The 72,089-nt window shown below is 41.0% G+C and overlaps 2 protein-coding genes and 1 long non-coding RNA gene across 7 annotated transcripts; 1 reads left to right on the top strand and 2 right to left on the bottom strand.

Annotated features, from left to right (window-relative positions):
* Nucleotides 1-31,851: 31,851 nt before the first annotated feature.
* Nucleotides 31,852-57,883, top strand: LOC308657467. 2 transcript variants are annotated; one of them, XR_014023937.1, is made up of 4 exons: nucleotides 31,852-32,271; nucleotides 32,627-32,738; nucleotides 48,946-49,086; nucleotides 51,267-51,710. It is a non-coding gene; the product is annotated as an uncharacterized lncRNA (long non-coding RNA). The 2 variants fall into 2 exon arrangements; XR_014023936.1 differs by lacking the exon at nucleotides 51,267-51,710 and adding an exon at nucleotides 57,272-57,883 and having other exon boundaries at nucleotides 32,035-32,271.
* On the bottom strand, nucleotides 41,683-42,594 carry LOC308658933 (eukaryotic translation initiation factor 4E-like). Its single transcript, XM_081311890.1, has one exon. The coding sequence runs from the start codon at nucleotides 42,585-42,587 to the stop codon at nucleotides 41,934-41,936; it is 654 nt and encodes a 217-aa protein (XP_081168016.1). The 5' UTR covers nucleotides 42,588-42,594; the 3' UTR covers nucleotides 41,683-41,933.
* Nucleotides 54,703-61,040, bottom strand: SOCS2 (suppressor of cytokine signaling 2). 4 transcript variants are annotated; one of them, XM_081309178.1, is made up of 3 exons: nucleotides 59,688-61,040; nucleotides 57,892-58,252; nucleotides 54,703-56,184 (listed from the first exon to the last, which is right to left on the bottom strand). In XM_081309178.1, exons 2-3 carry the CDS (start codon nucleotides 58,028-58,030, stop codon nucleotides 55,727-55,729), a joined length of 597 nt encoding a protein of 198 aa, XP_081165304.1. In that variant the 5' UTR covers nucleotides 58,031-58,252; nucleotides 59,688-61,040; the 3' UTR covers nucleotides 54,703-55,726. The 4 variants fall into 4 exon arrangements, with proteins under 4 accessions (XP_081165304.1, XP_081165305.1, XP_081165307.1 ...); XM_081309179.1 differs by lacking the exon at nucleotides 59,688-61,040 and adding an exon at nucleotides 59,045-59,681; XM_081309181.1 differs by lacking the exon at nucleotides 59,688-61,040 and adding an exon at nucleotides 58,573-59,038.
* Nucleotides 61,041-72,089: the final 11,049 nt, after the last annotated feature.

Genomic DNA, 72,089 nt, shown 5'->3' with positions numbered 1-72,089 from the left:
GAGACTGCCTATAACATGAAGGAACCTTGAAAATGTATTTCTAAAGTGAAAGAAGTCATGCACAACTTATGAACTTTCCACTTATGAACTTTCCACTTATGAACTTTCCACTTATGAACTTTCCACTTATGAACTTTCCAAAATAGGCAAATCTAAAGGGCAGAAAATAGATACGTGGTGGCTGAGATGATGGGAGGGGTGAAGTTGAGGGAATTAGAGGACGATTAGGACGATTGCGATCAGATATGAGTGGGTGAACATGTTCTAAAATTAATTGTGGTGATGGTTGTACAACTTTATGACGACGCTCAAAATCGTTGAATTAATTGTCCACTGAATGGGTGATGTATATGGTATAGAAGTTACACCGTTCTTTTTAAAATGTAGAAAAATACCTAGAGAGAAAAAATTTTAAGTTTTTTGTTTTTTAAATGGAGTCTCTCTGTATTGTTCAGGCTGGCCTTGAACTCATGAGCCCAAGTGATCTTCCCACTCTGGCCCCTCAAGTAACCAGGACTGTAAGCCCACACCACCACAGCCAACTTAAAAATTAAATTTTTAATAGTGATTTACTCTGGTGAGTTTGCAGACAGTTTTTAGCAGTTTCTTCTTTATATACTTCTGTATTTCCTGTTTCACTTTTACCACATAATTTTATGAGACACATAAAAATATTTCAAAATGACTTCTTACTCATCAACGGATATTTAGTAAACACTTTTCATGAGATAAAGTGCTGAGACTCAAAAAACAGTGAGCATCCTTCCTCAGAAAAACCAAGATATAAGGGAGACCGACAATAAGTTCAAGAGAGGGTGGTAACAGTCACCCGCATGTTATAGGGGTGGATCAAAAGTTCCGGTGCTTTTAGGAGGGGGTTTGATGCTTGACTTGGGTCTTGAAGCATACACAGGAGCTCTCCAGGGAGATGAGGTGGAGAAGACATTCTGAGAGGGGAACAGCATGTTCGGAGGCTCTGATGGTTGAAGAGTCTAGGCCTGGTTGGTAACTGCATGATCTGTGAGGTATGCTGGACTTCAAGTCTGCTAAGAGGGTACAGTGCAGGTGGAAGAAGGCCAGCAAGGCACGGCTGGGAAGGTGTGCCATGCTGCGGATCGAGGGCTTAGCATATTCTGCAAAAAAACGACATCCTGTTGGATTTAGGTTTGCATTTAGCAAAGACCAGATGAAGGCTTCAAGGAGGACATTGCTAAAAGAAAATGGCAGCTGTAGGATAAGCAAAACGATGTGCTTTTTTTTTTTTTCAAATATGCCCTAGGAAACCTGAAGCAATGATCTCAAGCTGAGAAGAACCAAGCCTTTGGCAGAACAGGCTGAAAACTGGGTGCTGACCCTTCACTCTGGGGTCCACCCTTGTTTCTATTGCTGCTTTCATTGGGTTTTTTTCCCTCTTGGTTTTGGAGCACCCTATATTTCCAGGGATGCTTTAAAACAATGAAATAAGGTCTGGCCACTAGCTGTCAGCCTCTCTGTGGGATTTCAGGTGCAGGGCCCGGATGCTAGAACACTTGAAGGGCGCAGAGCAACTACCCAGTGTGCTAAGCGACCCGGAGTTTTCTTTTTACAGTAATGATAATAGCATTCTTTTCTCCTCGAGCAGTTCTGAAGCTTTGTATGACTGAATCCTGAATTTGATACTCTCCGCTAAACCGGAGAGTTGGTTGAAGATTAAACAGTTAGATCTTTATTTCAGTTGTATGGAGTAGAAAACTAAAATGCAAGCGAAGACATGTGCTCAGAAAGGGGAGGTTTGGTGTTATGTAACCGAGGACATAGAGACTCCTTTTTAGGGCACACACGTGGATGTGCGCGCACATTACATCAACAAAAATAAATAAATGAATTAAAAAACTGGTGAGGATACATGAGTCACTGTGAATGCTTAAAACTGTTTGGTTCCCCCAGGAGACAGCCAGAGAGTCCGTGAATGACTCAGCCTGGGAAATCACCAGGCAGAGCAAAGGCAGAGGACGAAGGATCTTGAAAGAGATCTCAAAGGTGTGGAGAAAGTGGGGTCTTCACTTGCTGCTGAGATACTTTAAAAAGATTATGTCAGGGGAGTCATGAAGGGCTGGGCTCCAACCTGCTTATTCTAAAAGGAGCTCATGAACTATAGTTGAGAAAGAACAGGAAGAAGCAGTAGCCACCATGTTCAATTGATAAATCAAGATTTTTTTTTCCACCAAGAAACCTCTCTTGAGAATTGCCTTAGTCCATTTGTGCTGCTATAACAAAATACCTGAGACCAACTAATGCATAATAATAGAAATTTATTTTTCAAAGTTTTGGAGGCTGCGAAGCCCAAAAGTCAAGGTTTTTGAAGGTGTTGGCAGGTTTAACGTCTAACGAAGGCTGGGTCTTTGCTTCTAAGATGGAACCGTGAACACTGAATCCTCACATGGCAGAGGGGACAGAAGGACAAAAAGGGTTCAAATATTATTTCCCTGCAACCTTTTTATGAAATTGCTAATCCTATCCATGAGAGTTCCACCTTCATGGCTTAACCACCTCCTTTGAGCTGCATCTCTTAATACTGTCATACTGGTGATTAAGTTTCAACATATGAATTTTGGGAGACACATTCAGACACAGCAAATGCTTGTAGGGTGGTGCCATGTCTCTGTGCCACTTCCTAAACAGCATCTTACACGTGCACCTGGAGATACAATAATTGTTGCTTGATGCCATAGATTATCCATGCAAGAGTAAATATCCCAGTTGAATATCAAACTCTGAATAGCAAAGTCAGCCTTTCTAAAGAACTCAATATGATTTTCTTTCTTTCTTTCTTTTTTTTTTTAATTTAGGGCTGGTCTACTTAGGCCTCCCTAGCCCCACTAAAACCACATGCAACTTTTTTATTTGTGGTGCTAGGGATCAAACCAGGACCTTGTACATGTTAGGCAAGTGCTGTACCCCTGAGCAACCCCCTTAGCTCTAAAGTGATCTTAAAAATATATATATATATAAACTAATCATGCCTGAAACCTCTCCTAAGACGGAGATTTGGTAACTATTGTTTGTTAAAGGCTTTACTACTTGGCAGGCATCCTTCTAAGCAACTATTAGTTGTATTGGACACATTATGTATTTTCTAGGACTACTAGTTTATTTGTAAAACAGGAATAACAATATCTTCCTTCGGAACCACAGGTTCAGTGGCCCCTCGGCAGCTAAGGGAGTAGGGGAAGCTGGGTGTGCACCTTAGGCTGTGCTGCATTGGCTATGCCCGACAGCCTGGCAGCCTGCTTGCTGCCCTTGCCTCTTCTTCCTGTAGGCTGGTTGTGCCTTCCCTCTCAGAGCAGCAGAAAGTGTGAGATGAGCTTTCCTCTGCTCCCCTGCAACAAGGGCACTGGCATACGAGCCAACATCGCCCAAGAGTGAGGTCAGGACAAAACTGGCTACAATTTGGGGCTTTCCTTACAAGAAAACAGCACCAATGGGAAGACACACTCTTCTCTGCTGCAACAGGTTTGTGTCTGCATGTGACCTGTGAACCTTTGGGGGCCCTGGTAGATAGGAGGAGGGACACCTAAGCTCACCTGCTGAAGATGTCAGAGGAGAGACAGGTGGCAGTATCAGTGGGGGGGGGGGAGTGGTGGTTCTTTTTTTTTAATTTTAATATTTATTTCTTTAGTTCTCGGCGGACACAACATCTTTGTTGGTATGTGGTGCTGAGGATCGAACCCGGGCCGCACGCATGCCGGGCGAGCGCGATACCGCTTGAGCCATATCCCCAGCCCTGAGTGGTGGTTCTTAAACAGTTTTGTGCCTCTGTACTGAACCTGGCACGATGCTATCTTGGACTTCTTAATTGGTAGGGATCATCACTCAAAGAGTGATTAACTGGGGTTTCTATCACTCACATGGCAATCATCCCCACTGCTCTGCAGCACACCACCAAGCTGCAGCCCCACCTAGAGAAGGCAGAGGCAGTAAGCTGGTTGCTAGTTGCTGCCAAGGAGGGCTTTTCAAGAAGAGCCAGAAATCCAGATTTTTATATAAAACTTCAATTTTAGATGTTGGCTTAAACAGAAGAAAAATCTGCGGGCCAAACAAAACATATCTGCAGGCCAAGTTCAACCTATAGGGTGACAACTTTCAACCCTGACCTATCTCGTAGAGTGTGGTGGGAACTAAATTAAATCAGTCTAAACCGAGATGAGGAATGGCAATAGTAATAAAAAATGTAATGCACTTACTGTGCATCGGGCACTACTTTGCTTGCCTTACCCATTTAGTCCCCATGTGTGAATGGATTTGGGACTTGTAACAACTTTATGCAGGAGATGTGACCCTTACCTCACTTTGCAGATAAAGTAAGGAAGAGAAGTTTAGTGACTTGCTCTGGTCATACAGACATGAAGACGTGTGGTAGGGACCTGAGTCTGCTACAAGGCAATCTGGCCCAAGATCCCCCTGCTCTCAGTGCATTATCCTTATAAAACAAGCAGCACAGGGTTCTGGTTCAAACATACACGGACTCTCAGTCAATGTTGTTCACTTCCCATATCCCCTTCTGTGTTTTCAGGTGGTTTCAGGAACAGAACTGGGAATTTCCTGAGTTAGAGAGGGAAGTTTGGTGTTTAAAATAGTAATTAAAGATGTCATTTCAATTTGGTCCCTCAAATGCTCATGTGATGTCCAGCCAGGTGATCAGTATCGTAACAATGGAATCTACATGGTCTTGGTCTGGAGCTGGCACAGTCATGGGGATATCTGTATTCAACTGTTGGTTACCAAAGGACAAGGGCTGCACTGAAGACAATGAAATGTTACATCTTCAGAGAAGACCACCAACCTCCCCTAGACTGCCACACTCCCCACGAGAGCTCCTGGGTAGCGTAGACTTGAAGGAATGAATGGATGGGTGGATGGATGGATGATAGGTGGGTAGATGGATGAATGGATGAGTGGGTGGGTTTCCCAAAGTTATCCATCCATCTGCATATTCCAGAAGACACTGTCATGCCGACTTCCCTGTAACAAGATGGATTACAGGACAAACTATATTCTCAAAGCTAAATCTATTTGAATCAAGTCTAATCACTCTTCCTAAGCATTCCCTAAACATAGGCTCTTAGAGAAGAGATTCCATTGAAAGAAATGCAGCTCCAAAACTTGATAACCACATGACCATTGAGGGAAAAGGGAATGCGCTACATCCAATATCCAGCAATAGAATATGGTTTAAAGTAAATTTCAGTACATCCACTGGATTGACTATTAGACCACCATTAAAAAATATTATTCACAGGGGCTGGGGTTGTAGCTCAGTGGCAGAGCACTTGTCTTGCATGTGTGAGGTACTGGGTTCGATCCTTAGCACCACATAAAATAATAAAATAAAGGCATTCTGTCCATCTACAACAACAAATTTTTAAAAAATATTATTCACAAAGGAAGAATAATATAAAAATACTCTCAATCCAATATTAAATGAGAAAATGATACAAGCTCTGTAGTATGTATAAAAATGTATCACTTAGGTGAATTTTCTTAAACAACAAAAGACGTTGAAAATAAGTAACATCATACAGGTATACAGGCAAACTAACAAATATTTATTGGTTACCCATTAAGTGCTGTAGATGCAAAGCAATGGCAAGAGACAAATAAAGAAAAAAAAATTCCTGCTTCCAAACTGTAGGAAACTGAGATGCTCTCAAATAATTACATTATGAAGAAATAGATGGTGGGCTGGAGATGTGGCTCAAGCGGTAGCGCGCTCGCCTGGCATGCGTGCGGCCCGGGTTCGATCCTCAGCACCACATACAAACAAAGATGTTGTGTCCGCCGAAAACTAAAAAATAAATATTAAAAATATTCTCTCTCTCTCTCTCTCTCTCTCTCTCTCTCTCTCTCTCTCTCTCTCCCCCCCCCAATCTTAAAAAAAAAAAAAAAAAAAAGAAATAGATGGTAATTGGAATATGAGTGACATGTAGCCATAGCTGTAATGTTCAAAAGTGAAAAAGATGCCCTCTGGCTGTGGTGCCTCTGGACAGGCTGGGAAGTGGAGTGTGAGCAGAAGCAGAGGTTTGCTGGAACTTCAACAGACTGCAGGGCATTCTGGGCAGGAAGGATGTGGCATCTGGGTTGATGAAAGTATGAAATCATGCACGGAATTCAGTGTAACCACTGAAAAAACTGTGCACCTCAGTTCTAATCCTGGCCCCATGGTTTCTCCTTAATATAGTATATTCACCTCTAAGGTCTTGGGATTTTCAACCAGGAAGAGGGTCAGTAATGCATTTTACAGGATGTCTGTGTGGATTAAACAAGGCTGTTAATCAAGGATGCCTGCCCAGCCCATCGCGGGATCTTCTTCAAGGTTGATTCCTTTGGTAACCCTTTGCCAGTCATCCATTCATTCATTCAGCGTATGTTGTTGAGTGTCTACGCTGTACACTGGGCTGGTCATACTTGGTTGGCTTACCTCCAGGTCCACTCCCCACCCTTCCCTGCCCTGTGCTTGGTCGAGAAAGCTGACACCTAGGGACTACATCACCCAGGCTCCCTTTCCCTGTGACTTCTAGTTGGCTTTGGCCAGGAAGCATCTGCAGGAGGGAGAGCAGAGAAAGAATCTAAGCCAGTCACTCTTGTCTCACTCACTCCCTGGCTGTGATGAGTAGCCCCAGCTCCTACCATCTCCAAATACAATTCCTGCTATGGCCCGAATATGATTTGAGTGTGTCTCCCAAGGGTCCGTGTGTTGAAATTTAATCCCCAGTGTGAGGTACAAAGAGGGTGGACACTTAATCCAACTTAGAGGCAGGGCCTTTGATAGGTGGCTAGGATTAGATGAGGTCTCCAGCATAGAACTTTCATGATGGAACATTGGTAGCTACACACACATGGACACAGTGGTACCATTCACCATCTCTAGACTCTCCTGGCAAGAAGGCCATCAAAAGATTCAGCCTGAGCCTTTAATCTCCAGAACCATAACCCAGAACAAATTTTTTTCTTATAAAGTTACCCACCCTCAGGTGTTTCATTATAGCAATGAAAATCAGACCAGTACAGCTGCATCTTCTTGCTTCTCCAGGCGGGAATGACTTTCCGCAGATTCTATGCCCTCACTATGTCTGATTGGTTCCCTTAACCCTGCCCATGTTTCTGTACATGGTCCTTCTGCTATATTCCTTTTAGTTAAGCTTCTCCAAGAGTGCTATCTGCTGTTTGCTGGGACTCTAACTGTTATAAGCCATGGACAAGTGGATAAGGTCCTTGCCCTTCTGCAGCTTACATGTTAGCCAACAGCTATATGAACAGAGTGACCTTGGGTACAATGAAGAAAAGAAAGTAAGACAGAAGGATAAAGAATGGCTGGGAGGGGTTACCTGAGGAGAGCACATTTGAGCTGAGACCTAAAGGATGAGAGGGAGCCAGCAATTTGAAGATCTAGGAGGCCCAGATTTGCGGCAGAACTGCACCGTATAAAATCCGTAAGTGTGGAGCAGTGTGGGGTGTGGGGAGAATGAAGAGGCCCAGAGGACAGGAGACTGGTGAGCCAGGGAAGGAGGACTGGAGGTGGGTCAGACAGGAGGGCAGGGGCCAATCAACGGTAGGCATGGCAGGCTGCGGAAGAGGACTTGAGCTGTAAGACCAAGAGTACCAGGAAGTCTTTGAAGGGCCTTTCCCTGGGCAGTCATTTAAGCCATGTTTTAAATCTATCGACTTCTACTGAGCGGGCAGTGGATTATAGTGGCCAAGGGTGGGAGGATATTGCTACAGTCCAGGCCAGAGATGCTGGTGGCTTGAACTAGACTGGGGGCACCTGCCACAGTCTGGCTGGGCACAAAATAACCCAGCCGCCACACAGCCTTGTAGGTTCAAAACAGGAACTCCTTTATTCTCCGTACTCCCGTGAACGCCACGCACGCGGCCTTCTCCCGGGACACACCACACACCAACTGGAAATCCCTCCTCTGGAAATCCCTCCTCCTGCACTTCCTCAACCAATGAGAACTCTCCGGGAATCCCCGTGAGAACTCCAAAGTAGCAGGCCTAGGCGGTCAGCAGGGGTCTAATATACGATTGAATACACAGCTTAACATAACCATTATCATCTCAATGGCTTGCTGGTCTCGCCTCTCAACCACTCCGTTCTGGCAAAAATGCCATGCATCGTACCGACTAGGCTATGGCTCTCAGCAAGCACCGGAAGTGGAGAGATATCAGTGGATTTGTGATCACCTTACACCGCGATCCTCAGTTATCAGAATACTTCCGTTTTTTTTTTTTTTTTCAACCAGTGTCCAAGTCTCCTGGAGAGTTGGGAACATTGTTTTATATATATATATATATTTTTTTTTTTTAAATTTGTATTTTCAATTTGATGATTGCCTATTTTAAGCTAACAGAAACATATTCTGGATCAATCATCTATATGCTCATTTTAGTATTATCCTCACCTAATTTCAGCGGTCTGCATTTAGTTTTGTTTCTAAGGCTTCCATGGTGAGAAATGGTTGCCTGCAAGGACAGCATGTGGCATAATGTAGTGTTTTTATGGGACTGTAACCAGCCTCCAGAAAGGAACACCACTCATAGAAGCACAGCTAAACAGATTTGCAAACTGAACATTTCCATGTAGCCACCACACAGTTTGAGAACCCAGGGTCACCAAAACTTTAGGAATCCCTCTCCTGTCCTCTCCAAGTGACCACCATCCCCACAAAAGTAGCCACTATCTTGACTTCAACCACCACAGTTTAGTTTTGATTGCTTTTGAACTTCATCTGCATACAAGGAGATGACAACACAATAAAGCAGAACTCTAAAAATTCCATCCTTGTAGGTGGGCAGCGTGGGATTCCCACCATGGACAGGCCCTGAGCTTTAGTTCCTGTTTCCCGGACACTGAAATGAAGAAGTGATCTCAGAAACCAAGTTTATCTCCAAAGCATGAAGCAATCTAATAAGCGTATCATGGTGATATCATTGTTTTCCCAGGTCCCGATCAATGGACAGGGCCCAGCACAGCCTCATCAGTAATTCTGGGTATGTAGAATGTTTACTTATTGTAGCTGAGGCCGTTCTGCTAATATTTTCCCACGCCTTTAGGTGAGTCATGAAATGTTAAGAATAAAATGGGTGATGTCTTGGCTTTTGAATTTGTTTTTCTACTCTGCCCTCTAGCAGCTTTCCCAGGTCCAGACCAAAACGCATTTTCATTAATCTAGAAGAAAAGTCCAGCTTCTAGTTGTATGTACCTCCCATTCCACAGGGACACCCTACCTCCTTGATCCTTGTTTTTTTTTTTTTTTTAATATTTTTTAGTAGTCAATGGACTTTTATTTTATTTATTTATATGTGGTGCTGAGAATTGAACCCAGTGCCTCACACATGCTAGCAAACGCTCTACCACTGAGCTACAACCTCAGCCCTTGATCCTTGGCCTTTAGGGTGCCAGGGTCAAAACAGGGAAGCAGGCAAAATTTAGTTTTGACGTATTATCTTGTTCTTGCTGATTCTAACCCCCGTCATTGCCCCAGCAAACCTGTGCTTCCTGTTGGTCCCCAGAACCCTTCACTGGAGCCATACACCCCACCCATCAAAATATAGCCCTGGTGTCTCCCACTCTCTCTAATTCTGCTGTCTGGTATGTGACAAAGGGTGGTATTGGCTTAATCAGAGGTCTCTGCAGTGGAAACAACACTGAACTGGGGAGATGAGAGGCTGATTCTAGCTCTAATGTTGTATTAGTTAGGTTAATGAGTTGAAGGTGATGGGAACTCCACTTAGCAAAGAGTGATCCCAAAAGCCCAGTAATGAGTTCCTACAGGAATCAGGAGTCAGTCACAGCTGTCTCAGGGTCTCCAATGATGTCATTGAGACAGACTCTTTCCATCTCTCGGCACCACTCGGCTCTCCACCTATAATGACAAAATGGCTTTCAACAGTCCCAAATTTGCATCCTATCCTCTTAGCCATCCCAAGAAAGTATACGAACTTCTCTTTCCCGGTGACCCGAAATCAAGCCTAAGGGGCCTTGATTGTCCCCTTAGGAACATATGCCCCAATTTTCTGATTTTCAGCTTCATTCACACGCTCACCCTGGAATTGGGAATGAAGTCACCACCACCCGAAATGCCAGGACTGGGAGTGGGAAGGGACGAAGCAGGCAAAAGCAACAGATGTGCTCTCCAGCCATTAATGAACCATGAGAGCCGGTGGGGGGTGGGGGGAGGAGTCTTTCTGCCTGAGTCTGGTTTCTGATCATAAAATGAAAAGAGTGGACCCTAAAAACAGGCAAGGTCCCTTCTACTTTAATATCTAATTTCTTATGTGAATTATATGTGGCGTTTTTCACCTCCCAGAGGATGATACCTTAATTCGATTAAAATGGGGATCAGCAGAGCTATAACCGCCAGTGTGGGAAGCCAAGGGACAGGGACAAGTCCCACCCTGGACACAGCCTTCTCCATCCACTCTTCAGGATCCCTGCCCAGTAAGGCCATGGAAAAACAGGCCTGCCAGGCTGGTGCCAAGGGAGAGGAGGGAGTGGAATCTGAAGCAGCCATTCTCTGATAAAGCTAACCAACAACGACCCCACAACCCCTGTACCCCAAGCACTGCACTAGACTCTGAGAATGAACCATGAACAAGGCATAGCCCTTGTGCTCTAGGAGAACAGTCCTGAGGGAGGCACAGGCCAGTGAACCCCTGGCCAACAATGCAGAATGTCAAGGGCTCTGGCAGAACAAGAGGCAGCTCAGAAGAGGGGGACCCAACCCAGTGGGGACTCGGGGCAGGGGGTGATCAGGAGATATTCAGGGAAATCATCCCTAAAGAGATTCTGAACAGGACCTGAAAAAAGAAAGAGAAGAAATTAGCCTGGTGCAAAAAGCAGAGACAGAGCATCCACGGAGGCATCTAATTAGGTCAAGCTCAGAACACTGCAATTTGTTCCAAGTAACTGCAGTTGGGAGTTTAAATGGGGCAAGAGCAAGAGGTGAGGTCAGGTCTGATCGGGAGGGGCCTCCCTGCCAAACCAACAAGTCTAGATTTTTATCTCAGAGGCACTGGAGAGCCATTGAAGGATTTTAAGCAGGGGAATAACACAATACCACATTTACACGGGGTAACTTATAAAGGGTCGTGGAGATGTAAGACCAGAGTGTCCTCTTCCAGAGGCCTCTGCTCTTACCATCTCAGGGGAGGAAGGAGAAGCACTTCACGAGCAGTATCGGTCTACTTGTGTTGTGCTGTTGGTGCTGTGTCTGTTTATTCATACTTCACTTTGTTCCACATAGAATGTAGAGCTCACCCTTCAGGAAAACCCTTGCACCCAAGACAAAGGCTCTTAAAAGCCCACCCCTGATGTAAAAATGTTCACAAGAGATCGATACATCTCTGTTGAAACTTTGGCCACATCTCATTCCCAAGTTCTCACGTTTGATTGCGAAACAATTCTAAGATCTCTGCATCCTTCAAATACTGTAAGGACTTCACAACCTGTCAGCATTAAAGAAGTAGCCCCTGGAAGCCTCTGCACCCGCCAAGGATCCTCATCAGTTTGTCTTCTTTACAAAGAAGAAATGTACTCAAGACATGAGGCAATAAGAGGCAGGTACTCAGGGAAATTGCTTTGTACGAAGGAAATCATGGACCCCTGCACACTCAGCCTGGAGGAGGAGGGCTTATCCCTAAGGGTGTCAATTCTCAGAGCATCATGTTTAGAGGAAAAGCAAGGCTACATCTGAACACCAGGGATGGCTTAGAAGAGAAACAAATAGGGGAACTAATTCGGCTGTGACAATGACATCTACCTGATCCACCCAAAACCCTGCTCCAGAGAACAGGTGCCTTCCCAAATCCATCCTGTATCAATGAATAAATGAAAAAATGGCCTGTCTCCATAGAAATCTAACATCCCCAATTCACTACAAGGACAGCTGATTCTTAATTCTTGAGCAAACAGAGGCCTTTTCCCAACATTATGCAAAATGAGGAATCATAATTTTTAAAAGCCTTTATGTTTAGTTGGTTTTTTTGTTTGGTTGGTTTGGTTTGGTTTTTGGTACTAGGGGTTAATCACAAAGGTGCTGGGCCGCATCCCCAGCCTTATTTATTTATTTATTTATTTGTTTGTTTGTTTAGAGACAGGGTCTTGCTAAGTGCCAAGGCTGGTTTTGAACTTGAGACCCTCCTGCCTCAGCCTCCCGAGTTGCTGGGATTACAGGTGTGAGCCACTATGCCCAGTTCTATATTTAGTTTTGAAGGGCATTGTTTTTTTTTTTTTTTTTTTTTTCTTTTTGGGTACCAGCTTTAACTTTCAAGCTCAGTTCACTGAAGGTTAAATAACAGTGACAATTTCTCTTTGGAGTCTGCTGCAATTTTCAAAGCTTGTTCACATCCATTATTTCATTCGAGTCTCCCCATGGTCCAGCTGTTGGCATTGGTTCACAAATGCCCACCTTCCAGATCAGGAAATAAGCTGGAGAGGGTACCCAGCTGCTGAAGCGGCAGAGCTAGGTCTCAAATCCAGAATTCCTGAGTACTTTTGAATATGGCACTTTTTCCTAAGAGCATATTAAAAGGACAAAAAAAAAAAAAAAAACAGGCTGCAGGAAATCAAGCATAGATGCAGTAGGCTATACATGGGGATGGGAAGTTAATAACAAAGAGGCCATTTTTCATGTGGACTCAAAATGTGAGCAAACTCTCTCTCGCTCTCTCTCTCTTGCTCTCTCTCTCTCTCTCTCTCTCTCTCTCTCTCTCTCTCTTTATACAGTAGCTTTGTTGTTTTAAAAGGCTCTTTCTTCTCATTCAAAATGAGAAAATACCTTCTGACAGCCATGCAATTAGCAGAGCCTTGGGATATTGATTTCCCCTGTTTTGGCATTACCCCTTGTCACAGGGCTCCTCAGATTGAAAGCGCTTGAGTTACTGAACTAGCCTCTAAACTCATTTAGCTCTTTCCCAACCCCATCTCTCAGCACCTGTCCTCAGGCTTTCCCTTCACTTCATCTAAGAGCTATCGCTAGACAGAGAAACAGAAAAGGGAGGGGCAGGAGGGAAAGGGAAAAGAGAGGGGAATGAAAAGGAAGAAAATAGATCCCTGAATAGTAATAACACAAGAAATTCTTGTGCAGAAATTATATTCCCTTTGAAGAAAGGAGAGGGAATGAGATTAAAGCCCAAATTAATTACCAGTGATACGAACACCATTGATTCATCCATTCGTTTCCCAGGTATCTACAGAGATCCTACTGGTCCCAGGGACGATGAGAGATTCTGAGAACACACACAATTGGCAAATGTGGATTCATTGCTTCCCTTTATTGAGGGTACCCTGCCATGAGTTCCCAGGAGGCCAACTCTGAGACAGCTTAGAATGCAGGAGTTGCCTTAGGGAGTGGGCTTGAGATCAACACCATGGAAGAAGGGAAGGACAGAGGCCAAGTCAAAATATAAAACCAACTCAAAGGGAGACTAGGCCACTCCCACAAGGAGTTCTGAAGACGGTGACCTTTCAGTTGTGTGAGAAAACCAGGCCTTCGCACTGCCATGTAGATCAGTCACTGGAAGGGCCGTGGACTTGGGCAGGGTGTCTGTCTTCCGCTGAAGCCATGCCAGGGGCTAGCAGCTGAAAGCCACACTTCTTGCAGCTGGGACAATAACAGCATTCAATGTGAAGGCTGGTCTGAGTGGCTCCTAAGAGCCCACGCCACAGGCAGTCTGGTCAAGGAAGAAGAAAGTCATAAAATAACCACAGGGAAAAAACATGTATAATGCTACCATGGTTGGTACCTCAAAAGAGAGTCACATAGTACCATAAAATACAACATGGTGATTAACCTACACTGGGAGTGGGGTTGGATTTCAGGCAGGAAATCACAGTGCAGAGGCCCTGAATTGGTAGGGAAGGTGAAGGGAAGATGGCAGATCGGAGAGATTTTTGAATGTAGAAGGAGCAGGGTTTGGTTGTGCATCCACCATAGGCACAGGTGCCATGTTCAACATTTTTAGACCCATCTCCTCATTTTGCTTCAAAACCCCATGAGGTAGGTATCGCTCCCAGGGTCCTTCTAGTATCTCACAGTATCCAAGGACAACATTCCCCGGGGCCTCGTGGCAAAGCTGCAATCCCAGGAATGACAAGGCCTGACTGGGTGTTTAGTCAAAAATAGAACGAGCTGATGGGGGCCAAGATCCAACGGACCACTTCTCTGAGCATAGGAAAGGCTTTTGAGGAAAACAAAAAGGCCAGCTGACCTAGGCCTCCTTTGTGACAAATGAAAAAGAGAAAAGATCAATATAAACCAAATATCAAAGCAAGCCTGACCCAATTTGCCCATAATAGTATTGATCACTGGAACAAAATTTAATAAAATCTTAGATTGGTTTTATCCCTACATTCATTTGGCAGGGCTGCATTTTGGGGACTGCAGAAATTGAGTAAAGCTGGGCTAAAACAGAATCAAAATAAATTATGACTTAGGGCAGCCAAGAACCGCACTATAATGAAAGAGGATTTTTTAAAGATAATTTTTTGGTAGGTAATTCAGTAGCTCTGGCTTCTACGTCTGATGGTGTAAAATCTATTGAGATAATACAATCTGCAAAGCAAAAATCATGTCTTGATATGAGTTTGTGGCTTAATTAGAAATGGTATGTGCAAGCAAAATTTGCACAGCAGCAGTCCCATTTGAGTCTCTGCTCTGTCCACTGTAGATCTGTGGTAATGATGGGCCAGAAGCCCATCTGCCTTGGGGAACTAGGGCACCTCCAGACCAAGGAAGAGAACTGAGCCCTGATACCTGTGTTGAGGAAACCTGTTGTGGTGTCAGACCTAAGTCTGGGTCACTTCCTGGCTATGTGTCTTCAAGTAAATTACTAAATCCCTCCTAAGTCTCAGTTTTCTTTTCTACAAAATGGAGGTGGTAACACCAACGCCCCAGGGCCATGAGAAATTCTGTAGAATTCTTCTTCTTCACCTTTCAAAATGGAGCACAAATCCCTATAGCACAGTTATGAATTAGTGCTCTAATGTAAACCAACATTTATTGAGCAAGACTGGACATTAGTGTAAGAGGGTGAAAGTATTCTGACAGTGTGTCTTAGTCTATTCCTGCTGCTACAACAAAATATCTTAGTTTAAGTAATTTTATAAACAACAGAAATGTACAACTTACACTTTGGGAGGCTGGGAAGTTTATAATCAATGTACCAGAAGATTTGGTAAAGGCCTGTTCTCTGCTTCAGGGATGGTCCTTGCATGGTGGAGGGGAAAGAGGGACAAATGCTGTGTCTTCACAGGAAAGAAGAGGTGGAAGGGCAATAAAGACCTAGTGTGCTCCCTTCCACCTCTTTGATAAATGCACTAGTTCTATGCATGAGATAAAATGGTGCATGACTTAATCACTCCCCAAAAAGGTCTTTATGTGATCATTCATGTTCTCCAACGTATGAATTTTGGAGGGACACATACATTTGATCCATAGCACAGTGTTACCAAAGTGTAGTCTTGAACTAGCTGAAGCACCTGGGAGCTTTGTTTAAAATGCAAATTTGCAGGCTGCACTCCAAATCAAACCTCCTGAATGAGAATCTCTGGAGGTGGGGGCCCAGAAATCTGTATTTGCACAAACCCTCCAAGAAATGTAATCAACTGCCCAGGTAATCAAATGCCCTGGGGCAAGGATTTTCAGGGCTAAACCTGGAAAATGCAGGGCAACCTAAAATGAGTTGGTTACCCTAACTCTGCATGATTCTTGTGTGTGCTAAAATTGGAGAACCAACATTTAAAAAAACTTGTATGGGTATGTTAAAATTAATAAAATATAGTAGACAACATGTTTGAAGATTCCACTGGAGATTCGCACAAATCCCTAGGGGGCAGTTATGAATTACTGCTTTAAAGCAAACCAATTTTATTGAGCATCTTTCACAGATCAAACTTTGGATAAATGCTCTCTCTTTCATCTCTGCTCTTACAGAGTCTCCTAGGAGGTAGATGTTTTTATCCTCATCTAGAAAAGATTTGGGGAAGTTAGTAACCTGTCTAAAGGATCACTCATTAGGCTGAAGGTTTGGGGTTCAGGGATGTCACTTTCCAGAGCCTATCCTGGTTCCATTAAACCCACATGTCCCCAAGAGTGGAATGCATCTCACCGGGGAATGTGGGATGTTTGCACATGGGACAGGAGATGATTCTGAAAGGAAGAGGGCACATCATTAAACAAGACGTGACATTGTGAGAAATAAGCCTGAAATTTGCTAAGGCTTATACAGTTCTACATGGCTACTGTGATGTTTGCAGGGTGCCAGGCCCTGTTCCAAGTGCCTCATGTATATAAAGAAGGTAATACAATTATCTTCAGCTTTACAGAGAGAAAGATGAGGCACCAAGATCACATGAACAGTAACTGATATGGCCCTGGAATTAGAACCCAGCTAAGCAGTGGCCCATCTAGAACGAAAGGCAGACTTCCCAGAATTTTTTTTTTTTTTCCTCTGCGCTATTGGGGATTGAATCCAAGGGCCTGGCACATGTTAGGCAAATGTTCTACCACTGCACTATATCGTCAGTTCTCCAGAAATCTTGAACTGAGCCTTATGGAGACATAAGACATATTTTTACTGAGGCAAAAGAAAAATCTGTACTCCTATTTATACTCATTGAAATAACCTCCTGTATTTTGAACTGAGAAAAATTAATAAAGGTTCTACAAACAAAAGACCCAGATATGTATAAAACCACACATTATCCAATCTGTTCACGTAATTGTCAACTCTCATAAACCCACACCACATGGAGGGGGGCCTCAAGGGGGCCAGGAACCTGGACCTGATTGGAAATGGATGCTCCCATGGCACAACAAGGCAAGGTGGTAAAACAAACAAAAATAACTGCCTGCCTTTATTTAAAACGTTGATGTTTGTCCATCATGGATTATTTTGCACTTATTTTTATTTTTTAAAATATTGCATTGTTAGTGTTTGTTTCAACTACAGAGGGTCTTGGCATCTTTGTGGATTCTTCTGCCAGAAGTGCATGCCTCCCCCTAATCCTGACCCTCCTGAACCCTGCAAAGACTTCTACTTCTAACATTTCCAAAGGCAGAGATCTACTGCAGGTATGGCTGTGTGTCTTTCCTGGGGTGTGTTCATTTGATCTGGCGTGAGCTTGAAAAACATCATATGTGAACTTTCAGGAACCAGGTTTCCCTTTTCAAATTTTGTTTTCAGCACATGCCATCTGTTGGAAATTGTAATCTGGGTAGAAGAAAGGGTCACCCTCCTGCCAAATTTTGTTGTGTGGAAGATGCCAGTGGTTGGATGATGTACAAAAGCAACATCTGGTTTGAATACTACTTTTTTTCTCTTTAAAATTCTTTCTAGAAAATCTGCCACCTTCTATTTCATTTTTAGAAGATAGTCTATGACCTTCAACAGTAGTCTCAAAAAAAAAAAAGATGCATATTTTGGTAAGCTATTTCCTTCTTATTAAGCAGATTTTGGGGGACACTTTTTCTAGCCTAACCAAGAAGCCAGGTATAATCTGAATCAAACTGAAGAGTGACATTTCCCTGGTCTAGGTCCCCAGGTCTAATTAGGCAACATCCAAATGGAATAACCATTGCTCAATGAGTGTCATAGAATTCTTTGATTAAAATTAAATGTGTGCTTGCTTTCAATTCTAAAGAACATGAGGACATGCCACAAAGCACCTTCATGGGAGACTCTTTTAAATAAATAGTGTGATGAAATCAAGCACTGATGAGCTGTGGCAATCTCCAGGAGGCCAAGGATTCTCAGCCCTGATCCTAGTATTAGAGTCCAGCAAACTAGATGCAAATGCAAAAAGGAACTACAATAAAGTCACATCCAGCAGCTTCAGAAAGAACTCATTGTGTGACCATGAACAGGTAACTTTATCTTTCTTTTTGTCGTGAATGGGGTTATTTGTGCTGGACTCCTAGTGTTGTGAGAATAAGCAGAAGCTATTCACTTGCAGCACAGACTTCCAATAGTCCCCAATATCCATCTCCTCTCCTTCTGTAAGAATAGAAACCTAAATTTTTATAGCTGCCATACACGGCTACGCAGAGCAAAGACTAAATTTTCCAGCTTCTCTTGCAGCCAGATATGCTCATGTGATTCAATTCTCACCAGTGAAATATGAGCAACAATTAGAGGTTGAAATGGAGAGCCAGGAGACATCTTGGGCCATGAGTATAAGGACAAGCAACAAGAGAAAAGGAGCTTGGATCTGAAGCCATCAGATCAGACATGGATTGCTTATGTTCAGACTCTTGTATGAATGAGAATTAAAATTTTACCATGCAAAAGCCACTGTTAGTTTGAGCCTCTGTTACAGCAGATGAAACTATATCCCAACTAATATCTCATATAAAATGCTTGGCAAGTGACGAGACATGTTATAAAGCATTCAGCAAATGTCACCTATGACAATGGTGATTGTTATGAATTCTATCTTTACCATCCCTAAGAAGAGCATCAGACAATCAGAATAAAATTAGGAGCAAGGCAATTTGAAGTACATTCCCTTGGCCCCTGTTCTCTGGACCATATGATATTCATAAACAGACATATATGCAAAAGGCATCCACCCATGATCACTGCATACAATCTATTTGCATTGATTATAAGTGTGCCAGGAGTGCGGGGGGATACATTTCTGAGGTGCCAGTTGCTCTTTGAAGAGTCAGATTATCTCACCATATGTGTTATAACTAAAACCTCCAAGAATCAACGAGTGTTAACATTTTCCCTATTCACTTCAGATGATTTTTTTTTTTTAAAGCATCACTGATAGGGTTGAAGCCCTGGTCTCATCCTTCCAATTCCCAACAGATAATGAATCTTCAAAAGTGGCTGAGTATCCTCCCCTCTTAAGAAGTATATGTATCCATAAACAATAGATGATATATTTGGGATAATTTTTGATCTTACCTAAATTGATTGCGTACTCTAATCATCACTTGGAAACTTGATCATTCAAGAGACTATTAAAAACAATGCCATAGGGCTGGGGCTTAGTAGTAGAGTGCTCACCTACCATGTGCAAGGCCCTGGGTTCGATCCTCAGCACCACATAAAAATAAATGAATAAAATAAAGGTATTATGTCCAACTATAATTTAAAAATTAATTGTAGTAATTAATTAATTAACTTCAAATAAGAAATTTTAAGAAATAATGCCATAACAATCATCCTTGTTAAACCTGGGTAATGGTAGCATTTGGTGTTTATCATTCTGTTATTTTTGTGTATTTGAAATGTATTATAATGTTAAATTAATAGTAAGATAATTTAAGTCTTTAACATCACCAAGACCATTGGCAGATAGGGAGGGCATAAGGGCATGGCTGATTGTTTCATAAATATTTTACCCTGTGTATGTAAGAAATCAACCTAAAAACAAAAAAAAGTCCAACATGTAAAGATTCTGAACTTACCCAGTTATGGTTATGCTAATGGGTAACCAAGCATTTTAAAAATGTAAGCCTAACTTTCTAAAATACTTGCTACAGTATTTTTCTTAAAACACTGACTTCAGGTATATTTGGTAATCCTAACTGTACCTATCAGTTTCTATGTCTGACAGAAAAACTTTTAATTGTAGTTATTATAGTTGATTTTTGCAGGTGATTAATAAAATCTTTTGAGCATACAACTATTAGATGAAGATAAAATGAATCACGTTTTTGGTCAAGAGAAAAAGAATAAGAAGAGTATCGGAATACCAACTTTCAAGCATTTCCCCATTTTTCATTTATACTTCATTTATCCATGAAAGAACAGCATGTAGGGCTGGGGATGTGGCTCAAGTGGTAGCGCGCTCGCCTGGCATGCGTGCGGCCTGGGTTCGATCCTCAGCATCACATACCAACAAAGATGTTGTGTCCGCCAAAAACTAAAAAATAAACATTAAAAAACTCTCTGTCTCTCTCTCTCTCTTTTAAAAAAAAAATAAATAACAGCATCTATTTCCCACATTTCCCATCCACCATTAGAGAAATAACTTCAAAAAGTTCAATTTTGTTTTGTTTTGTTTTTGGAGAATCTATGAGTTCAGAAGAAGAGGAAGAAAAGAATGTATTTGGAAAGTGACAGCCTCCTTCTTGCACAGGTACAGCCCCCTGAGGCCCCTTTTGAGGCCAGCTCCTAGTGAAGGTATTCTGTGAGCCCACCTCCTAACACCCCACCTTGCCACAAAATGACTGAAATGTTTATATATTCCAGTACCCAATGAGGACTCACCAGGAAATGGACAGTACCACCATGGTCCCTCTTAGCAATGTCAAATTAGAAATAAATACATGTCTCCAGCTGGGTATTCCATGTGTATTTATTTGGGAATCACACGGACACCAAATCAACAGATTTAAGTCAGAAATTCTCCAGGTACAATTACTGTCATAATGTGTGTCAATCATCTCAGTAAACACAGGATCCTGAACTTGATTTTTCTGCTAGAGCAATCAGCAAGGCAGCCCCTGCTTCCACCCCTGGAGCTTGCTCATACTCTGATGTTTTATTGGTCATTTTAAGACTGCGTGCCACACAGTTGCACCCTTTAAATTGTCAAGCAATTACCCCCCCAAATAACACTGTGTTGGCAAAATGTCTTGAGTTTCTATGTAAAAAGGGAACATGATGGGAAGAACAAGATCATTTGTAAATCCAATGATTTAAAAATAAACAAATAAAACCAGTAAGAAACACAAAATTTCTTAATTATTTAACTTGAGTTCAATTTGCCAACTAAGGTTCTTTGAGGAAACAGGCCAGGTCCCACATAATAAACATTCCACCACCAGTGTCATTCTGGAACGTAGAAAGGTGGGAAAGAGAAGTGGCTAAACCCATGAATTGTGGTGTCAGGCTAAGATAATTTAGAATCAGGCCTAGACTCTGCCTTCTGAAGGGCTGTGTGACTTGGGACACGAGACCTAAACTTTCTGAGTCCTGGTTTTCCCATCTAAAAAAAAAAAAAAGGAATAATAACAATGACTACCCGTGTGAGGATTAAACCAGGCAATGCATACAGAATACTTAGCACAACACCTTACATATGGTGACCCCAAGTAACTGTCAGTGGTGATTATTGTTGTTGATGAGGTTGTTGTGACCACAGGGATGGTCTGTTCAGCTGAAGGCCACTGACACTGGAAGGTCTGGATTTTGAGCTATTTTTGCAAGCAATGAACTACTAAAAATAGGAGGCAGTGTTTACTCTCAGTGCTTTGGAGAACAGCTATGACTTGGTCTCTGACCAAGTAGATTTGGTGGCAGTGAACTAAACAGTCTTGTAACTGCCTCTCAGCTCAGACCACATCCTGACTAGACCTCGCTCCATGGAGGTTTGGACAACCCAAAAAAGCAGGCCCAACAGATTCAACAGGCCAGGCCCTTCAGGAAGCTTGCCAAGAGGAACAGGCCCTTCTGCTTTGCTGCTTCACCCAGAAAGCGGCAAAGATGGCAGAAGCCCAGGTGACAAACCGGCTGCGAGATATATGAGTTCACAGGCTTGTGGTGACCCTTCCTTCACCACCACCCATAGAGCATCAAGGCAAGCCTCTTAGAATGCAGGGCTCCCAGGCAGGAAAGTCCTTCCTGGGAGCTGAGCAGCAACGGGGCATTGGGCTACAAACCATCCTGCAGAACTAGCCTGGCCATCATCCTAGGAACACCCAGACTTGAACTTGTCCTTGTCTGGAGGGTTTATCTAAGAAGAGATAATTCCTCTTATAGATATGTCATTCCTCTTATAGATATGTCACATACCTTTGAAACTTCAGTAGAAATTCAATTCATTTCATGGGTTTTTCATTTGTAAGAGCATGCTTTCTAACAATATATTGTGTAACAAATAATTTTAAACATACACACCATTGGTTGCACCATATGATGTGTATGTTTGTATAAGTGTGCATGCTACCAATACTGACGAGTGACAGTTTTCTTTTCCTATCTCTCATCTCTTCTTGGCCCAATCTTTAACATATCTCGTATGTGTTTCAGTCTAGAGTCACATGCTGTCAATGATTCTATAGTCACATGCTGATAGTCATGACCAAGTGATGAAGGGCATCTAATCGCTTAAAGATTTTCATTTTTATCATTATATATATATTAATTATATATATACATATATATAACATACATATAACATATATGACATAGGATATTTTATGAAAATATCCTAGTAAAAATAATAGAGAAGGCAATAGGAAGCAAGAATAAAGAAAAATTGCAGTACAAGATACAGTACAAGGTACCAAGAATGAGTAATTCTTGGGGTGGGGTTGTGGCTCAGTGGTAGAGTGCTTGCTAGGCTAGGGTTTGATTTTCAGCACCACATTTAAATCAATAAAAGTCTATTGACAACTGAAATAAATTTAAAAAAAAAGAATTAGTAATTAATTCTTACACACACACACACACACACACACACACACACACACATACAAAATAGAATCATAGCCAGGCACAGTGATGCATACCTGTAATCCCAGTGGCTTGGGAGGCTGAGGCAGAAGGATCACAAGTTCAAAGCCAGCCTCAGCAACAGCAAGGTACTAAGCAACTCAGTGACACCCTGTCTCTAAATAAAATACAAAATAGGGCTAGGGATGTGGTTCAGTGGTTGAGTGGCCCTGAGTTCAATACCCAGTACCAAAAAAAAAAAAAAAAAGAATCATGGATCCAAGAGTTTGGAAGGAGCTTAAAGAAATTATCTAAATGCTGGAACTTGGGGAAAACTAAGTTATGTGCAGGCCATGTGACTGTTAAAACAAAAATGTGTGTGTGTGTGTGTGTGTATCTCCAAGGACTTTTCTACTATCAGAATTCTACTATCAGACTTCAGCAAGGTTGCTTGGTACAAATGAATATCTCAAAGTCAATAGTGATCCTGTACACCAGCAGAAAAATGATAAAAGATATAATTTTTTTTTAAAAAAAGATTCCATTAACAATAGCAACAAAAACTTTCAGGAACTTATAAAAAGATCTAACAAAGGAAATATAAGGTCATTTATGGAGTGAAACTTGATTGAAGCACATAAAAGATCCAAAAAATGAGGGCTGGGGTTATAGATCAGTTGGTAGAGCACTTGCCTAGTACATGTGAGGCACTGGGTTCAATCCTCAGCACCACATAAAAATAAAATAAAGGTATTATGTCCATCTATTATAAAAAAAATTTTAAAAAGATCCCAAAATGGAAGACTATACCATGTTCATGCATAGAATTGGAAGGCTCAAAGATGGCAATTCTTCCCAAGTGAATCTAAAGATCTATTTCAAATACAATTAAAACACGTATGTTTGCCCCCAGTGGCATTGACAATGATATTAATCCTTAAGTTAATATCAAAAAGTAAAGAAACAACAATAACCAAGATGACATGGAAGAACAAAGCCAATTCAGCACACTGAATAACAAGCTTATTATAAAGCTACAGTAGTTACAAAAGAATGGCACTGGCGTAGAGACAGACAAATGCAACAGCAGAACAGAATAAAGAGCCATAAACAGACACATGCTTATGGGAAGACTTGATCCATGAACAGAGATAACAGTGAAAATCAGTAGGAAAAGAATAACACCATTCAATAAATGGCATCAGGCCAGTTAGTTTTCCACTTGGAAAAGCAAAAAAACAAAAAATAAATAAAGTCTATACTCCAACTCATTTGCAAAAGTATTTTCTAGGTCAATTAAAAAAAAAAAAAAAAAAGAAAAGCAAAATCTAAATACAATTATGGCCTCAGGGTAGGAAAACACCTAAAGAATAACACTGGTAAATCTGACCACAGTGAAATTTTTAATGAAAACCATCATTTTAAAAAGTGAAAGATAAGCTAAAAATTAGAAGGAAATATTTCAGCTCATAAACTTCAACAGTGTTTTTTTTTCAATACATATATCAATGAATAAAATCCAACAAAGGATTATTGTCCAGAATATATAAATTCACACAACTCAATAAGAAAAAAAATAGTTTGATAGGAGAGTAGACAGAGTATAAGAAGAAGAAATTGTCAGGAAAGAAATATAAAGGGACCAAAAAAAAAAAGTAATTAGTAACGATGAAATGCAAATTATAACAATGACATATGATATCCATCAGAATGATAATGGTTAAAAATCATAATTTTAACTGTAGAGGCAAGCAATGGAAATTCTCACGTACAGCTAGGGACTTATAAATTGGAACCACTTCTCTTGGAGAACAATTTTGAACTCTCCGGCAAAGTCGACAAGCAGCATGTTGAAAAGACCTCTGCAGTTCTATGGCCAGATGTCTACCCCAGAGAAACTCTTAGATCTATCCACAGGATCTATATACATAATAAAGAGATTTTAGGTAGAATTGTGTATAGGAGCAAAAAGACAAACTTTAACACCTACTAATAAGAGAACGAAAAGATTTTAAGTTATATACTTACAGATTGAAATTTCCATAGCAATTTAAATGAATGAGCTTTATCTAAAGGTATCAACCTAAGTAAGTCTTAGGCAAATTGCAGGAAGATAAGGTGATGGACCAGATTTTCATTTCAATAGAAAGCATTACCCATCGTCCCCTGTTGATCTCTCTCTCCTGGAGAACTGAAATAGTCTCTTTCATTGGTTTCCCTCTGCAGTCACATCATAAGATCCAAATTCCTTGGTGCTGCGTCTTCAGCCATTCCTTCTGGCACACTCTACCCCTCTGACCTCACCTCCTGCCACCTCCCTGGTCTCCACACTGCGGCGGCCACATCACCCTCTTCCCTGAGTACACCCAGATCATTTCTGTGTCAGGGCACCAACACTTGCTTTCCTTCTTATCATTTAGATTTGACTTGAAACAGTATCTTGAGCAAGGCCCTTCCTCAGTACCCTGCCATACCTGTCTTGTCCCCATCTCCCTTGCCAACCTGAACCACAATATCCTATTTCATCATGTTCACCCACAGACAGAAATCTACCTTTATTCATATAGCTGTATATTTAGGACATGGGTTCTGCCTTATTCACCACATTCCCAAGGTCAGGGGTGGAGTCTATCACATAGTAGGTCTCACATGAATATTTGTTGCTTATTTATTCAAAATTTTGAACTTAACAAAGCTGCACTATCTAGTGTTTATAGACGCCTAGTGATGTGGTAAAAGATGAAAACCCGGACAGGAAGGTATCCAAAAACTCTGGGAGAGGATTTGTCTCTGGGGAACATGGGGGATCAGTAGGATCAGAGAGTTGGACAGAGGCCTTAAAATGAATCTGTGAAGGACATATAACAGCATTTATTAATTGTCATGATTTATTAAATCTGTGTGGTAATATTACGTAAGTATTGTTACAGTCTTCCCTGTACTCTTCTGATTGAGATATTTCATAATAAAGAGTAGGAAAGGTAGCAGAATACAACAATTACTAATAGGGCATTATGTAAAATTGTGGATGTGTAATCGACGTGATTCTGCAATCTGCATTTGGGGTAAAATTGGGAGTTCATAACCCACTTCAATCTAATGTATGAAATATGATATGTCAAGAGCTTTGTAATGTTGTGAACAACCAATAAAAAAAAAAAGAAAAGCAGTTATTTTTTTATTTTTTGTGGTGCTGGGGATTGAACCCAGGGCCTTATGCATGTGAGGCAATCATGTGAGGCAAGCACTGTACCAACTGAGCTATATCCGCAGCCCCTGAAAAGCAGTTATTTTTTAAAGGAGAGATCTGAGATGACAGAATGATAAAGTTGGAGTCAGTGGTTGCCAGAGGCGAGGTGTGTGGGGTGGCAGTGAATGGGTAGTCCTCACCAGCTATCGGCGCTGAAGAGGTGAGCTGGGTTCAAAAGAGCCAGCTACAACATTAAGCTTAGAAAATTGTGAGAAATCACCAACACAGAGTAGTTTTCATGTCAAGGGTAGGATAGCTCTGTGACCTTAAGTGTCAGCTTCCACACTGGAAGGCACTGAAAAAGACAGCATGCACCTGGAATCTCTTTATTTTTATAGGAAGGACACACAAGGAGATTCCATGGGATCTTCTTCACCAAATATGGTAGGGGATAGGTTTCAAAGGTGGAGTCTTGCTTCCTGATGTCTTGTGGTCAGCAGATTGATTGACATCTTGGCAAGTCACACCCATCTCAGGTGCTGTGTGGGATCACTGGCAGAGCGAGAGGAGAGGCGCACTTGCTTCGCACAGCCCAACCAGCGTGCAAGGCCAGGCCTGTCCCCCCATACAGCTCCAATGCACATAGCTCACACACACAGCCCATGGATGGCTCGCAAAAGGTAGTGGTGACAGAACAGCCCTGCACCCTGGCTTCAGTAGTGGTCACCAGATCTTCAGTAGTGGTAAAATGACCAGAACTGTACACACGCTTTATACCAAAGTCAGTGGTCTGGTCTGCCAGGACAGTCACCTGTTGGGTAACCACTGGAGGAAACTGGGTAAAGGGAGCATAGCCCTTCTCCATGACATCTTCATCCCTTCCTGTGCGATCTATAATTATTTTAAATTTAAAAACATCTACCTATGGGCTGGGGTTGTAGCTCAGTGGTAGAGCACTTATCTCGCACATGTGAGGCCCTGGGTTCGATCCCCAGGACCACATAACAATAAACAAATAAAAATAAAGATGTTGTGTCCATCTACAACTAAAAATATATTATATTATATTATATTATATATATATATACATATATATATATATGAGAGATATGTGGTCCACTTAAAATAATATTTGTTTCACAGATCAGACAAGAGAGAGGCTCATGAGAGGAAAAGCAATTTTCCTCTTTTGTATGGGTCAGGGCGCAAAGGCCTGTGGACGCTGCAGTTTTCTTTGAACAATCAAGTCCACAAATGCTGTGAGCCCAGGTCCCTTAGTGGCCCTTCCTAAGGACTCTGTAACAATAACTTCCCAGTCAGTGACTCAACCTGTAAAACAAGGCTTCAGATCCTTGATCTGAAGTCAGATATCCAAATCAGAGAACCCAACTTCAGATCCCAACTCTGCCAGGAAGTAAAGGGATGGCCTTCTACTTCCACCTCTTTGCAGTTTCCTCATCTGCCAAATGAGGACAGAGTGATTATAATCCAGACATGGTGTTGTGAGCCATGAATCAATATATGTAACAAACTTGGCATAAAACTTGGCAGATTGTAAGAGCTCAAGGAAGAATCAAGAAGCACAGCCTCAAACCTATGAAATGATTCCAAATATGCTAATTATTTGTCCCAAGGATGCTCATGTTCATGATTCTGTCCAACTACATAACTAGGTTTTTGTGCTGGGTGAAATGGGAAGGTTCTGAGGTATGGGTCAGCACAGGAGTGAGGCAAACTGCACGAAATTCCTACAACTACCTATGCCCTCTATTCACTGTTAGAAAGTAGCTAGAAGACATGAAAAGAAAGTAAGGTAAACTAAAATGGCAAGATTGCTCATGTTGTTTGTGTAATTCTGTAGACAGCGATAAGGTATAATCACAAATTAAATACCAGAAGAATGCAGGCTCTCTATCACATTAACCAAACACACACTCAAAAAATAGCTGAACGCAAGAAGCTCCCAAAGACTACAGCAAGACTATAGATTGTGATTGTTTAAAATTTAAAGAGAGGGACGGGAAGGGAAGGAGGGAGAGGGTACTTTTTTTTTTTTTTTTTTTTTTTTGGTCATGAACCAAATGAATTTTAAAAAACGAGAGAAACCAGATTTAATCTGTGAGAGAAGGAGCAGGCTCCTCTTTCAGTTGGCCAAAGAAAAGCATTCCAGCTCAAGGGGCACACACAGGCAAGAAATGTGAGACTCAATTTTTATTTCTCAAAAGGTACATTAAACTTGACAACAAACCCTCTTGAAATTCCAAAATCTGAACAACAAAGTGGTAGAAAAAAGAAATTGATCTTTCGACGGAATTTGCAATGGCAAAGAGAGTAACATATCTTCAGCAATATATACATCAGGTATCTAAAAGGGGGGTAAAGCTGAAAATGTGCCTCATTTTTAAAAAGCTAAATCACAAAATTAGTTAAAATATGTGTAGCATTTCCTAAACTTAACTATTGGCTCGAAATCAGTAAAATAAATGACTGCTGTAAAAATGAAAAAGTTGAGCATATTTTATTTTCAGTAATGAATAAGATTCCAAAAGCAAAAGCAACCCCTCTCACAAATACTTTCAAACAGTTTCATTTTGACAAGATTTTAAGTACCCTAGTAAATCCAAGCTTAATACCCATCACATATTTTGCAAAAGTAATAAAGCTGAGGCAATAAAAGAACTCTCAATAAATCCCTACTTTCAAAGTATTGCTGACAAGAAGAATCGGTACCCTGGGTTTCTGACCGGATTATTCAATTTGACATATGAACAAAATGTAGTAAAACTTGCTTCAAGTACTGGTTACATAAGCATAAAATTCTTGTTTAATTCTTATTTAAAACACAAAGATCAATCACATACAAGTTCAAATCTCTCCCTTAATTCCTGTTGTTCAAGCGCCACCAGTCCCCTGCCAACCCTTGTGAAGCCTTCTTTCTAGTAATGTGGGTAAATATGTATTCATATTATCAGCTGTTACAACAATAAGAGTTCTCTACAATAAATTCATTTTATATTAGCTCCTCAAGGTGAAAAGAAGCATTATATCTAAAGGAATAAGATAAGAATAATAAAAAGAGACAAAACATTTCCTCTTGTGAAAAACAAAAAATAGAAAAAAAAATTTCTATGAACTCCCTTGGTAAATTGTTGATTAAAGTCTACACTGGGGAAAAAATATCTTCTAAAGTCTTGAATGAACTTAAAAAATGAAGAAAGTTGGGCAGTACAATTTTTAATAGTTGAAAACATTTTTGTTTCACTTTTAAGCTTTTTTTACAGAATATGTAAAGAGCTGTAAAAATGAAAGTACAATAATATTGAAGGTCAACTCCGTCAAAGTAAGAAAAGCAGATTCAGAGTTAAAGCTAAAATGTCTAATTTCAACTTCTTATCTTGACATTGATATTCATTTTACTTTACTTGCATTATTATTATCAGATTATTACTATCATTACCTTGAACTCATTACCATCAGAATTCAGATTATTTTTATAAATGTTAAAGGCACTGAAAGTTAGAAACCAATTAATTTTCCACTTATTTAAAAAAAGATTTATCTCCAAATTTCTAAAGCAAATAATCCTCCAGGTGCTTCCTGCCAGTTGTGAGGGACATGCTATTTAGGGACAACACCCTGCAACAACACATTCACCTCCTCTCTTCCTGCTGGCTTCTAAATCATTACTGGAAACACTTGTTTGAAATTAAGAGCTTTGCAAAGGCAGGCTTCCTATGCCTACTGATTTATTTTCTTTATTTGAAGGCATAAATCTGTGTATGATATGGTTTACAAAGCCACAGAGATTCAGACCTTAAGTGAGAAATGTATTTTATTTTAGTTTGTTTGCTTGTTTATTTTTCCTTTTTGGCCAACACCCAGACCCTGCTTTGATGTAACTGAGTCTTTGCTTAAGATGAGTTTTGAAAGTGAAGGAGCTGGATTTGGAAAGGGCCATTTTCTGTCTAGAACAACAAGGACAGTGAACAAGGAAAGTGAACAGGCAATTTAGGAAATAAAATACTTGTCAACTTCCTGAAAAGTAGGCTATAATCTTAAAAGGCAATCTGGAGTGCTATTGTGATCATTTATGAAGCAATTTAATAGTAACTTGAACCACAAATTTTTTGGAATTTAATTTATGTCTTGGTATCTGATTTCACCTACAGTAAGTTATACCTATAAAAATTTAAATGAGGGCTGGGGATGTGGCTCAAGCGGTAGCGCGCTCGCCTGGCATGCGTGCGGCCCGGGTTCGATCCTCAGCACCACATCCCAACAAAGATGTTGTGTCCGCCGAGAACCGAAAAATAAATATTAAAAATTCTCTCTCTCTCTCTCTCTCTCTCCCCTCTCTCACTCTCTCTTTAAAAAAAAAAATTTTTTTTAAATGAAAAAAATGGGAAGATAAAATTTTCTGTGTAGGTGGAATGATTAAAGCTTTTGGAGTCAGAAGCAGATGAAATACCCCTTTGGGGACCAGATCTAGAAATAGTCAGGTCACTGTGGCAATACCCACGGCCAAAGCTTATTCCCTCCCCAGAATCACATTTCAGTTGTAGGAAATCAACTTTGTTGTTCCTAGAACTGGTATCAAGAATAAGTGCAGAGGATAGATACGTGGTGGGTATGAAAAGAAGCAGAGAGTGAAAATGAGATGACAGAAAACTAGCGTAAAGAGAAAGTGAGTAGGGATGTTGGAAAAGGAGAAATTATCAACCTAGTTGTGTTTAATGTTTTTTGAACAGAACTAATTGAAGATGATATTATTACATATTAAAATGTTTCTCCAGTTCTACTCTAGGGTTTCTAAAGAGTGTCAGTTCTTTGGAACCACAGACAAGGCATGAAGCCATGTGTCTGCCCCACCGCCCTGCATGTCCACGGTGATGCCATGCAGGGACTGAGGCTGTCAAGGCTGCTCCCTCAGCCAGCCTTCCAGCTAGTTCCATAAGCCCTGGCAGAGCATTAAATACTCTAGAGACATTTTTTTCTGGAATAGAGATATAAATGAAAGTACAATAATATTGAAGGTCAACTCCATCATTAATTATCAAATAAACAAGCTTATTTAATCTCATTACTAAACATACTGCTTAAAAATTAACAGTATTTTGGGCTGGGGCTATAGCTCAATGGTAGAATGCTTGCTTCGCTCCTGTGAGGCACTGGGTTCAATCCTCAGCATCACATAAAAATAGAGATATTGTGTCCACCTACAACTAAAAAATAGTTCTTAAAAAAATGAACAGTATTTTAAGGAAAATTCTGTTATGTTTACAGCTTGAAAGATGGTAATTTAATTAACCCCAAATAATAAATTAGAATGTAATTTGGAAATACCTATTAACATGTTAAGTGCACCTACCCTTTGACCCAAAAAGTTCACTGCTAGGAATTTATTCAACATATATGTTCCCATAAGCACACAGCAGCCTTAACACAGAGGTTTAGACTACACCAAATTGGAAATGACCTAAATGTCCCTTGGTAGGGGATTATTCAATAATAATGCATTCATACAATGAAATATTATAAAGCTATTGAAAGGAATTAGGGAGGGCTTTAAGTTACCATAAAGGTATGCATACATGTATATCTTTATACATATAGCTATAGATATAGATAGATAGATACACACACACTGATCTACATATATATATATATATATATATATATATATATATATCTGTATGCATATGTATATAAAGATCTTTGAGGGCAATTAATTAGCAAATAATTAATTTATTATTTATATACACGTATATTTATATATGTCTATGTGTATCTACATAGCTATATGTATAAAGATGTACATGTATATATAGAGAAATGCATGTGTATATATAGATCTATATATCTGTATACAGAGAGAAAGAGATCCAAAACAACAAATTAAAAAGCAAATTTCAGAGCAGAATGTATAGTGCATATACTATTTGTGTGTGCTTAAAAAAAAACGATTAAAACAGAAGCTTAATTAAAACATTCTGAAAGAATTATAAAAAAGAAATTTAGAATAGTTATCTTCAGAGACGGGTTTGGCAATTTTGTTCTGTACTTTGTACCCTTCTGAACTGACTAGATTTTAAACCGTGACCCTGTTATTGCTTTCATTCTAACTGAAAAACTAGCAAAAAAAAAAAAAAAAAAAAAAAAGTCTTATTTACCCTGAATTTGCAAAACGGATGCTCTGCTAGGAGACAGTCGGTGGAAGCCGCAGAGCCTAGCCACATTCTCCTACAAGGCCGGCTAAGGACGGCTACGTGAAGAGGTTAACCCAGGAGCCCTACAGCAAAAGGCTGACCCCAGCCGGGGGCTCGCGACACCACTCGGACCTGGTGCGCTTCCAACACCAACCGCGTCGCCTGGGTCAGTTTGTCCACGTTCCCTTGCTTCCAGCGCCGTCTTACATAAGGTCCTGGGAGACCCGCGCGGCGTCCGGACGCGCCTGGGAGGAGCTGCCACGCCACCGCCCCTTTGGGCTCCCGGCTACCGCACCGCAGCAAACAAAGAACCTCGGCTTCATCCCCCAGTGGCGCCCATATCCCTTTCCTCTGTACAGCCAGGACGCACTTCCGAGACACTAGAGCCAGCCCCTGCAGGAGCTCGGGTTGACCATTTCCAAGTGGAAAGAACGGAAACCATAAGTGAGATTCCTTTCCCCGCAGACACACTTTTCCCCGCCTCACTCCGGTCTTCTGCATTCTCCCTTAACTAGTTCCTAGAAATATCTACCCAAGCTAATTCATTCAGCTCTTGTGTATGCAAAACAAGGTCAAGCCGCTTCCAGTCTCGTGCTGAGCCTCGGTTTTTTTTTTTTTTTTTTTTTTCTCTCTTCTTGGGCTTCACGACACTGACAAGTGAATGTCTTTTGAAAAAGTTGAATTTCAAGGTCTGGAGCTTACATACTTCTTCCAAATCTCACATGTTTACCCCTTTAAACTTGGAAATACATTTCTGAAAGCATTTCTTTTTTTTTTAAATCGTCATTTTGCTCAACAGTATCCTGAGGCTTAACTGCACTGCCAAACAAGTAAAAACCTGCCACACAGCTGGTGGTGTTCAGGAAGAAGCAAGTTAAGTGTAAAGAGAAAGAAACTCGTCCTATTACCAGGTAATCTCTCTCATTTCTTCATAACAACCTCTAACTCGCTCTTCAAATATTTATAATACGAATGAAGGAAAGGACTGTGATTTGCATGTCTCCACTGGGAAGCTAACTCTTCAATAAACCTGTTTCTCCTAACCTCCGCTCTCCCTGCCTTTAGAAAACAGCAAGAACAGTAAACACCCATGAAACCTCAAGGTTCAACCCAGAATAGTAGGTTACCAGCGTGGGAAATGTTATTAGATAATAAAGAGGGAAAAGTGCCTTTTTGTAATAATTTGGGGGCCAGTGTTGTGTCGGTAGCAAACATTGTATTTTCCTGCAGTGGAAAAAAAAAATCCAAATACTTGCTTATTTTTTGTGGAAAAGTCCATATTAATAATCCAGTACTTTCAACTTTTTCAGCTTTGGAAGTCAGAGAGGGTGCTGTTAACAGCCCTCAAAACTGAAGTTCCTTTATTTCTTCTGCCACTTGAGAAAAAGTTTTGCCGCAAAGTTCTAATAACTCTAAGTTCCTACAAATCAGCTTGGAAACGTCTAAATGTGTTTTTCCTAGAAAAAGTGCCAGACATCAATTTTATCTGGCAACCATCAAAATACATCAGACCACAAAACTATACATTCCTGGACCTCACAAGGAGCATGGTAAGGAATCGCAGTGAGCCAACCCAAGTGCTCAGCTATACCACATCTGCAGTCTACAACATCAACAGCTGTAATGATATACCAAAATACCAGATTTTTATAGGTGATAAATTCACATTTTCTGCTAATTCTACTGTGATCTGTTGCCTAGACTCATATTTAAAGGAAATACTAAATTTCAATTACAGAATAGTGACAATGCCTGACATTAACTGCTGCAACCAAGAACGTGCAACAGCAAAATAAAACAAAATTTTAAAATTGTAAAAGTAATGGGTGGAAATCTCAAATCCACCTTCTCAGCCTCAGGTTTAAGATTACATAGCATTATTTAACTCCTCATCACACTAAACTGTCATATATACACACACAGAGAGAGAGCGAGAGAGGGAGAGACCATGAAAATGAATTTTTTTTGGTTTACAACTATATTATTTTATGAGATAGCAAATGACAGAAAACATGGGGATTTAGGTCAAAGAAGAGTTTTCCTGATTGTTGCCAGGTTGGCAGAACTTGTGTAACTAAAGTATGTATATTGATAATTGATGTACACACTGACCCCCAAACAAGAAATGCCCTTGGAATCATAAGTCTATCCAATAGTCATTTATCCAACCCCTACTGTGAGAAATACAGGAGGGATTATAGATTATAAGGTGCTGCCCGAACAGATTTTACATTCTAGCTAGAGAAGGGAACACCATAAAGTTCAAAAAAAAGTGTAGGCTGGTGGGCAGAGAGGAGGGGAGCAAGGCTTTCTGTGGTAGTTGATTTTTTTTCTTTTTTTTATTGTTTGTTCAAAACATTACAAAGCTCTTGACATATCATATTTCATACATTAGATCGAAGTGGGTTATGAACTCCCAATTTTTACCCCAAATGCAGATTGCAGAATCACGTCGGTTCCACATCCACAATTTTACATAATGCCCTTTTAGTAACTATTGTATTCTGCTACCTTTCCTATCCCCTACTATCCCCCCTCCCCTTCCCTCAAATCTTCACTCTCTACCCCATCTACTATAATTCATTTCTCTCCTTGTTTATTTTCCCATTCCCCTCACAACCTCTCATATGTAATTTTGTATAACAATGAGAGTCTCCCTCCAATTCCATGTGATTTCCCTTTTTTTCTCTCCCTTTCCCTCCCACCTCATGTCTCTGTTTAATGTTAATCTTTTCTTCCTGCTCTTCCTCCCTGCTCTGTTCTTAGTTGCTCTCATTATATCAAAGAAGACATTTGGTATTTGTTTTTTAGGGATTGGCTAGCTTCACTAAGCATAATCTGCTCTAGTGCCATTCATTTTCCTGCAAATTCCATGATTTTGTCATTTTTTAATGCTGCATAAATCCAACATTTTTTTTATCCATTCATCTATTGAAGGGCATCTGGGTTGGTTCCACAGTCTAGCAATTGTGAATTGTGCTGCTATGAACATCGATGTGGCAGTATCCCTGTAGTACGCTCTTTTAAGGTATTCAGGGAATAGTCCGAGAAGGGCAATAGCAGGGTCAAATGGTGGTTCCATTCCCAGCTTTCCCAGGAATCTCCATACTGCTTTCCAAATTGGCCGCACCAGTTTGCAGTCCCACGATCAATGTACAAGAGTACCCTTTCCCCACATCCTCTCCAGCACTTGTTGTTGTTTGACTTCATAGTGGGTGACAATCTTACTGGAGTGAGATGGTATCTTAGGGTGGTTTTGATTTGCATTTCTCTGACTGCTAGCGATGGTGAGCATTTTTTCATGTACTTGTTGATTGATTGTATGTCCTCCTCTGAGAAGTGTCTGTTCAGGTCCTTGGCCCATTTGTTGATTGGGTTATTTGTTATCTTATTGTCTAATTTTTTGAGTTCTTTGTATACTCTGGATATTAGGGCTCTATCTGAAGTGTGAGGAGTAAAAATTTGTTCCCAGGATGTAGGCTCCCTATTTACCTCTCTTATTGTTTCTCTTGCTGAGAAAAAACTTTTCAGTTTAAGTAAGTCCCATTTGTTGATTCTTGTCATTAACTATTGTGCTATGGGTGTCCTATTAAGGAATTTGGAGCCCGACCCCACAATATGTAGATCGGAGCCAACTTTTTCTTCTATCAGACGCAGTGTCTCTGATTTGATATCAAGCTCCTTGATCCACTGTGAGTTAACTTTTGTACATGGCGAGAGGAGGGGATTCAGTTTCATTTTGTTGCATATGGATTTCCAGTTTTCCCAACACCATTTGTTGAAGATGCTATCCTTCCTCCATTGCATGCTTTTATCTCCTTTATCAAATATAAGATAGTTGTAGCTTTGTGGATTAGTCTCTGTGTCCTCTATTCTGTACCATTGGTCCACCCACCTGTTTTGGTACCAGTACCATGCTGTTTTTGTCACTACTGCTCTGTAGTATAGTTTGAAATCTGGTATCGCTATACCGCCTGATTCACACTTCCTGTTTAGAATTGCTTTTGCTATTCTGGGTCTTTTATTTTTCCACATGAATTTCATGATTGCTTTCTCTATTTCTACAAGAAATGCCTTTGGGATTTTGATTGGCATTGCATTAAACCTATAGAGAGCTTTTGGTAATATGCCATTTTGATGATGTTAGTTCTGCCTATCCATGAACAGGGTATATTTTTCCATCTTCTAAGATCTTCTTCTACTTCTCTCTTTAGGGTTCTGAAGTTTTCATTGTATAAATCTTTCACCTCTTTTGTTAGGTTGATTCCCAAGTATTTTATTTTTTTTGAGGATATTGTGAATGGAGTGTTTTTCCTCATTTCCGTTTCAGAAGTTTTGTCGCTGATATACAGAAATGCCTTTGATTTATGCGTGTTGATTTTATATCCTGCCACTTTGCTGAATTCATTTATTAGTTTTAGTAGTTTTTTTGTACACCCTTTTGGGTCTTCTAGGTATAGAATCATGTCACCCCCAAATAGTGATAATTTAAGTTCTTCTTTTCCTATTTTTATGCCTTTAATTTCTTTCATCTGTCTAATTGCTCTGGCCAGTGTTTCGAGAACTATATTGAATAGAAGTGGTGATAGAGGGCATCCCTGTCTTGTTCCAGATTTTAGAGGGAATGCCTTCAATTTTTCTCCATTCAGAATGATGCTAGCCTGAGGCTTAGCATAGATAGCTTTTACAATGTCGAGGAAAGTTCCTGTTATCCCTAGTTTTTGTAATGTTTTGAACATAAAGGGATGCTGTACTTTGTCGAATGCTTTTTCTGCGTCTATCAAGATGACCATATGGTTCTTATCTTTAAGTCTATTAATGTGGTGAATAACATTTATTGATTTCCGTATATTGAACCATCCTTGTATCCCAGGGATGAATCCTACTTGATCATGGTGCACAATTTTTTTGATGTGTATCCGATTCGCCAGAATTTTATTGAGGATATTTGCATCTAGGTTCAGAGATATTGGTCTGTAGTTTTCTTTCTTTGAGGTGTCTTTGTCTGGTTTCGGAATCAGGGTGATGTTGGCCTCATAGAATGAATTTGGCAGAGCTCCCTCTTTTTCTATTTCCTGAAATAACTTGAAAAGTATTGGTATTAATTCTTCTTTAAAGGTTTTGTAAAACTCCGCTGTATACCCATCTGGTCCTGGGCTTTTCTTGGTTGGTAGACTTTTGATTGCTTCTTCTATTTCATCCATTGATATTGGTCTGTTTAAATTGTGTGTATCCTCCTGACTCAGTCTGGGCAAACCATATGACTTAAGAAATTTATCGATGTCTTCACTATCTTCTATTTTATTGGAGTATAGATTTTCAAAATAATTTCTAATTGTCTTCTGTATTTCTGTAGCATCTGTTATGATATTGCCTTTTTCATCCCGTATGTTAGTAATTTGAGTTCCCTCTCTTCTTCTCTTCGTTAGCACGGCTAAGGGTCTGTCGATCTTATTTATTTTTTCGAAGAACCAACTTTTAGTTTTGTTAATTTTTTCAATAGTTTCTTTTGTTTCAATTTCATTGATTTCCGCTCTGATTTTAATTATTTCTTGCCTTCTGCTACATTTGCTGTTGTTTTGCTCTTCCTTTTCTAGGGCTTTGAGATGAAGTGTGAGCTCATTTATTTGTTGGTTTTTCCTTTTTTTGAGGAATGACCTCCAGGCAATGAATTTCCCTCTTAAAACTGCTTTCATTGTGTCCCATAGATTCCTATATGTTGTGTCTGTATTTTCATTTATCTCTAAGAATTTTTTGATTTCCTCCTTTATGTCTTCTGTAACCCATTGATCATTCAGTCACATATTGTTCATTTTCCATGTGATGTAGGATTTTTCCTTCCTTCTTTTATCATTGATTTCCAGTTTCATTCCATTATGATCAGATAAAATGCATGGTATTATCTCTACCCCTTTATATTTACTGAGGGTTGCCCTATGGCATAATATGTGGTCTATTTTTGAGAAGGATCCATGTGCTGCTGAGAAAAAAGTATATCCACTTGATGATGGTTGATATATTCTATATATGTCAGTTAAGTCTAGGTTATTGATTGTGGTATTGAGTTCTATAGTTTCTTTATTCAACTTTTGTTTGGAGGATCTGTCCAATGGTGAGAGAGGTGTGTTGAAGTCACCCATAATTATTGTGTTGTGGTCTATTTGATTCTTGAACTTGAGAATTTGTTTTATGAACGTCGCAGCACCATTATTTGGTGCATAAATATTGATAACTGTTGTGGTCTATTTGATTCTTGAACTTGAGAATTTGTTTTATGAATGTCGCAGCACCATTATTTGGTGCATAAATATTGATAATTGTTATGTCTTGTTGGTGAATGGTTCCTTTTAACAGTATATAATGTCCTTCCTTATCCCTTTTGATTAACTTAGTCTTGAAGTCGATTTTATTCGATATGAGGATGGCCACCCCTGCTTGCTTACGAGGACCGTGTGTGTGGTATATTTTTTCCCAACCTTTCACCTTCAGCCTGTGTATGTCTTTTCCAATCAGATGTGTCTCCTGGAGGCAACATATTGTTGGATTTGTTTTTTTAATCCATGTTACCAGCCTATGTCGCTTTATTGGAGAGTTTAAGCCATTAACGTTTAGAGTTACTATTGATATATGGTTTGTACTGCCAGCCATGTTTGATTATTTATCTTTTTTTTTAAATTTAGTTTGTTTATCCATGATTAGCTTCCCCCCCCCCACCCCTCTGTCATTACTGAGGCACTTCCCACTGATGGTTTTGGTTGTTGTTTTTCATTTCTTCCTCGTGTAGTCTTTTGCTCAAGACGCTTTGCAATGCTGGTTTTCTGGCTGCAAATTCTTTTAGCTTTTGTTTATCATGAAAGATTTTTATTTCGTTGTCGTACCTGAAGCTTAATTTTGCTGGATACAGAATTCTTGGTTGGCATCCATTGTCTTTCAGTGTTTGAAATACGTTGTTCCAGGATCTTCTCGCTTTCAGTGTCTGTTATGAAAAATCCGTTGTTCACCTTATTGGTTTACCCCTTAATGTAATCTGCCTCCTTTCTCTTGTAGCTTTTAATATTTTCTCTTTGTTCTGTATATTGGCTATCTTCATAACAATGTGTCTTGCCATTGGTCTACTGTGATTTTGTGTGCTCCGTGTCCTGTATGCATCTACAATTTGTATATCCGTTTCCTTTTTTATTTCTGGAAAGTTTTCTGTAATTATTTCATTCAGCAGTTTACTCATTCCCTTGGTTTGAATCTCTGTACCACCTTCTATCCCGATGACTCGTAAGTTTGGTTTTTTTATGTTATCCCATATCTCTTGGATGTTTTTCTCGTGATTTTTTACCAGCCTTTCTGAGTTGGCTAGACACTTTTCAAGATAATATATTTTGTCTTCATTATCTGACGTTCTGGCTTCTACTTGTTCCACTCTGTTAGTGATACTCTCAATTGAGTTTTTAATTTGGTTTATCGTTTCCTTCATTTCTAGAATTATTGTTTGATTTTTTTAATAATCTCTATCTCCTGATAAAGATGCTTAACTTCTTCTTTTATCTGTTTATGTAATTCATTTTCAATGTGTTCTTTCACTGTTTGGATTTGCTGTCTCGTATCCTCTTTAAGGTTCCATTCCATCTGTCTAAGGTATTCCTTGAGTTCTTTATATGACCATTTTTCTGATGACTCTAGGTCCTCCTGAATATTTAGGCTGTCCTGCATTGTTTGTACTCCTTTTCTTCCTTGCTTTTTTATGCTGCTCATGTTACTTCTTGTTCTGTTTGACTGCTGAGTTACTGTTTACTCTTATAAATTTATTTGATGCTTGGGAGGAAAGATATTAGAAACGAAGGGAAGAAGTCACTAAAGAGAATGAGAGTAGGCAGGTAGAATTCAAGGAAGGGGGAATAAGAAAATTGAAAAGAAAAGACAAAAGAGGAAAAAATAGAAAATAAAGAAAGAAAAAAAAATAAAAAAAATAATAATGATAATAAAAATGAAAATTAAAATTTAAAAAATAATAATAATAAAATAAAAAATTTAAAAAAAATTAAAAACATAAAAAAAGTTAAAGAACAAAAAAAATGAAAATGAAAGAAAAAAAACCCAAATTTAAAAATAATAATAATAATAATAATAAATGCAGTCATAGAGTTCGATTAACTTCTCTTCCAGTAGGTGGAGCTGTGCCCACTGGGCCAAGCTTCTCCTCTCAATAGGTGGGAACCAATCACTGTGCAGCAGCTCTTCCTCCCAGACTGGGCGGGTCTCCAATCCTGAGTGCCTAGGGCCTTCTCTTGTGTTTCTTCAAGCCAGGCCCTGCTCACCTGTGACGCTCACCAAAATACTGGCTACACGCCAGGTCTGCTGCTCCCGGGAGCCCTATTTTCATGAACGCCTGGGCACACTCTCCCTGTTTGCCATTCCCTCAGACCCTAAGTTTGTAGAGCTTGGGGCTGAGAACCCCCAGCGAATTTGCTTGCCCTCCGGTAGCCACGCCCCCGGTAGCTGTTGCAAGAGACCTCAGTTGTCAGCACTGGTGGGAGCGGTAGCCGGGAGTTCTGCGCCGCAAGTCCTGCACCACTCCTGATTCCCTCAGTCTGGCTATCATGCTCACGGGAGAGCTGGGAGGGGCCCTTAAGGTTTCCCCACTGTGTGGAGAGGGATGGCTAGGGGATTACACACCTGTCGCCACTGGTTTCGATGAAGTTATCTCCTCCGCCCGTGACGTCAGTTCTCTGCCATGGTGGTATCCCATGCAAATGGTGACTGTTCATTCCCTTTGCTGGGTGACCAATGCAACGGGTGGGTCCTGACTGTCTCTCCCAAGCCCCGTTTCAATCCTGTGGCCACTGCCTATGAAGGCTCGGTTGGCTTTTACCTCTGTAAGTTCAGAAGTGCCGACCAGTTATTTCAGCGGGATCATTAGTGCTGAGTCACGAGAAGCAGGCGAACCAGAGCTTGAATGCAGCCGATCCGGGCTCGGTTTGTGTTCTGAGAGGCCCAAACTGTTCGCCCCAGATCCACGTCAGCTCAGCATTGCCTAGTGATCCTGAGCAAACAGCATTTAGACAGTTTACAACTCCCTATTCCCGCGCAGCTGAAGAGGTCAGAGACTTGATCTCTCCGCGCCCGCCACCATGTTGGATCTCCCCATGGTAGTTGATTTTTTTTTTTAAAGACAATTCACTGTACACATTTTATTTACAGTTTTGTACACTGTCTTAATATGAATGGGACCGCTTTTCTACTTGAGCCATTTTTAACCAAAGCAAAATAACCTAAGTAATACAAAGTGTTAAAATACAGCATAAAGATACAAAAACAGACATACTAATTCTAGTTAGGAATGTAATTATGATGTTACATTTGTTTATAATCCACAATTATGTTTAGGAAATCACACAAACATAGATCACTGATTTGAATGAAATGCATAAATTTGTAGCAAAGTTTTGTAGTTACAAAAAACAAAAAAATTACCAAAGAATGCACAAAATTAATGTTTATTCCACCTTTGTGTCATATTCCTGGATCCTTCACCAATGTTACATGAGGAAAAACAAATGGAAAACTGAAATCAGAATCACTAATGTTATCAAATAGGGAAACAAATAAATTAAAATCTAGCAGCCATCAGCAAGAGTACAGCAAAGATAATGCTGTCAAAAGAAACAAAGAAAATTGCTAGAAAACTATGCATCATACTCTTTCAAACCAGCAAAATATGCCCCTGCATACAATGGAACATAAACTCATTTTTTTTCCTATTAAGGTATAGAAACGCAAGTTCTTTTGAATATCGTGGATGGGTAAAACTTGTTTGTAATGATAATTCTACTAAGCTAATACAGAGTGGGCCAGGAAGACATTTATGGATTCTGGGGATGATGTGGACTGTAATTCTTTGATTGGGATAGTGGACACTATAATAAAAATTTTAAAAAAAAATGAACACAGAAGTACTAGACAAAGGCGAATGAGACTTCTCTTATATCTGAGTAACATTTAGATAGAATCAAATTTAAATGCAGTCCACTCTGCTTTTGAAGAGGCTTTGGTTCAGCTCCCAAATCTCGATTGCTTGACGTAGTCTCCTATGAGAATACTCAGAAGGTGTCTTCTTAAACAACAAACCTATTTTTAGTGGTGGAGCCGCTCTTAGTAGCTGTGTCTGCGTGGGACTGATAACCAATCACTATCTTTGGAGGAAGTCCTAACCTTTCCTTGTATACTCTCCCTATATGTGTAACAGCCTCTCTGTTTTCACATTCAGTAGTCCATATTGCTATCTTATCACCTTTAGCTCTAACATTAACAACAGCTCCACGTACATCATCACTGTAGTCATCAAAAGATTCTCCAATAAGGCACAGCAGTGTCTCTAGCCAAAAACAATCGAGGTCACTTCGTCTCTGCTGTTTGTTCAATGTAATGAGCCATCTTCCACCCCGTTTGTTTTTCTCATCTTCCCACATAGGCTCAATACCATCCTTAAAAAGTGAGTAGTCACAGCCAGGCATTAAATTACTAGACAACTGGATATGGTTGTATAGAGCCCAAAAGTCTTCAACAGTATCAAACTTGGAGATCAGTCGAAGGTTTGCTTGCCAAGTTTTACTTTTATAATTTTTAAAAAACCAGAGTACCCATCTGTTCTGTAGAGGATGTTTTATATGGTGTTCTGGGTTAGCAACCTCCTGATTAGATTCTGTTTTCTCCTCTTCTGTAGGTGGGGGATTAGGAGTAGGGGTGGTTTCCGGTTCCACAGTCGCCATCTTAGATCGATCTTGGTAGTTGATTTTTGAAACCGTGCTATGTGTTTCACTTACATAAAAGTTTAAGAGGTAAATAATGATAGCAATGGGAAAGAAGGAACAGATGTAATAAGCATAGGAAGAATTCTGCTCCAGCCCAAAACCTGATAGGGGAAGTTGGGTACATATGGACCTCTCCCTCTGCTTCATGTCCCTGATCTATCAATAAGTTCATTGTCTCCAGAATCTCCCACAAATTCCTCCTCCTCATCATCCTCCCCATCACTGCCTCAAGCTGCAAAGACCTCCTCACCAATAACCTTCCTCTGGTGCATGAATTCTTGACATTTGTTGACCCCTTTGGCAGTACTTCCCATCCTATGGAACTCTTCTCACAATGAGGTGCTTGGATTATAAAATAAGGTATGTATTAAAATGTAAATATCAACTTATTTTTCAAGTTGTGACGTAGTACATAGGCTTCTTTATTAATTCATCAAATAACAAGATGTACAAGATCTAATATCTATATTAAGTTCAGTAAAAGTGTAGCAGGTTATTTTGAGATATCTTCAACAGCTGTAATGATATACAAAAATACCCAATTTTTATAGGTGATAAATTCACATTTTCTGCTAATTCTACTGTAATCTGTTGCCTAGACTCATATTTAAAGGAAATACTAAATTTCAGTCACAGGATAGTGACAATGACGATATGATTCTTTTTTCCTACTTGAGCTCACAGATCCCAAGCATTCTGTCCACGGATCCCTTGCAAGTCCAGGCACCCAGTTAAGAAGCTCTGATCTAGGGTCATGTCCCTCTAGAACAACCTCCACCTTGCCACCAAATCTGATGCTGTCACTCTTACCCTCAAAGCCTTCAATGGCTCCCGTACTTCCCAGGTATAATACAAACTCTTCTGAAAGGCAGGCAAACCCCTCCATGCTCTGTCCGCTGCCCCCCACACACACACACACACACGCCCCCAGCTTGCCAGCCACCTCATCCTCTATGCCTCAGGTCAAAAGCTGCCTCCACTCTGATGCCTTCCTTGACTTCCCCAACCAGACCCAGGTATTTCTTCTCTGTGGCCATTACTTTATGGGCATATGGTTGTCCTGGAGTATCTGAGGGGAACTGATCACAGGACCCTACCGTGGATGCCCAAGTGCTCACGTGGCTCAGGTACCTTATATAAAATACCCTATGGGCTGGGGATGTGGCTCAAGCGGTAGCGCGCTCGCCTGGCATGCGTGCAGCCCGGGTTCGATCCTCAGCACCATGTACAAAGATGTTGTGTCCGCCGAGAACTAAAAAATAAATATTAAAATTCTCTCTCTTTAAAAAAAATAAAATGAAACACCCTAGTATTTGTATATAATTTACACACACCTTCCTGTGTGCCTTAAATCATCTTTAGATTACTTATGATACCTAACACAACATAAATGCTATGTAAATAGTTGTTATGCTTTATTGTTTAGAAATAATGACAAAGACAGGTGTGGTGGCACACATAATCCCAGCAGCTCTGGGAGCTGAGGCAGGAGGATTGTGAGTTCAAAGCCAGCTTCAGCAACTTAGGGAAGCCTTAAGCAATTTAGCAAGACTCTGTCTCTAAATAAAAAATATAAAAAACGAGTATATATTTTCTATATTTTTATATAAAAATATAAAAAAGGGGATGTGGCTCACTTGTTAAGTGCCCCTGGGTTTAATTCCTGGTACAAAAAACAAAAACAAAAACAAAAACTAATATTGTTTATCTGCGATTGTTAGATCCATAGATTCAGAACCCACAGATACAGAGGGCTGACTACCTCCATTGTAGCCATCAAGTTATGGTATTAATGGTCTTCCCTTATCTAAAGTTTCACTGATCTGCTGTCTGAAAGTATTAAATAGAAAATTTCAGAAATAACAATTCCTAAGTTTTTTTCTGGAGTGTATGTGTGTGTTGCTGATGGTCGAACAGGGCTTTCTTTTTCTTTTTTTTTTTTTTTTTTTTTTGCATAGTAGGTAAGCATTCTACTATAAATTTTAAATAACTTTTATTAGTTGTTAATCTCATACTGTGACTATAAATTAAACTTGTATCATAGGTATGTATATATAGGAAAAATAACATAGTATATATAATGTTCAGCACAGTTTCAGGCATCCACTGGGGGTCTTGGAATGTATCACACAAAGATAAGGGAGACAACTATCCTAAAATTGCTGGCACGGTGTCTCCTGTTACACAGAATCTCCTTCAGGTCAATTCAGTAATTTTTTTTTTTTTTTAATTTTCTCCAGGACCCTGTCTTGTGCATGGCACCAGTAGATGTTTAGTAAATATTTGTTGAATATCTGAGTAAATAAATGAATGGATGTATAACTAAATAAATGAAAGAGATCAATATGAAGGAGGAGGTATGAATAATGCTAAGTTTCTAATCTGAGTTAATGTAGAAAACTGAAAATGAAGAATGAAGGAGTTCAATAAAGTTGTAAATTAAGTAGATTTTGTGTGTAACTTTTTTTCAAAGACAGCAACTCCCCACGAATAAAGTAGAGGATAATTGTCCATTAAAATACCACATTTATTTTATTATTATGAGTATACAGAAATTTGCTATAGAAAAAGACCCCAAACCAAGAAATAGAGTTTATTCCAAAACAGGGTTTATAAATCAGTTATCTAGAATTTAAAATACAATCTCTCTGAAAAGCAAATTAAAATTGGTGATTAGGAATCAATTTATCATGAAAGTTCATTTAATTTGTGATGTGCCTAGAAAGGTTTCATGTTTGATAGAAAACAGTACTACTCAATGCCATTGCCAATTAAGGGAAAAAACTAAACAGCAGTGAATGTGACCATCACTAATTTATTTATCTTGAATATTGACACTAGATGAAAGACAGCTTTAACTTCAGCGGGATGAGAGAGAGCTCAGAGAGATGTTTGTGGAGATCAGAAAGAACGTCGGGTGGTTTCAGAAGCTTTTGAGGTTAGAAGATCAGCTCTTTAGTAATGTACAATTTCACTGCAAGACAGGATCTTTCCTTTGGGCTCACCAATGACTCACACAAAGGAAAGACAGTTTCTTGAAGTACTTGAAAAAACTGGAAGACAAGTAGGGTCAGAGTTAAAGAGGCTATGTGTGTCCTACACAATTTAGCTGAGGTCAAATTAGCCAAGTGAGGGAAGAAAAAAGAAGGGACCAAGAATATATGGCATGGTACAAATGGTGGGGATTTCTGTGGCTCACCAAATATTTTCTCCTCCTGGACACAAGGGAGGGTTGTGCCGCCTAGCCCCCTCATAGTTGGACAGTGCCATTTTATAGTGTGCCAGCCAGTGAGCATGGGACAGTGGGACAGTGAGGGACATCTGAATGCTGGCAGGAGATCCTCTGGCTTCTTTTTCCCATCGGCTAGGCACCCCAGACCTGGAGGAGGTAGTTGCTTTATCAGCCTGTGTTCATTGTTTTTTTTCTTTTTGGTACCAGGGATTGAACTCAGGAGTGCTTAACCATGAGCCACATCCCTAGCCCTTTTTTATATTTACAAAAAGAAAACTTAGGACCTCACTAAATTGCCAAGGCTGGCTTTGGACTCATGATCCTCCTGTCCCAGGCTCATAAACTGCTGGGATTACAGAATTACAGGTGTGCGCCACAGTGCCCAGCCATCTTTCGTTCTTGAGGGACTAAGAAGTGAGTCATGCTGGTAACATATGAGAGACATGTAATAGATATAAGAACCTTAGTTATTTTAAGATACAAACCTTTGTTGTTTTAAGTCATCAAGTATTAGGGGATATTTGTTCTGCAGCATAATCCAACCTATTCTGACTGACACAAATTTATAAAGTTTACCTCCAAAGAAGAGAAGGGTGTGGCAGGGAAGACACTGATGGCTGTGGTTACACAGGTTAAAGTTGAAAAGGAAATGAGATGGAAGGAAAAGATACAAATTTGGCTGTAAGAGAGTCATCCAAACTGGATATTTGGCCTTTGGGCAGATCTTGTATTATTTCTGAAATCAAAGTCCTCATACTGTCATAATTAGAAATTTGGCAGACAGAATCTAGGCCTCTTAATATTAGCCATGTGACTAAATACTAACTACATATGACTAGTGTACAATACTGGGGTACATGCTGAATGTAAGCCTCAGAGCTTAAAATCATTTGTAAGCTTACTGAGAAAATGGACAGAAGAGTAAATAAAACCATGGTTTTGGAGTCACACTGGCTTGACTTCAAACCTCAGCTCACCCTTTAAAATCATGAATAGTTCTCACCTAGCCCCCTCATAGTTGGACAGTGCCATTTTATAGTGTGCCAGCCAGTGAGCAGGGGACAGTGGGACAGTGAGGGACATCTGAATGATCTAGGGTCATGTCCCTCCAGAACAACCTCCACCTTCAATCTCCTTATCTCCAAAGTGGAGACTTCATGGTTTATTGGGAACATTCAATGAGGTCCTGTGTGGAAAGTGTCAAGTGCAGTGCCTGACATTACCCCATGTCCTAGCTTTTGCCAGTCCTGTGGAAGCCAGAGTTGATCTGTTGTAGGATGGCTGCCTCATTGTCATGGCCTAGAACATAATGAATGCTGTGGCCCACCCAACACAGCTTCAAACCAGGTCTTTGGGGAGCTTTTACCAAATCAGCTCTTGGGGGAGCCTTTAGCCATGAATAGGCTCAACGATGTACCTATGACATTCTGCACACCTCCCCCCTCTTCCTTGGCTGTTGCATTGTTAGTCCCTCTTCTATTTCAATAACAGAATATCTAAGCATAGGTTATTTATAAAGAAAGAGGCTTGTTCAGCTCACAGTTGTGGAAGTACAAGGGCATGGTCTCAGCATCTGCTCATCTTCTGGTGAAGTCCTCGAGGCAAAAGGGGGAAGTGAGTATGTGGTGGAAGAGAAATCACATGGCAACAGAGGAAGCAAGAGAAAGCCAAGGACCTGCAGGACCTGGGGACACATGCCTGTAGTCCCACCTACTCAGGAGGCTGAGGTGGGAGGATCAATTGAGCTAGGAGTTCTAGACCCACCTGGGCAACCTAAAACACCAGTTAGATTCTGGAAAGTCCAAATACAAATGATGACTAGATTGGGGCAGGATCATTTGTGCTCCAAGATTCTTTTTAATTTCACCAAAGCATGTAGGAATTTCCTTAGTACATTTCAAAGTTTTTGTTTTCTTGACTTTTTAAAGTTAATTGCTTGACAGATGAAAATGAAGCTCAATAGTATCCCCGTCCTTTGAAGATCAATCAGAAATTAGAATAATCTATGCAGATGGAAAAAATAACTTGCAAAAACATATCCTTTGCCAACAGTTATATTGACCAGGAAGCTGAAAGCAAAGAAAGCCCTCCAGGTCCCTTTCTGATGAAAATTAATCCAAAGAGTGGTTATGAAAATGTCCAACACATATTAGATTCCTGTTTCTCCATTGCAACAAAGATCTAAAAACCCAAGTCCAAACTTTGATTACAGGGTGGTACACAAAGGCCCACAGCCAGGAGGAAACACAAATTTTTTTTTTCTAACCAGGATAACAAAAAAGAATCAGCTGATTCTGGCCTGTGAAACAGTCCAGAGTTAAGGAAGGAGTTATTATTTTTTTCAAAATAAATGAAAACTTATTATGGCATGGAGGTCAAATCCTTAATGTAAGTCAAAACCAAGACTTCACAGAAATGTGGAACTTGGTCTCCTCCGCCTACTCCTTCCCTAATGTGCTTTCATATCTGGGCAGATGAGGTATCTCCCTGGAAGAGATCAAAAAGCAGGAAGGCTCCAAGCTCTTCTTACAGAGCTTGGAGAGCGGCCCCAAGAGATTCAATGTTTGGCCTAAGGTCAAACAACCAGAAACGGACCCTGCGTTTTCCAATTCCTAGGTTCAGGGTTGTGTCCACTGTGGTACCATTTCCTGGTTTCCTGAGCATGGAATCTGTACCAGTTACCTCAACCTGCCCAGAGTGGGAGCCAGTCTTCAAAAGGAAGCTTTCATCTGTGAGACCCACAGCCCCAAACTCCAGGACAAAGCTGGGCCTTCAGACAAGGGAGTCAGTACCTGCTTGGCCTTCCCTACTCTCTACACAAGCACCCTGCCCTGCCTTCCCCCAGGCTTCACACCTAGCCAGTCTCCTTAGCTCCGCCACGCTTGGTCCCAAGCCAAAGGGCTTCCACAGAGCAAAGACAGAAAACACACACCTAGTTCAGTTACTCTCTCATTTACAAAGCTTTCTAGCAGATCCCTATTGTCCCCAGGATAAATTCCAAGATTTTCAGCAGGTTCTGTAAGATCTGCCCCAACTCACCAGACAGCCCTTCCACAAGCCTCACCTCTCTACCTTCTTCTTTAGCCTTACAGACAAAACATCTTTCTTACTGAATGGGTCTGAAGATTCCTTTCTGCCCATTCACATTCAGACACAAGTTTCCTTCCTCTGAAGCCTTCTCTTCTCTAACCCCTCAAGACAAGTCAATGGCACCATGTCTACAAGGTAATTATTATTGCTATTATCACTGTCTTCTGCAATTTATTATTCTTATAGGTATATCTCCTACACAACATGATATCCTGAAATGCAGAAGTTGGGTTTCAATCATGAGTATCTTACTTACAGGCATAATATTTTATATCTCCAAGCTTCTGTTTTACTTTAAAATAAATAAGTGAGGGTAATAAATACCTCACCGAGTTATTTTGAGGATTCAATGGCATGGTTATTCAAAGCATGGGCTATATCGAGTTGTTTAATAAATGTGAATCGCTCTCCTCTCCATCTCTTCCCATAGGGTATAAGAGCTCCCTTAACATGAGTACACTTCTTTTTTTTATGTTTTTACTTGTAGATAGACACATTTATTTTGTTTATTTAGTTTTTTTTTTATGTGATGCTGGGGATCAAACCCAATGCCTCACGAATGCTAGGCAAGAGTTCTACCCCGGAACCACAACCCCAGCCCAAGAGTACTCCTCTTTGTATTCCTTTTGAGTTATATAGTAGGCATCCAATGTTGCCAGAAAAGAGAAAGGGAGGGAAAAAAAGCAGATGAGAAGGGAGGGGGGGAAAGGAAGAAGGAAAGGAATGGAATGAATGAATACAGCTAAAAGCAAAAAAAAAGAAAGACCCTGATCCATTAGAGGTAGGAATTGGTGTGATCACTAGTCATATGACTTTGAGAACATCCAGTTCTTCCCTAGTGAGAAACCTTGAAAAGGTATCTGCTGATAACCACTGAGTAACTAGGAAAAGACAACTGAATCAAGATGGCCTGGGCCACCAGTAGAAGGTAATAGAGCCCAACACAAGATAAGCACAATTTTTAAAAAAATTATTCTTCAAATTGTGCATTCCTAGTCTAAGCACTAGGCTTGGTACAAAGGAGGACACAGATAAATTGATCTTATGCTAGCCAGGTCTCAATTACTGAGGAGAACATAATGCCTACACTAGTGCTATGTGGCCAAACTAGCTATCTAGGAAAAACAGGAAGTCTTCATAACTTGCAGCATTTGCCAATTTCTGCGATGTAAACGTTTACACCATAACTGATTGGATTTTACCAATAATTTCTCCATAAGTATTCAGCTCACAAAATCTCGAAGTATTTAGAGATTGGCTCTAGGGAGTCCCTCCGGACATTCAAGGAAGTGCCATTCCCTTATTCTTGTCATACTTGACATCTTTTTAATCACTTTCTTTCTTATTAATATCTTTATCATGTGAAGGACAAGGAAAATAGAGATAAGAGGGAAGCAGCTGATATTCCTGACAGTGGTTCTAGCAAAAGAGACTAGGGAGGAAGTTGAAAATAATTGACTAGATTTGTATTGGTTTCAGTTTACCCACTCTCTCAATCCCTTAGTACTACAGAAAATTGAAAACAGATAACCTAATCAAATGTGCAAAGTACAAGCACACTTTCTGACCAAATACAGGATTAATGGTCATTACTCCAAAGGATATAGAAAGAAGCTATGCTCAAGAACCCAAAAAAGAGTCAAGTTCACCAAGATGGCAGAAGGGATGTTAAACTGGGAAATCAATCAACTTCTCTGGGTAGATGCAACATGGAAAATATTTTCCTGAATGTTTAAGATCAGTACATCATTCTGGACTGCAACTAAACAAGAAAAGGGATACCAAACCAACAGAAAGGAAAGACCATTTAGCAAAAGAAAAAGAAAAATTTATCTTAAAACTGCTAGAAACTGGGACAATCTGGGAAATTTTATTAAGTTTTATGATGGTTTAACTAGCAAAAAAAAAAAAAAATCTCCACCATAGCAAAGGGCTCCCTGGGTGGTATTTATGCTTAGAAGGCGGCAGCTGGGGATATTTCCTTTGCTCTCAGAGACTCTGGCTTGACTTTCTCTTCTTTCTGCATCTAATGGTGGCAATGCCACAGGAGTACAGTAATCCATCAAAAAATGTGCTCTCCTCTAGGGCAAGTCAGTTTCCATAGGTAAAGAATGGAGTTCAAAGTCAGAGTGGTCTACAAAAGCAGTTTTATTTTTATGGCTCACTAAATGTTTATTGAAGTGAGCCCCATTCTCTGTGACAATGCTTGGCTGATCCAGACTCCCTGGATCCCAGCTGGGGAAGGGTTAGGAGGGCTCGTCCCACTTTGTTGCATGGGTTTAGCTGACCTACTCTCCAACCATTTGCGATGACAGGGCTTGGAGGCTACCTACTCGAGCAACAGCTGTCATTATTTGTTATACAACATGAAATGACAAACTCAAACCACTTCGAGGAGAAATGGGAAAAAAATTAAAAATATGCAAAGCTGTGAATACAAGGAAAGCATGCACGTGTCGAAGTGAAACAGCTAGTGCAGTGTCATTTCTATGTATAGACAAGCAAAAAATGAAGGAATGGAGAGCCATGTTCCTTTCAAACAAAGCACAACAGTGAAAAAAGATTCTGATACTTAAAATAAAAAAATAAAAGCACGCAAAGTGTGCCATTTGGGGCTGGCTACTTGTTTCGAGACCTGAGGGGAACCAAAGGGGTTAGCGGGGGACAGATTTAATCTTAAGGTCTTTAAATCAGTCAATTACCCACCTCAAGTAGAATGTAATTACCCTCTTTCACTGGTGCACAATACGGCCATCATGGCTGTGTCTGATGAGCTAAGAGCAACTCATTTAAAAATGAGAAAATCAGGCATGAACTAACTATGCCATTATGCCCGAGAGTCAGCAAAGGCAAGACCAGGTTCCACTGGTGAGGACATAAGGGTGGGCAGTCACCAGGGTATCCACAGCTGTGTGTGAGTCACATCTGGCTGAGGCAGATATGAGATCGTCATACAGCGTAGAAGGGAGATTTGGGATTTTAAAACAGCAAACAATTGGAAACCTTGAGAAATCAAAATTAATGCAAGACTAATGTGGATTAAGGCATCATGAAACCTAGAAGAGAGGCTGATTCTTCAAAGTGGGGCAAAAGGAGCCAAGGACTCCAAGTATTCCATCATGGTATTCCAATGGCGTGGTTTCTGAATGTCAGAGGGAGAAAAATATGATGTGAAGAGAACTGGAGCCAAAAAGAGTATTGACAATTTTAACAGAGGGTGGAATTGTGCCGTATTTACAAACACTAAACGTAAGAGGCAAAGATCTGTTTGAATACCGACTCTGTGGTTACTGGCTGGGTTGTGTGTGTGTGTACAAGTGTGCGAGCCCTTCTCTTAAGGTCTCTGGGTCTGAAAGTCTTCTTTGGTAAAATAAAGGACTTAACTACAATCTGAATAGTGGTTTAAAGCTTTAAAATTCTAGGAAATTAAAACTTGGGAGAGGAGAATACAGGCCTCTTAGGAAATGAAAGGCCTAGAGCAACATTCTTTTGCTGGAAAGGGGAGATAGTGACTTCAACCCAGCTGTTAGACCCATAGCCACTCAGCCCCCACCTGCCCTGCACCTAAACCCACAACCCAGAAGGACACGGTTTGGTCTCAGAACATTCCATCCCTTGGATTATTTGATGACGTCTCTGTCTCCTACCATCCTGACAAGGGACAGCTTTCTAAAAGTAGAGAAAATCCTTTCCAAGAAAACAAACACTCAAAGAACCGTTCCATTCTGTTACCCGTTTGGATTACATAATGACTATGAGGTTGAAACTTTCATACTGACACATCAAAAAGAACTCTGGGCTCATGGAAGCCAAACTGTCTTTTTTCTCCACCAAAGTTCTGAAAACATCTTCATGTTCCTAAAAAGCCATTTGCCAGTGCCCACTGGAATGGCAACAAAAAACTGCCTCATCTCTGCTAGGAACAGAAACTCAGATCAGAAGTTTTAACTCTGTGGGGATACAAATCCTATATGTGATATTCTTCAACAAAAATAATAATAGTAACAATTATCTTTACCAATGCCACACTGTCCTGTATACAAAGAGAATACTGAATATTTTTGTAGGCTATGTTAAGGTTAATTTAGACAAGTTTACATTTTACGCTTTTTTTTTTTTTTTTTTTTTGTCCCACTGCATATAAAATGGGGCTATTGATAATTGGTAACTGGCATCAGAGCAGCCTTCAAGTAAAAAGGTAAACCCTGGGCTGGGGATGTGGCTCAAGCAGTAGCGCGCTTGCCTGGCATGCGTGTGGCCAGGAGTTCGATCCTCAACACCACATACAAACAAAGATGTTGTGTCCGCTGAGAACTGAAAAATAAATATTAAAAAAAAATTTTTTTTAAATAAAAATTTAAAAAAAATAAAAAGGTAAACCCCTTCCCCATCCACCCCCATGTCAGATATTATGAGCTTTCCCTCCAGGAGAGTTCAGGGAAAAAAAAACACCTACTCATGTTGACTAGAATCCCAAAGAGCCCACGCTAATTAAGGTATCCACACTCTTCCAACGGAGGCAGGAGTAAAAAGGCCAGGTTCCTTTTATAGCCTGCTAACTTGTTCATCTGGATCTGTGCAGAAATATTTACCTCCTACAATCACTGTACTTTGCTCATTCAATCCTTGTGAAGATGAAAGGAGATAATGCACATAAAGTGCCAAGAACCGGGTGCACAAGGAACTTAATAAACAATGAGCCTAGAAATTGTAAAAACAAAACAAAGATTGTCTCTTGACACTTATCAGCTTACTCGAAATAGGAAGGATTGAAGCATAAGGCAATCAGTTCCACAGCATACTCTAGAGAAATCTAGGTTGCCCTCTAACTTTAAGTCACTTGCCAGCAATAATGAGAATTTTCACAACTCCACAGTACTCAGGCCCCACTACTGCCTTCTCACTCCCAGTAACTGAGAAGTGGCAGAGTTTTAAACAATGAGAACAGAAACGCCAAGAAAGACCTTTAAAGAAATTCCTCAAAGCCCTTTGGCACTGATCATGTGGAAGTTTTGCCAGAAGTCAAATATCCAACACTAGAAAAACTTTGCCAGAGTGTATGTGTGCTGGGGGAGGGAGAGTGGATGTGAAAAAAAAAGCACAGAATCTAAAGATCCGAATGAAAACGTTGCATCCCGTAATAGACCAGATCCTAAAAGTCCAGCTCAGCTCTTTAGATATGCATAGTATGTTTTCCTTCCAGGCATAAAACTGTTTTAAAAATAAGGGAAGATATGCAATAAGCAAGTTCTACTATAATTTGCAACTGAATTTTCTGTTCACTCGGGGTACACAGGTGACATACCAGGTTGACTTTTCTAATGCCCACACCCTAGTATGTAACTATGCAGGCAACATTTAAAAGATGGCAAGTGAATAATATCTGCACTCCAGAAAAGATGATACTTTTGCAACAGTCTTGAGACTGTGTAGCAAAAACAAAGTGGCCACAAAAGTTTTGATTTTTATTTAGCGTTAGTCTACTCAATTTGTAAAAGACCGGGCCATAAGACAATTTTGGTAGCATTTGAACCAGGTTTTGGAAAAAGGGCATCAGTACGGCTGCTTAGCAATTCAAAACCATGCTTTCCATAATACAAAGGCGGATGAAGCCCTTAACTTCAGAGAAGGGGAGGTTACATTCTACCCCTTGCTGAGTACTTGGCTTATTTCACTTGATAAAAAGTTTTTTTGGCAACCCCTGTTAATTACCACAAAAGTTATACGTTCTCTACAACTCAAAGGAAAAAGTGCAACTGGCAAAAGTCAGGTTTTTCTTTATTTAATACATTCTAATCAAATAGTAACAGCAGTAAATAAACACTTTGAAAAACAGGCAGGTATCCCCCTATATATGGAAGAAAATTAAGTCAAGGTATTCTACACAGTAGAAGGGAGACAACTGCTGATGTCCGTGGTTAGACAGTTCAAGGACTGGGAAATTTCTAAAGCCATTTCCAAAAAAATCAATGGCAACAGTTTGGGGCACAGCTACTTCAAAGGGTAAAATGTCTATATCTACACTGGTTTTTATTAACAGAGATTGAGTTGCACCTGTAGAGCATGACATTCTTGTCTTTAGCCTTAAAGGAAAAGAGAAAGTCTTTTCCATTTGCACCAGTTTGAAATATTTCTGAAATAAGGCTCCCTTGAAATGGGTTACTACAGTACTCATTCACAGGAGAGTTCATACCTGTAGTAAAAAGACAAATACAGGATCTCATGGTCACTTTTTTTTTTTTTTTTGGTTGATTTGGTTAATTGCATAATAAATACTCACAAGCATGATGTGTTCGACAAAACTACGTACATCAGAATGCAACGTATAAGATGTCCTTAAAGATACTGATCATCAGGCATATAAACTCAAGGTAAACCTGCATCAGCTTGGTTCCTTTTGCTTCTTCAGTACTCCACTTGCTCTTTGTTACTGGGGCTTGGAGCTTGGAATTTGGAACTTGGACCTTGGACCTAACGCAAAGGAACTTCAGAAAGACAAGGCATTCTGATAAAATGCTCCCTCAGCCTTTACTTGGGGCATTTTATTTCTTAGTTAAAAGGATCTTGGTCAGCCTTAGGAAAGGAAGCATCACTCAGGTGAAAAGATCTAGGGGAATTTTAAATACCTAGCTACCTCTTTACACATTTAAATTAGGTTGACTTCAGCTGTTTTTAGAATTCTGTGCAGTTATCCAGTCACTCAAGTTTTGGTGTTGTCTTACATAGCTGCATTTGGAGATACTCTATATGATGATGTTTAGAAAAACAGAAACACTTACACCTGGAATTTATATTCTTCCAAGTAATCTTTTAGTCTTGTTGGTAAAGGCAGTCCCCAGACGGTACCGGTACATTTGTTAATGGTGAGTCGACAAAGATGCTGAAGAGATGGTGCAGATGTATAGAGCGGTTTGGTCAGATAGAGGTGAACAGTCCCATTCCGGGGGGCTTCTGGGCCCGACCGCTTATCCTTGCACATCTGAACATAGTAGTCAATCAGATGAACCACACTGTCAAATTGCTTAAGCTTGGACTTGACACATATGATAGAATCCAATCTGAATTTCCCATCTTGGTACTCAATTCGCAGATTAGTTGGTCCAGCTGACGTTTTAACAGATATTGTTAGTAGGTAGTCTGAATGCGAACTATCTCTAATCAAGAAAGTTCCTTCTGGCGCCTCTTTTAATTTCTCTTTGGCTTCATTAACAGTCATACTTCCCCAGTACCATCCTGGGGTTTTTGTTCAAAAAGAAAAAGAAAAGAGGGTAAAATAGTTATTATAAGAATTTTTAGAATAGGGGACGTACTTGCCAGTAATTTTTCTAGCTCTTAAAAAAAAAAAAAATACGTGGAAGTTTACCAGGGGCTACCACAAATACCTTTGGTAGGAATTTAATGAAAATGTGAGTCCGTTTTATTTTATGAACACAAACTGTGAGCCAGTGTTCTTTCTTTTCAAAATAACTTTCTGTAGTTCTCCTTTAAACTATGTTAAGATGTTCTTCTAATAAGCCAAAAAAACATTTGCAGTATGACTCACTGGCTGACAGAGCATGATGAGTTGATTACTGTTTCATTGAAACAAAGATTAGAAATAAATTAGATATTAGCTATAAAAGCCATATTTTTTAAAAGTGGAAAACCCAACTCCAGTAATTCCAATAGACTAAAATCAGAAGCAAGTTTTTTGAATGGTTGGTGCCACCCCTATACTCTCCCCCAAAGAACCTCCTAAATGGCTGTGCCCCTTGTTCAGAGCCCTGAAAAGCACTCCTATTTACTTATTTTAAAAGTACAGCTATCCTGCAATAGCTTTTGCTTGCTGCTCTGATTACAACTATCTCATCAGTCATTGAGAAATGGGAAGTCCCAATTGATAATACTTCAGGTTTATAATCTTCTCTAAACTCTTGTGGACTTTGCCCTGATTCAAATTCAGTCACAACCGTTGGTCTCCTCCGCATTCTCCATTTGATCTGCTTCGGCCATCTCCCCGGCCCATCCCGTTTTCAAAAATGACTCAAAGACATTTTGCATTTAAGAAGTTTGAACAAAGTGCTTCCCCCGCCCCCGTCAAAAAATATTATTATTATTTTTTAAACCAGGACACTTGTAATCGGCGGGTCTCTCCGGCCAAGGGAAAGCCCATGACCCGTAGGGAAAGACCGGAACACGAAGGGAGGGAATTTTTCCCTCTGTCTCCCGCCCCTGGCCTATTGCTATCCAAAACTTAAACTGTGCCTCAAACGTAAGATTTTAGGATCCAGATTTTAAAAGCCTGAATAACTTGCATATATTTTTAAAAAATGTCTTGTAGATGCTGGAGAAACGACAGTAAGCCACGCTGCATGGGACTGCTCTTAAAACAAGCCATTCCCTGGTGCGCCGCGCCTGGAGGCCAAGCTCCCGGGCAACTGCCCTCACCGCAGCTTTTCAGTCCCGAACTTGGTCGCCAAAATCCTGGGCTGCAGTGGCGGCCCCGCCCGGGAGCCAGCCGCAGCTGGGGCTGCAAGAGCGCAGCAACCACTCGCCTAGCACCCTGAGGAAAGGGAGGCACCGGGCGCTTTCTCTGGCCTGGGTTCGAGCCTGCGCGCCCACTCCTGAGCTGCTGCGGAAAATAGTGTAGGTTTCAGAGCTCGAAGAGGCTATTTCCAAGAAACCCTGCTCGCGCTCTGCCCTTCCCCAAGCCTTTAGGCGCTCCAGAACCAGTCTCCTTTCACATTTCCAAGGACCCGAAGCCACGAGGGCGGGCATCCCTCTCCGAGGTCCCCAATCCTGGAGCAGGGACTGGAAGCGAGAAACATGTTTCCAACCCATTCTTTGCTTCCCACCTCGTCCGCACTTCCCGGCAGCGCCTCCCGCCTCCCGCGCAGCCCGCAGCAGCAAATTTGAGGAGGCGCCCCCTCCCGCCCTGGTAGTGGCCAGTCCGCTCCCTACCTGTTTGACCCAGCTCGCGCAGGGCCTTCGCCAGGCGTGCTGCCTCGGGGGCTGGTTCCTCGGCTGACCCAGCGGTCCCCCACTGGCTCCGCGTCCCATCCGCGCCATTCCCGGAGGGCTCGAGGCACCGCAGGGTCATGGAAGAAGGGTCAGCACGGCAAAGACTGGTGGCCGCCTGAGCTGGAGTCACAGAGGGGCTCGCGCCCTTCCTGGAAGTCAGAGGGAACTCCAAAACGCGTCCCTGCGGGGTGTCCGAAATGGTGGCGGAGGGGGAGGGGTTGGGGACCTGCTGGTTCTTTCTCCCCAAGTCCCAGAGGAGGGATGGTAAAATCTCCCGCAGACGCGGTCACCCACAGATCGCCTGTGAAGAGAAAGTGGGGCGGGAGTTGGGTCAGTCTGAACTGGACCCCTGTGGCTGGGGTGGGGGTGGGGAAACAGAGACGTGGAAAATCCCGGGGACTCCGCCGCCTCTAAGCTCCTGCACCGTTTAACCCCAAGCATCCAGTTACCGCCCTGGCCCAGCTCTGGAGAAAAGATGGATAGAGAGAGCAAGGATCCAAGACCGAGTTGGCTAAGGAAAAGGGGGGTGGGGAGACGGGATAAGGATGAACGAGGAGTCTTCCCTCCCAGGGCTGCTTGCTGAAATCACAAATTGGCAGTCTAAGAAAAGCAAAGAGTCACCTGCGGGACGACTGGGGACAGGCTCTTGTCAAGGACAAGTAGAAATTTTTAAAAAGGAAAGAGCAGGATCGTTCCCAAAAATGGCATTTCCATCTTACACCTCGCGCAGTCTGAGGGCCCCTGGGAGGAAGCACCCAGCAAAAGCTGGTTCCACGCCCTAAAGCGCCAAGGGGCTCCCGGGGCCCGAGACGCCAGCCGGGGGTGTGGAGGTGCACTAGCGGCCGCATCCCCCTCCTGGAGGCTGCCTCGCTCCCTTCCACCAGCTCCCCAGTAGGCGCTCAGGACAGGAGTGAGGGACAGCCCGTGGCGGTAGCTCCGGGACAGAGACGGCGGCTGCTGCTGCTGTAGGCGCCCCGAGCGCTGTCGAGGAATCGGCCGGAGCGCGCAGCCCCGGCAGGAGCTCCGAGCGCGGCAGCCACAGAGCCCGCAACAGCGAGCGCGGCGGGACTTGCTAACAACGCCGAGCCCTTACCTCGGCCACGGCTGCCGCCGCCGCCTCCGCACCAGGCAGCCTCCCCAGCGGACATGGGGCGGGGGAGCCGGGAGGGGCCCGGGAGAGGAGGGGTGTCCGCCTGAGTTTCCCCTGTTGACGTTTAATTTGGGAACGAGATGCCTGGGGATGAGACCGACCCTAAGCTTTGCGGAGGCGGCTGGACTTCTCTGTGCAGAGGGCAGACAAAAATCCTAGGGATCATCACCTCGATCCCCGACCCCACTCCCCAGGCTTCGACACCCTCTGCCCCCGTGCAGCTACCGACTTTCCCTTCAGCAGCGACCAAGGAACGGGGAAGGAGAAAGGGAGGGAGGAAGGAGCAAGGGCGGAGGCAGGCTGGAGGGGAGGAGCGGGCGATCAGGTTATTAGGAGGATTAGATATTTGAATAGCAGTTTAGGGAGGGGGAAACAAAATGAAATAAAACTCTGGAGACTCCCCGACACCGGGAAGGTACCGGAGAGAGCAGGCTGTAGCCACCGGCTGCAGGAGCCGCTGCTCGAACTCTCTACGAGCGCCCTAAACTGCGGAAGCCAACGCCGCCGGTCGCTCCCCGCGCACGCGGCCGCGCCCCGCCGCCCGCCCCAGCCACTCTCCGCGGGGCGGAGCTCCCCACACCGGTACCTGTTGCGAGCGCCCGTGCTTCGTACTCCGAGGATCCTGAGGCTGTGCGCCCCGGGCCCCGGCGCGTACTGTCCGCGGCCCGCGCAGCGCTGGTGGCTGCGGGCGAAGAGGCTCATGCTTCAAGAGAAACTCAAGGCCCACGAGCCGCGGCAGCGGCGAGACTTGGCAAGAGTTAAACGTCTGTCCCCAGAGCAGTGTGTGCGCGCGACTTCCCAGTCCGACGCGCCTCCCTACCTCCCCCTTCCCTCCCCCTTCCGCGCTCCGCTCGAGCCCCGCCCGGCGGCTGCGGAGGCCGCTTTCCAGGAACTTTCCAGGAATCCGGCTCACGTGACCACAGCCCCCGCTACCGCTTTAAAGAGGCTCGGCGCTAATGCGCAGGCTTCACGAGAGAATCGCTGAGAGCGCGCCGGTGGGGACAGCGGCGGTACGGATGCCTGAGACTCCGCCCTCCAGTGACCCCACACCTCGGGGTCCTTGGGGGGCAAGCGGGAGAAGTTCCCGGCCATCGCCAACCCAGTTTTGGCGGCCGGAGCATGCCCCCACCCGCGTCAGCTAGGCACCCTGATCCAGCGAATAGTAGTCGTTCTCGCCCCTCTGCGGGGAGGGGGTTCCTCTTTTCCACCCCCTTGGCACCTCCTCGACTTTACCCTCCAAGCCGCGCTTTGTTGGGGCGGCACGCGGCGGGGGCGGGGGGACGGGGAGCTGGAGAGGATGGGTGGGTTCCTCGGAAACTGGCCACTCGCCCTCTACGACATATTGATTAGGTGGGGGCAGGCTACAGCCCATCCCCGGGGACCGAAGGGATCTAGCTGGAGGCAGCCCCCCAACCCCACACCCCAAGTCCTAGAAGGCTGCCAACAGGCAGAGTAAGGCGCCCCCTTAAGGCGCGCGGGCTGCTCTCAGTCCCCACCCACTGGCTCTTAGGCTCGCAGTCTCCCGCACCGACCCTACAGGGCTCCTCCCTTCCTCCTCTGCTCTTCTCCGTCGCCTCTTTCCGGAGGCCCCATGGCCCTCCCGGCTCACCTGCCCTGGCTGCTGAAGAGGCTCCCTTACCTGCGCTCCGGGAAAGTGCCGGGTGACGGGCCTTCTGTGCCCAACTATTGATGGTTGCTGTGATTTTTTGAAGGGCGGGTGCCCGGGGACGAGAATTTAGGAAGTATCCCGGCACTTCCTCCCCACTCGGGACCCTTACTTCCCATCCTGTTGGAGACCACCTGGCCTTAATGGAACTCATTTCCCTGACTGCACCCCCACCTCCGAAATGTGACCTACTTTAAATATGACCTACTTCATAAAAACCATTAACACGGCAAAAACCGGATCCAAATTTTCGATAACCATTTTTTCTTTGAAATACTATTCTATTGCATCACTGCTCAAAAGCTTGAAAGGTCAATGGCCATTTTTAGTTGAAGCGGTGGCTATGGGGAAGTTGGGCGAGGAAGGCAGAGATGGTGTGGGGGAGGCGCAGCTTGCAAACCTTGCCGGGTGCCCCCCCTGCCGGCTCTGAGAGGAAGAGTGAACCAGCTCCCAGCCTTTGGATAGGGAGTCAGGGACCAATGTTTTTCTCAATAATTTTTCTGCGTTTTAGAAAACTCTGTGCACATGATATGCACGTGAGTTCTGGGAGAGGGGCATTTTTTAGCTAACCCACGGGTTTGTAAACATTGGGGTGGTATGCATGGAGCCATGTTTTGTTTTTAATATTTGGTGGAGAAGGTGAAGTTAATTGAGCCCTACTTAAAACCCTCTACGAAGTAGGTGAATAATCCTACACAAATCATTTCCCCTCCCTGTACCAAAATAAACTTTCAGAATCACTGCATCTACTAGGATTCACCTAATTCTAAAGTATTTTAGATGATTTCTCCTTCCTGGGTACAGGATCCCGAAGGAAGAATGTGCTTACATATTTGTAGTGTTAAGTTAAAAGCTAGTCCAAAATTTTTTACAAAGATAAAACATTTAATTCCATTTAATTGTCATTTGTAATGAATCTTCCAGCTGTGGGAACAGCAAGTTTTGTAGCAAAATAGGATTTTTAAAAATTTTTGCTTCTAAAATGTTTCTCAGCAATGCCCAGCATTTTATCGGCCTTTCCAGACCTCTAGAAATACATATGGGAGCCGTGTAGGAAAATGTTTATGGGATCATGCAAGTGAAAAAAAGTAGAACATGAAATTATACCTTTGTATGATTACAACTCTATGCAATTGTGTACACATGTGGGCAAAACCGAAGGGAATGTGGAGAAATGAAAGCAGCTGTTTTTAGGGTGGCAAGATCTGGATGAATTTTTACATTTGACTTTCTTTAATATGCTTACAGTTTTGTTTGTTTGGGGTACCAGGGATTGAACTCAGGGGCACCTAACCACTGAGCCACATCCCCAGCCGTATTTTGTATTTTATTTAGAGACAGGGTCTCACTGAGTTGCTTAGTGCCTCACTTTTGCTGAGCCTGGTTTTGAACTCAAAATCCTCTTGCTTCAGCCTCCTGAGCCACAGGGATTACAGGTGTGAGCCACCACACCTGACTGCTTCCATTATTTTTGATAGTCATCATTTTTCCAAAATCCTATGTGAGACAATATCTTCAGTTACTCTAATGGAGTGGAGTGGAATGGAGTTTGTGGGACTTAGAACTCATCTCAAAGGACCCCTCTCTCTTTTTTTTTAGTTGTAGATGGACACAATTCCTTTATTTTATTTATTTATTTTTTACGTGGCGCTGAGGATCAAACCCAGTGCCTCACACATACTAGGTGACTGCTCTACCACTGAGCCACAAACCCAGCCCTTCAAAGGACCTTTCTCTTGAGCCTCAAGTTTGCCCTTCAGTATCACCTTTCAGATGTCTAATAGACATCTCTAATTTCATAGAGGTCCTTTTCCAACATTTTCTTACATCTCTAATTTCAAAGTTGAGACTTCATGACTCCCTCAAAAAAGTAAATGAATAAATAAATAAATAAAAAACAAAGACAAGCCATTCTTCCTACACTTTTCCCATTTCTGAAAACATCAGTTTCACTCTTCAGTTGTTCAGGTCAAAAGCCTTAGAGTCATCATTGACTACTCTTTCTCACACATCCCACATCCCACCCATTGGCCAATCCTTCCACTCTTATTTCACAATAAACCCAGAACTGAAGTGCTTGCCACGTGTCCACAGCATACCAGTTCAAGGCACCCATTAACCTCTGCTCAGGTAACTGCAACAGTCTCTTGAGAAGCCTCCCTATCCCTCCAAAGTCTCTTTCTAACAGTGTAGTTACAGTGAGTCTGTTTAAACTAGATCATTTCACATCCCTTTCCTGCTCCAACCCAAATAGCTGCATCACATCTGAAGGGGACCAGGGAAGCCAATAAGCATTGTATAGCTTCTTGTCACTGTGATAAAATGCCTGAGATAAACAACCAGTTAAGAGGAAAGATAGATTTTGACTCACAATTTGAGAGGTTTTAGCCTATAGTCACTTTGAGACTGTGACAAGGCAGGACCACATGACAAAGCAAAGCTGCTCACCTCACAGTGATTCCATTTGGTCTTAGATTTTCAGGAACATATCTGTCCTGTTGGGTGGGGCGTGTCCACAGTTGCAGAAATAAGCTGCCACTCTACATGAGGAGGAAAGGAAGGGCAGTTGTCACAAAGCTGAAGAGTGTTTTCCATTGCCTGCATTAAAGACTAGCCAAGGCTTGAAACTCTCCTTGGTGTGCCAAACCAGAACCAGACACATTTGGTTTTGCAATGTCAGATGGTTACTGGAATTGGCAAGGGCTCCATACTGAACTCCTGCTGAGTTTCACAGAAGGTGTTTTGTTTTGGAGGGAGTGAACAGCATGAGGTGAGGGTGCAACAGCATGATCTCTGACAACTATATCTGATGCACTTGTGAACAGAAGATAATACTTTTAAGCATCCACCACCCCTTCCTCTTAGAATTTGCCATCTCCCTACCATTACCACACACACAGAACCCTGACGACTACCTGTGATTCTGAAACCCATTCTTCTGGCATGCATGTGACCTATGCTAGCTCATAGGAATGCTTTGTGCCCTCAGATATGAGACTTTATTCAGTATCACAAACCTGCATGGGCAACTGATTTTTTTTTTTCAGGATCTTATGTAAATGCTGCAAGAGAAGTAGTTTTATCCCTCTGAAAAGACAAGCAGTAATAGCCATGTAAGTCAACTTTTTACCATTTGGTGGGAACCTGTCAGAGAATGAAGGCAACAGAAAACAAAGCAGAGGCTTGAGTGATGGGGAAAGATTCCTGTGCACTTGAATCCAATGTGACTGATGCTGTACTCCCCTTGAACTTCATACAGAAGCCAATGAATTTATTTTTTCCTGACCTGGTTTGATTTGGGTTTCTATAACTTGTAACCAAAGGCCTTCTCACGGGTACAGTGGATTGGTATGGAAGTATTTAGGGCAAGTATTGGAATGCTGAAGTGAAAGAGGAAAAAAAGAGCTTCCTTCTACTTTAACAAACCTCCTACTTTTCACCTGGGCTTCTCAGTGCCAGCTCCTTTTTACATTGTCCTATGTGTTCCCTCCCCATAATGGAGGACATTTACTAGTGGGCAAAAGAAGAGTGAGAAGAGCAGATACCATTAGCTTTAGTGCTCTGAGTCAGGAATGAGGATAAGGAAAAGCAAGGCAGATGGCTTTCCCCCAGACTTCTGGAACCTGAAAACATGGTAGATGGTACGCCCATGGTCTTTCCACTAATGGAAGTGGAAGGAAGTCATGCTCTAGTACAGTGGCTATCCATGCTATAGAAGTCACAGATTTCTGGTAAAATCTAGAGACCCCATTTTTCCTTTCTCTTAACCATAAGACCTGTCCCATTCCCTCCAGGCAGTAGTAGTAGTAGCTGTCCCGTTTAGAAGGCACATGCCCTACCCTTCCCCCCAGTCTTCCCCATGGCCTCCCAACACTGAGCATGACTTGCTATTTGTCACCCTTGCATTCTTTTTCTTATGATTGAAAAAGATTTATCTGGATCCAAGTGTCTACCAGAAGTGGGCAAATGAAAGATAGACCCCAAAGTCTATAAGAGAGTATTTATCTACCGAAGTGAAGAATATTCCTCTGTGTTTAGTAGGCTGGGTTCTCACACCTGACTTATTTTATTCTTCTATTTTCCTAACTGGGCTTATATACATTTATGTGCCTAAAATTTTTTTCTGCAGAAAAAAATGTTCAAGAGGCACAGATTTTGGGGGTTAATTGACAATCTGAAGCTGACTGGATCCCCAGAGGCCTATTGAAATCAGGTGGCAACCCTCATTTAAGTGAGTGGATGGTCTTCAGTAAAATCCTCTTGCAAGATGAAGTCTGCCTTCAGAGTCCTATAGGACATATTAGAATTAGGCTGTGCAATCAGAGGATCCTCAATTATAAGGCTCTGGTATAGGAAAGGACACTATTGCACCAGAGCAAGATGGTTTTCTTCTTTCTCCTCCCCCACAGTGCTCTAAACTTCTGGTCTTCTTGTTTCTTAATACACCCAGCCTGCCTGGAGGCCTGTGCCTTGCTCTATCTGGAATGCTCTTTCCCCAATATTCTTCTGGTGTTGCTCCCCAACTTCACTCAGGTCCTGCTCAGAGAGGTTTTTCCTCTCCCACTTTATATAAAATGGCAGCTCTTAATGTTTCTTTCCTCTGCTTTTCATTCTAACACTTGATTTTAGTTTTTGCAGTGCTGGGGATTGAATCCAGAGGCTTCTGCATGCTGTGTGAGTGCTTTGCCCTGAGCTACATCCCCAGCCTCTGATCATTGTAATACTTTCTACTACCTGACATTATAATAGCTATTCATTTGATATTGGTTGATTGTCTTTAACCAGAATATAAGCAAGGTTTATGTTTGTTGTATTCATTATCTCCCCAATGTAGGCACCCCATATAAAATTATTAGGAATGAGTGAATCTAATGCAACCTCAAATAAGCAAACTGGAAAATGTTCACCACCTTCTTTTTGGCTTGAACTTTAACTTTTTCATCTTCAAATGCTTAGATGTGCTTCTCAGCTTACTCTTTGGCTTACGCTCCGCACTCCAATCTACTACTAAGAGGAACTTGTCTTTCTTGGAGTTTCTCCTTAAACTCCATGAGTCTGACCCCATAACAATAGTACTTAGTGAAGGTCATGTGAGAGATTCATCAGTTGGTGAGTCCTTACAATGTTCCAGGTCTTATGGACAAATATAGCTCAGCCCCCCTCTTAAGGAGGTCTTGGTCTAATGAGAGAGAAATACACCATCATTGGATAATTCTAACAAAGGGTGAACAATCACGGGAAATGCACAGAGTGGTTTTACAGGCAGCTGGGAAGCATTACCATGACCACCTTGGAAAGTCTGGGCAGGCTTCACAGAAGAGGGACCATGACAGAGCCCCTTAACCTCTCTAGATTTTTGTTTTCTTGCTAGTGTAGTGAAGAATTTAATTTGGACTGATGAGCCATTAAGTTTTCTTTCCCCTTTGAATTGCTTCCAAGCTCTGTTCCATGACCTCCAAAAGAGCAGTTGATGGTGTTATTAGACCTAAGCCTAGGAAGTTTCTAGATATATTTGACTTTCCAGAGAAGTTCACAAAGGTCAAGGCCTGCTGTGATGACGTGGTAAGCGGAACAGGGAGAAGAAATACCTATTAGTAAACAACCAACAGCACTCCTGGCTTAGTCATGGAATTCTGAGAAGCAAGAGCACGCAGTGAACCAATCAGTAGATTGGCAATCATGGGTGAAACCAACTTTAACCAAACCAGTCAAAGCCACACGAGGCAGACCCTACAAACAGCAGCAACCTCCACAAACCGCAGGAGAACCTCCATACACCGTCGACACAGGGAAATCGAGCTGATCACACATACAGTCCTTTTCTGCCACCCCAGCATGTTAAAATTATTCTCTTGCCCCACCATATAGAAAAGTGATATAATAATATCTGTTTGCCTTTAATGAGTTTAATCTCTCTTCAGCAATACATTTTAACTTGTAGCTGATTTTGTCTTATAACAAACTTTGATGATAACAGAAAAAATTCATACTTTACATGTAACAGGAATTAAAACAAAGTACATTAAAATAGATTGTTCTGTATTTGTAAAGAAATTGTTCTTAGGAAAATGGTGTAGGTTTAATATGAACAAAGGTAACATTCTATGTGGAAAAAAATGCTTGGAGGGTAAGTTGATTTTAAAATAGAACACTGACATCATTTTGAGTGCTATTCCAATAAATAAGACTAAAACATCCTCAAAGATCATTTACAGTATTTAAACAGAGGCCAGGAAGAAAAAATTGAGGGAGAAAGTTAGGTCCTTTATGTTTTGTTTTAAAATACTACCAATCAAGACATTTTTACAGTTCAGTGTAGGCCAAAACTTCTAAAATAAACACTAAAGTCTTGTTTCTTTTAAAATATATTCTTTAAAAATCGAGTTAGAAATAACTCTTTGAACATCATGATTGTAAGCCCTGCAATTTTTCCTTTGGCTTTTCCAATACTTGCTGGGAGAATTTTTTATTGCAAATTCTCTTAAACCAGTTATCCCCCCCCCCAACATCACCCCCTGACTTCCATTTTTTAAAACCCATACTTAAAAGAGGCAAATTTGTCTTTCTCAACATAATAGTTCTAGTTCAAAGTATATGATGCCTTCTACTCTCCCACAACCACCAACTTCTCCCCTCAATGCTCACTGTTAACTACATTAATTGTATTGTGATCTGTTGGTTTCAGCTATTAACAGACAAAAAGAAAAAAAATGGCATGAGATGAAATGATTAAATAAGTAGATGATCACTGACTGTAACAATTGGTAAATCAGAAAATAGTTATATGCCAACATCTCACACAAAGACTACACAAAATAGTGAAACATACACTACAAAGCTTACTTAAGAAGAAAGAGATAATTTGTTTAGTTCTACTTCATTAAATAAATTACACTTAAATGGTTCTGAAGGCTTCATGGCTGAATTCTATCTAACACTTAAGAAACAACGCCCACTCAACATAAACTTTAAAAAGTAAAAAACAGAGGTCAGAACATTTAACAAGTCCTATTAGGAGACCAGCATTATCTAGATGCAAAAGACAGACAATACATAAAGGAAAACTATAGACCAACATCTCTTGTAAACATAGTTACAAAATAGTAGCAAACTGAATCCAAGAATATGTGAACAGGATAATATATTATGACCTATTTGGGCATATTCCAGAAAGGAAGGATTGATTCAGCATTCAAAGCCAATCATTAAAACTCATGATCTCAACAGGCTAAATTAGTAACAGCATAAATTACCTGAATAATGCAAGCAAAAGCATTTATAAAATTCAACATCTAGCATCATAAAAAAAATTCAGGGACTGGAGGTGTAGGTCAGTGATAGTATCCATGCTTAGCATGTGGGAGACTAGTTTCAAACCCCAGTGCTGAAAAAGAAAAAAAAAAAATTCAACAAACTAGAAATAGAAGAAAATGTCTTCAATCTGATAAATCTTATCTGCAAAAATAATACCTAATGCTAACACCACTTTTTTTTTTTTTTTTTTTTTTTTTTTTTTTTTGGTACTGGGGATTGAACCCAGGGGTGTTTAACAACTGAGCAACATCCTCAGCCTATATATTTTTAATTTAGAGACAGGGTCTCACTGAGTTGCTTAGGACCTTGCTGAGTTGCTGAAGCTATATTTGAACTCTTGATCCTCCTGCCTCAGCCTCCTAAGCCACTGGGATTTCAGGTGTGCACCACTGTGCCCAATCGCTAATACCATTCTTAATGGTAAAATAGTGAATGCTTCCGCCTTAATTTGTAACTAAGCAAGAATGTCTAATTTTCCACTTCTTTTCACTATTGTATCAGAGATCCTAGCCAATACAATAAGGCGAGGAAAAAAATTAAGTACATAATTTAGAAAGGAAGAAGTACTTAAATGCTGATAGCATAATCATTTACACAGAAAATTCTAAGGAATAAACTATTTAAAATATGTAATTTTAACCAAGTACAGTGGCACATGCCTGTAATCCCAGTGGCTTGGGAAGCTGAAGCAGGAGGATCAAGAGTTCAAAGCCAACCTCAGCAAATTAGCAAGGCTCTAAGCAACTCAGTGAGACCGTATTTCTAAATAAAATATAAAAAGTGTCTGGGGATATGGTTAAGTGCCGCTGAGTTCAATCTCTGGCACTCCCCCTCCCCCAAAAAAAGTGATGTTAGCTATATTTTAATTTTTACTTTGGCTTTTCCAATACTTGCTGGAAAAGATGGTAGGCCAATATAATAAATAAGTTGCAATAAACACTTAGAAATTGAAAATGTTCAAAATGCAATTTACAATAGATTTTAAAACATAAAAGACTTAGTGGTAAATTTAATCAAATATGTGTAAGGCTTGTAGATTATAAAATTTTTCAAAATACTGAGAGAAAATCAAGAAAGAACTAAACAAAGGAAGAGATAGACCATGCTCATGAATGGAAAGAGTCAATACTGTTAAAGTGTCAGTTCTCCCCAAATTGATTTATAGATTCAACACAAACCTAAATAAAACTCAAACAGCCTTTATTTTGGTAGAAATTGACAAATTGATATTAAGATTTATATGAAATGCAAAGAACCTAGAAATCATGTTGAAAAACAATAACAGAATTAGAGAAAGCATGCTATCTAATTTCAGTATTTATTCTAAAACTACAATAATCAAAACAATGCAATATTTATGTGAATATATTCATATTTTATTTATATTTCAATATTTATGGAACAAAAGATCTGACTAGAGAGTCCAGAAATAGACCCACCAATATAGAGTCAACCAAATTTTCAACAAAAGTGCCTAGTAGTTCAAGAGAGAAAGGATAGCTTTTCAACAAATGATTCTATAGCAACTGGACAGCTGTATACCAGATCTTTACCTCATACCATATACAAAAATTAACTTGAAATGGATTATAGATCTAAATGTTAGAGACAAAACTATAAAACTTTTGAGAAAACATAGGAGAAAATCTGGTTACCTTGAGTTAGGCAAAGTGTTCATAGATTTAGATCTAGATCTAGATCTAGTTTGTGTCCTTAGAAAATTCTATATCTGATAAAAACTTGTATCTAGAACACATAAAGAACTTTACAGCTCAATAATAATAATATTAAAAATACTTTTCAAAAGGCCCTCCAAGCCAGCTCCACCACCTCCATATCTTCCAGGGCCAGTGTGAGCACCCTGCAGTGCCCCATGGAGTAGCTCAACTGGAGGCCCCTATGCAGAGGATCAAAGTCTCTGAGGTGGCTGAAGGGCTTCAACAGTACTGCATGCAGGATGGCACAAGGATGCTTTGCTGACCTGTGTGCCAGCTGGAAGCAAGCCCTTCTGGGAGCCCAGACCCTGTGCTTTACTCTGATGACTGTAGGAAAAAAGTTCATTGAGGAATGCCTTCAAGCCCAAAGGGATGAATGACGCCAAGTCTCAGGAGAACACTTTTCTCTATCCAAATGACTTTGATTGAGATAATTCAGACCTTTCCTGTGACCTGCTCCTACAGCCACAATCCTACAGAACAAACGATTTTCTACTCAAATAAAGGATCCAACTGTAGAAGTAGAGTTTTAAGTAATAATAGCCTGGTTCTTTTTGTAAAGTGCATTATAAATAAAATTTTTACCATCAAATATGCCAAAATATACCACTTTAATAAGTGAATTTACTGGTGTTGCTATCATGTATGGAATATCATGTATGGAATATCATGTATGTTTTATTTACTGGATGCTTACATTTTGGGAAGAAAAACACTTTGTTTAGTAAAAAAAATGAATTTTTGTAATTTGTTATTCCTAAGTTTTTACACTACAATAAAATGCATTCTTTTATCATTAATTTATAATTACTAAATGAATAAAATATAGAATTGGCTTCACTATATAATAAATAAAATATATAATAGGCTTCACTAATTAAATGATGTTTGATTTTTACAAATGAGAAAATTGTTTTATTTTTAACACTAAACATGGGAGATAATTTTGAACAAACTTCTTTGCAAAGATTAATGTTGCATTGTACATTAGTTTGCCCCATCTTGTTTATGAGGCAGATTTGGTCTTTTTTTTTAAGTTTCTTTATGTTATAGTTGTGGTTGTACTTTTAGAAAAGATACATTATTTCATGTCTTTAATAAATGTTTAAAATATGACCTACATACAGAACATTGCAAATGGTTAAATACAAAGTTAAAAAAAAAATTTACAACCAAAAAGAACTCTTCATGTCACAAGTGTTTTACTTTGATGATGTGTCTTTGATCCAATTTGGAACACTTTTAGAAATAGTACTACATCCAAACCATTGTATAACAGCAATAAAAAGAGAGCAAACCAGTGATAGAGGTAATGATATGAATTATTCTCAAAAGCAACATATTAAGTATTAGAAGCCAGATGTGTAAATGTCTATCTACTAGATGATTCCATTTATATGACATTCTAGAAAACAGATCAAATGGGGAATAGGGGAGTGAGGACATGGACTGCAAAGGAGACAAGGGGCACATGTGGTTGATGGAAATGTTCTGTATCTTAAGATGGCAGTTATGTGACTGTAGACAACCAACAAAAATTCATTGCTCTATATACTGGACAGGGATATATTTTATTTTATGTAAATTATTCCCTAATAAACCTGATTATTTAAAAAGCAAAATTGGAAGAGAACTACCTTGGGGAAGGATAAAGAAGATAGGGAGCCAGGTGTGGTGGCTACTGTAATCAGAGCAGCTTCAGGGTGTTGAGGCAAGAATCACAAGTTCAAAGCCAGCCTCAGCAACCTAGTGAGGCCCTAAGCAATTTAGAGAGCTCATGTCTCAAAATAAAATTTAAAAGGTCTGGGGTTGTTTAGTGGTAAGGCACCCCTGGGTTCAATCCTGGGTTCAAAAAAAAAAAAGAAAAAGAAAAAGAAAAAGGAGAAGAAAGATCTAGACATACCTTCTAATCTTGATTCAGGTTTTCAAGAAAGAACAGTTGGGCTTTAATGAAATTACAGATAGGAAGGAATATTGACATATCTTTTAAAGATAGCACTCTCGCAGTTTTCCCAAGGAGTTGAAGGCATTTCATACACATTCATTTTCAGTTTGCAACTGATCTATAGAGTGGGCAGAAAGGCAGGTTGAGCAGGATGCCATAGGAACCCAAGAGCTTTGCCCCAGGGGGAGACATGATGGGATGGGACTTACATGTTGAAAAGATCACTGTGGCAGTCACCAAGTGGAAAGTGAAGTTGATCAGGGCAAAAAGAACTGGATGTACATGCTTGTTGAAATTATCTCATGACAGATGCCAAAGGACAGTGTGTATGTGTGTGAGGGTGTAGTT

Source organism: Spermophilus citellus (assembly GCF_964194105.1).
Source record: "Spermophilus citellus genome assembly, chromosome: 10".
In the NCBI taxonomy this organism is placed as follows: Eukaryota; Metazoa; Chordata; class Mammalia; order Rodentia; family Sciuridae; genus Spermophilus; species Spermophilus citellus.
This window is presented reverse-complemented; position numbering and strand designations above follow the sequence as displayed.

Coding starts and splice junctions, on each gene's coding strand:
- LOC308658933 (XM_081311890.1), bottom strand. CDS start 42,587: ATGGCGACTGTGGAACCGGAAACCACCCCTACTCCTAATCCCCCACCT.
- SOCS2 (XM_081309178.1), bottom strand. CDS start 58,030: ATGACCCTGCGGTGCCTCGAGCCCTCCGGGAATGGCGCGGATGGGACG. Junction 56,185..57,891: donor GCGCGAGCTGGGTCAAACAG/GTAGGGAGCGGA, acceptor CAAAAACCCCAG/GATGGTACTGGGGAAGTATG.